At 39.9% G+C, this 71029-nt stretch overlaps 1 protein-coding gene across 10 annotated transcripts; it reads left to right on the top strand.

Annotated features, from left to right (window-relative positions):
* Positions 1–10567: 10567 nt before the first annotated feature.
* On the top strand, positions 10568–52786 carry Slco1c1 (solute carrier organic anion transporter family member 1C1). 10 transcript variants are annotated; one of them, XM_028872240.2, is made up of 18 exons: positions 10571–11085; positions 11183–11308; positions 11519–11573; positions 13049–13126; positions 14723–14875; positions 15905–16046; positions 21709–21841; positions 24051–24184; positions 25636–25782; positions 27652–27750; positions 29109–29354; positions 30505–30669; positions 37065–37260; positions 42896–43061; positions 46169–46353; positions 47443–47507; positions 50637–50754; positions 52560–52786. In XM_028872240.2, the coding sequence occupies exons 5-18, from the start codon at positions 14747–14749 to the stop codon at positions 52780–52782; spliced, it is 2148 nt and encodes a 715-aa protein (XP_028728073.1). In that variant the 5' UTR covers positions 10571–11085; positions 11183–11308; positions 11519–11573; positions 13049–13126; positions 14723–14746; the 3' UTR covers positions 52783–52786. The 10 variants fall into 10 exon arrangements, with proteins under 10 accessions (XP_028728077.1, XP_028728078.1, XP_028728079.1 ...); XM_028872237.2 differs by having other exon boundaries at positions 13005–13126; XM_028872241.2 differs by lacking the exon at positions 11519–11573.
* The last annotated feature ends 18243 nt before the right edge of the window (positions 52787–71029 follow it).

Genomic DNA, 71029 nt, shown 5'->3' with positions numbered 1-71029 from the left:
ATACCATTTAGTTCTACATATCAGCCACAGGTTCCCCTGTTCTCCCCCTCCTACCCCTCCCCTCCCCCCCAGCCCACCCCCCATTCCCACCTCCTCCAGATCAAGGCCTCCCCCGATGACTGTGATCGACCTGGTAGACTCAGTCCAGGCAGGTCCAGTCCCCTCCTTCCAGACTGAGCCAAGTGTCCCTGCATAAGCTCCAGGTTTCAAACAGCCAACTCATGCAACAAGCACAGGACTCGGTCCCACTACCTAGTTGCCTCCCAAACTGATCAAGCCAATCAACTGTCTCACCTATTCAGAGGGCCTGATCCAGCTGGAGGCCCCTCAGCCTTTGGTTCATAGTTCATGTGTTTCCATTCATTTGGCTATTTTTGTTTCAATAATTGAGCAAAACCAAAATATATTATAAGCCACAGTTGTCCTAGGGACCTCCATGCTATATATATAGCCTCCATGGTTCTATGGATGAAAAAAAAATGTGGTACATATACACAATGGAGTACTACTCAGCAGAGAAAAACAATGAAAGCATGAAATTTGCAGGCAAATGGATGGAACTAGAAAAAATCATCCTGAGTGAGGTAACCCAAACCCAGAAAGACAGTCATGGTATGTACTCACTCATAAGTGGATTCTAGATATAAAATAAAGAACAATCAGACCACAACGTATGAATTCCTATTGGGGTTAAAACTGAGAGATCAGCCAAATGTAAGACAAATTACTAAACCATCTTATTAATAAAAACCCTGAGCCAGATATTTGGGTGATAGCTGAAAGATCAGAGAAACAGAACAAGTCACAGCCAACCTCACCTCACCAACTCCTCAGCTGACCATGTTTCCTCAGACTGAAAGACTCTGAGTCCTCGCCTGAATGGATTTCAGCTGAACTGCTTAAAAGCCTAAAAGCTTAAAAGCCTCTAATTCCTGGTCCTCGTGCCTTCTATACTTTTCTGCTTCCTGCCATCACTTCCTAGGATTAAAGGCATGTATCACCATGCCTGGCTCTGTTCCCTAGTGTGCCTTGAACTCACAGAGATCTGGATGGATCTCTGCTTCCCAAATGTTATGATTAAAGGCATGTGCTACCATTGCCTGACTTCCATGTTTAGTATAGTGGCTGTTCTGTTCTCTGACCCCAGATAAGTTTTACTAGGGTACACAGTATATTGGGGTACACAATATATCACCACAAATCCTAAATGGTCTTAGAACAAAAAAACAGAGCCAGATATTGGGGTAAATGTTGAAAGAGCAGAGAGACTAAGGAACAAGCCACAGCCACTTCTCACCTCACCAACTCCACAAATCCTCTGACTGAGTTTCTCTGAGTCCTCAGCTGAGAGGCTCTCTGGTTCCTGTCTCCTCACGCCTTATATGCCTTTCTCCGCCCAGCTATTTCACTTCCTATCTCAACCTTCCTAGTACTCTCATTAATGGTGTGTGTGCTTCCTAAATACCGGGGTTAAAGGTGTGTGCCACCACTGCCTGGCTCTGTTTCTCTCCTAGACTTCATCAATCTCATGTAGCCCACTATGACCTTGAACTCACAGAGATCCAGATGGATCTCTGCCTCCCAAGTGCTAGGATTAAAGGTGTGTGCCACCACTGCCTGATCTCTGCGTTTAACTCTGTGCCTGGCTCTGTCGTCTGATCTTCAGGCAAGTTTTATTTCTTAGATTACAAACATCACCACAGAAGTGATATAAATTTCTCAAAACAGAAAAATTATCGTTTTTGCATTTATAAATATTTCAAGAAGACTATAGAATTTTCTGGATTGATAGAGCATTTCTTTTTTGACAGGAATACAAACATTTGTTGCCATTGGCTGATTCATTCCTTATGTTTTAATATGTAATGTATTACCCTTGTACTTTTGGATTGGAGACAGCCTACAGTGTTTATCCTAATAAGATTTTGCCTTTTGGCCTTTGATGGCTGTGTATGTGCTGTGTCCTTTGGACCCTGGATTTCCCATAGACTGATTTTCATAATTTGATTCTCAGTGAGACTCATATTCAATCCAAGCTTGAGAAGACTAGCTTTGCTCTGAAGAGGACTAAGATAACAGCCACACTTTTTTTTCATTTTTTTTTATTAAGAATTTTTCTACTCACCCTACATACCACCTACAGATCCCACCTCCTCCCTCCTCCCATCCCTCAGCCCTCCCTCCTAAGCCACCTCCCACCCCCACATTCTCCAAATCAAGGTCTCCCATGAGCGTCAGCAGAGCCAGGCACACCTAGCCCAGGCAGGTCCAAGCCCCTCTCCACCGCACCAAGGCTGCACAAGGTGCCACACCGCAGGCACCAGGTTCCAAAAAGCCTGTCCATGCACCAGGGCTGGATTCTGATCCCCCTGCCTGGGTGTCCCCCAAACAGTTTTAGTAAACAACTGGCTTCCATATCCTGAGGGCCTAGTCCAGTCCCATGGGGACTCCACAGCCACTAGTCCACAGTTCATGGGTCTCCACCAGTGTGGCTAGTCATCTCTTCCCATCTTCCCATCATGATCTCAATGTTCCCCACCGCAGAATCCCTCCTCTCTCCCATCGACTGGATTCCTGGCACCCGCTGCGGATCCCTGCATCTGCCTCCATGAGTCACTAGATAAAGGCTCTATGATGACAGTTAGGGTATTCACTAGACCTATCACCAGAGTAGATCAGTCCAGGCACCCCCCTCGATCACTGCCAGCAGTCCAAGGTGCGGTCATTCCTGTGGATTCCTGAGAGCTTCCCCAGCACTCTGCCTCTTCCCACTCCCATGATGTCTTCATTTATCGCAGTATCTCCTTCCCTGCTCTCCCACTCCATCCCTGCTCCAGCTCGACCCTCCCATTTCCCTATGTTCTCACCCCCCATTCCTTACCCTCCGCCACCCTCCCACCCCCATCCCGCTCATGCAGATCCTATCCACTTCTACTTCGTGGGCCATCCCTGTGTCCCTCCCAGAGTCCCTCCCTGTCAGCTAGCCTCTCCAGAGCCATGGGCTGCAGTCTGGCCATCCTTTGCCCTACATCTAGGATCCACTTATGAGTGAGTACATACCATGTTTGTCTTTCTGAGTCAGGATTACCTCACTCAGGATGATATTTTCTCGTTCCATCCATTTGCCTGCAAATCTCATATCATTTTTTTTTTTTTTTTTTTTTTTTTTTTACTGCTGAGTAGTACTCCATTGTGTATATGTGCCACATTTTCTTTATCCATTCTTCAGTTGAGGGGCATTTAGGTTGTTTCCAGGTTCTAGCTATTACGAATAATGCTGCTGTGAACATTTCTTAGAAAATTGGGAATCAATCTTCCTCAAGGCCCAGCTATACCACTCTTGGGCATATACCCAAGGAATGCTCAAACTTACCACAAGGACACATGCTCAACTATGTTCATAACAGCCACACTTTAAGCAGCAAAGTCTCACTAAGATGTTCACAGTGGTTGCCCCAATTTTTTGGGTGTGATATTACTGATCACTGGTGATTTTTTTCCACTTAAAAATCTTACATACTTCAGATTAAAATACGGTTTCATCACTTCCCCTCTTCCCTTTCCTCCCTCCAGTGCCTCCCGGGTCTCCCCCCTCCAACCACTTTCATGCCCCCCACCTCAAATTGATAGTCTATTTTTCCTTTACTGTTATTGTTATATTCATATATGTTTATGTATATGTATGCACAAATATATAAATACAACCTGCTGAGTCTGTTTTTCTTGTTTGTGTGCATATAGTTTCAGGGCTGACCACTTTGTATTCTATAACCAAAAGGGGGCTTAATTCCTGTGAGAGGTAAATTCTCCCTCTCTCAGCAGTCATTAGCTGCCTGCAGTTCTACGTCTAGGGGTGGGACCCTGAGAAATTTTTTCCCTTCCATGTTAGTATGTCTATTGATAGTGCCATTGTTCCCATACTGTTTGTGTAGCCCCTGACTCCTTCTGGCACCAGATAGTTTTCAAGGTCTCCTCCTTTATTCCAGAATAAGACATTCCAGGCCCATATTATTATTCTCCAGATCTGGAGTCAGTTACATGGTTCCTGTGGAGAGAAGGCTAGCATTAAGGGACCAGAAAAGAAACAGTTTCCTACCAGGGAATTTCTCCAAACTTGATTCAGAAATTCCTCAAACAGAAAATTTTGCTTCCAACAAAACTGGGAGATATGAAGTGCCCTAATTCATACCACAGAGTTGCTAGTCTGTAATCAGACACTCTGCCAGGTCTGCATGCTTATCAATCAACTTCCTTTATTTACATGACATTCATTTTCATGGTGGAGAGGACATACCTGGAAATTATATGTACAGTGGCTCATTCTAATTTCCCAATAATGAACATTGACACCACTGTCCTGCCTCATCTATATGGCAGGGGTTACATGCCAGGGAAACCACACATGAAGCAGCTCACCAGACTACTTCACCAAAACAAAGACCTACACAGTCACTGTCTCTTGCTATAGGCAGTACTCCTATTACTGTCAGGTCCACGCCTTCTGTTTTTTTTTTTTTTTTTCCTGTTGTGTAATTTGAATGAATAAATTATTTCATCACATGCTTGTCTTTTTCCTCACCACAGTACCTTTATTTGTGGTACTGATTGACCCCAATTCAAGGTTACTTCGAGACATTGCTACATAGTTGGTTATCATAGATATTCCAGTTTGAGAAACCTCTTAATTCAAATTTGAAACTGCTAAGCTTACCTTAACTTCACTCATGTTGTGTTATGGCCATTATATTGTAATGTAGTTACATTAAAGCTACGAAACTGGATGAACCTTTTTTTTTTTTTTTTTTTTTTTTTTTTTTTTTTTTTGGTTTTTTTCGAGACAGGGTTTCTCTGTGTAGCTTTGCGCCTTTCCTGGAGCTCACTTGGTAGCCCAGGCTGGCCTCGAACTCACAGAGATCCGCCTGGCTCTGCCTCCCGAGTGCTGGGATTAAAGGCGTGCGCCACCAACGCCCGGCTCTGGATGAACCTTTTAAGGGAGTACAGTCATTGAATGAGAACTGTTCCCTGTAGGTTTAAGGATTTGAACTCCTGGTCTTCAGTTGTTGGTGTTGTTTAGGGAGGTGGTGCAGCCTTGCTGGGGAAAGTTAAGACACCTCAGGCAGACTTTGAGAAATCAGCCTTGCCCCACTTCCAGCTGGCTCTCTCTGCTTTGTTTTCTGTTGAAGATTATGGTCTCTCATCTTTCTTCAGGTAATTATGGCTGCCTTGCCTTTCCCATCATTATGGACCCCACTCCCTCTAGAGTAGTAAGAAAATTAACTCTTCCTTCCATAAATTGCTTTTGGTCCTGGTGTTTATTATAACAGCAGAAAAATGATTAACATAGGAAATAGAGCTAGAGCAAACAAGATAATCCTAGGACAGAATTACAGGGTGTTGCAGTCTCCAGACTACAAGTACAAGGCCACAGAGGTAGAAGAAAACAGTCAAGGGAAGGGGCACTCTGAAACTAAAGTGAAGGAGAAGGGTCAAAGAAAAGCGTGTGACCAATGGTGACTACACAACTGTATTACTAAATCACTAAATTTGGATACAAAAATTGATCATCTCATTTATTAGTGCAAATGTCTTTGCTGTTATTGGCAGAAATAGTTGTGATGGAAATAAAACAGTGATTGGTTTTGGTAGAAAGGAAAAAAAATGGAAGAAAAGAAATTGAGGAATGTATACCTAAGCTAGAGATTAGAAGTGTGTCTAGTTCTTCCACAAGATCAAGAAAGGAGACACCATTAACAGCCTTAAAGGCAGAGGATAGATACAGCAGTGCCAGACTGTGCTATTTATCCTGCCTCTTTCTCCCTATTTCATCAGTGACTTCCCTCAGTTAGGCCACTCGCTAAAATTTGAGGCTATGGGGGATGGGGAGAGGGAGAGATTAGAGAAGTTATTTAAGAAAGAGGGAAAATGATTGGATCATTAAAATGTATTCTGCCCAACAATTAATCTGCTGTCCAGTTAAATTAGTGATGATGAATACAAAACCAACCCTGAGGGCATGTTAATGAATGGGTCTCCATTTTCAAGAGTGTAGGGATGAAAGTGGAATAAAAAAGAAAGTTGGATTCAAGTCAGTGAGGTTTGCCAGGAAAGAACAACACATAGAAAGAGGGGCAGGGGAATTGAGAGTGTACAGAAGTTAGTGAGCAGTGATCACATGAAGCTACTGAGGAAAGAATGGAAGTAAGAAAATGAGTGTTAGGGTGAACTGCAACTGCCTCTTGCAACCCTGTGCTATGATTCCAGTCCCCTGTATCTCTGAGTGCACCCTACCTTGGCAATGGGGATTTTGCAGGTGCAACCAAGTTGAAAATCCTAAAGGTTTCAGTAGTGTTTCAAGAACAGAAGACAGAAACACAGGAGGCAGGGTAGCCAAGTGAGAATGATGACAGGTGGTAGACCTTGGCTAGGTGCTTAAGAGTAAAAGGACCCCAAAGTGTGACCAGTTTTTTTCTTATCTAAAAGTTGGAAATGCCCTGAGGCATCTATGCAGCCTTGCTCATACCAGAGGCCGAAATGCTAGAAGCATCTAAGTAAAAAATTCATCTGGTTCTGCTGTGGCCAGAGACTGGAGATGCCAGAGGGGTGAGGTGTTTCTTTACCTCCTTTCTCCTAAAGTATGGCTCCTGGAATCTATACTGAGAACTGGACTGAAACTGGGAGTTACCTGAATACCTAAAGTGGAAACTGGACTGAGTGGGACCAGTTTATGTTCACTTCTTTTTCCTCCATCCACTAAAGCCTTATTAACTCCAATTCAAGGTACCCTGTTCCAGGGACCCCTCCAGCTATTTAAGAGCTCCTTATTCTTTCTCCTAAGCTCCCTATAATAAAATGCTTCTCTAAAACTCAGCTTCTTTGGTCTGTGAATTCCATTTTTTTTTTTTTAAGATTTGCAAGACAGATACTCAAAAACAGCTGCCTTCCAGGGGCTTTGGTAGCCATTGAGTTCCTAGGACCGTAACTTCCCAAGCCAAATACAAGAGCCAAGAAAGGTTTCTATGCTTTTAAAGACAGTCAGATATTCCCATATCAATATCAGAGACAGAGATCACCTCCATGATTCCATGCACCACAGAAAGCTAAAGATCCTGACTGGACCCAGGAAGTGGAAGAGGCAAGGAAGGAGCCTCCTCTATAGTTCTCAGATATGACTAGACCTACCCACTCCTTAACACACTGTGCTGGCTATTTTTTTTTTTTTTTTTTTTTTTTTTTTTTGGTTTTTTGAGACAGAGTTTCTCTGTATTGTTTTGGTGCCTGTCCTGGATCTCTCTCTGTAGACCACTTGACACAAGCTAGAATCATCTGAGAAGAGGAAATCTCAATTGAGTAAATGTCTCCATAAAATCCAGCTGTAGGGCATTTTCTTAACTAGTGATTGATGGGGAGGGCCCAGCCCCTGTGGGTGGTACCATTGTTGAGATGGTGGTCCTGGGTTCTATAAGAAAGCAGACTGAGCAAACCATGGACAGCAAGCCAGTATGCGGCTCCCCACCCCATGCCCTCTGTATTAGCTCCTGTCTCCAGGTTCCTGCTCTATCCTGACTTTGAAGATGAACCGTGACATGGAAATGTGAGCCAAATAAACCCTTTCCTCCACAAGTTGCTTTTGTCATGGTGTTTCATCACGGCAATAGTAACCTGAACTAAGACACACACACACACACACACACACACACACACACACACACACACACACCCCACACACACCCCACACGCCCACTTCAGGAGAGCAAGAGCCAAGTGAGTCAGTAAGTGAGTGAGTGAGCAAAAGAGAGAGCAAGAGAGTGAGAGTCAGCTTATGGTTCTGTTATTTTATTTTGGTCAAGCCCTCACTGCCAGCTCTAGGTATTAGATTCACAGTCACTCCACAGGAGATTTTTCTCAGCACAGGGGGAGAGCTGAATGGCTGTCTCAGAGATGCCATGACTCCTCATTGACCTCTGACCTACCTAGAGAAAAGTTCCTTACTGTTTGTTCTAATCACACTTGTTTTCCTGGGAAATTTTTACATGACCCAGATATGCACATGTATCAAATAAATCCAAGTATGTGTATCAAATAAATCCAACATTTAATGGTGGAAAATCATAAAGAAATTTATTTCAAAGCAATTCTTTGGTATACATACAAGTTTACCAAATGTAAAAGATTAAAGGAAATTTGCATTCTAATGAGATGCATGTTTGTTTTACATAAAAATTAAATCTTGGGTAATTTTTGATACTGCAGGATAGAAAGCATATTTAGTAGTTTTTAGAGTTGATTGAAACTTTGATTTTATAAACACCAATGCTGAGAATGGGTTTTTTTTTTTTATAGAAATATAAGGTGCAAAATGGCAAAAGTATGCTAGGGCCATTTCCGAAGTTATTGGAAATTCTGTCCTAATTGCAAACCAAAATTAATTTCAGGAATTTTTAAAATGAAATTGAAGTCAGCAATTCAAACATAAAGTTTCAAAACTCAAACATTTTAGCAGGATGCAGTATAAATATATGATACTTTGATGCAGACTGAAGAATGATACAGGAAAGCATGAAAAGTTTGTGTTTTTTCTAATTAAACCACTTTACTTCTATAAGAGCAGAAAACTCAGCCCTGTGGTCAAAACTCTGCCAACACATAACATAAAATTGCCTGGAGTCTGAGCCTGTGCTTCAAACTGCATTTGTGGGCACCGTGGGCCACACAGGCATGCTCAAGGCCAAATGGACATGCTGTGTGTGCAGAACCAAGGCTTGGGTGGAGTCTCACGATACAGCACAGCTGAACTCTGCTCAAGCACCTCAGATTTGGCACCCACTTGATTTTGAATTAACTCTGACCTTTAAACACTCAGAAACATTGTACTGTTAGCACATGTGTGTGTGTGTGTGTGTGTGTGTTTGTGTGTGTGTGTGTGATCCCTGCTGTTAAGGTAGGCAACCCCATTTGGTGTCTCAATGCACAGTTTAAGGAGTGGGGCTCCAGAATTTGAAGGTGAGAATGAGAATGTGCAATAGGATACGATCCAGACGAGGCTGTGTTCTAGAAGCCCTAAGAAATATGTGAAACTTAGCTACATTCTCTATAGTCATGTTGACTATGGATTGTAAAAATAAGAAAAAGAATCCTGTTAGAGAGTGATTTGAAAAACACTGAAATAGTCCAAATATACTAAAAGGGGAGAATTACTATTTCTTTCTTTTTGATAAAGATAAAAAGTCCTGAGTTCTTTTGATTGGCATATGCCATTCCCCCTTTGATAGTCAATAGCTACTTGTGGACATATTGGAAGATATTTGATATCTACTTACAAAGATATTTGACCCCTACGTCTGATGGCAAAGCCCAGTTTGATTGCTAAAATAAAGAACTTAGTCAAAAAACAGTCCAAACACCATTGCTTTCTTTTTATTGTTTCTCTTCTTTTTTTCTTTTGTTGAGAAAGGGTCTTACTATATGTCCCTGGCTGGCTTTGAACTCAGAGATAGATCTGCCTTTGTCTCCAGAGTGCTGGGATTAAGAGCATGCAGCACTACACACAGTCCATTGTTTCTTTGTAAAGTTTAAGGTAAATCCAAGTTTCTTTGCTTCTTGTTTTATTACTTTGAAGTAAAATGTACTCTTTAAATTGTCAGTTAATGGGGAGAGATAGCTCAGTGTTTAAGAGCACTTGCTGCGCCTGTTGAGGTTTGGGGTTTGGTTCCCAGTATTCACATAGCAGCTCAAAAAACCATGTCTAACTCCAGTTTCAGGACATCCAGTGCCCTTTTCTGGACTAGGCAGGTACTACATGCATATGGTACACATAAACTCACAGAAGCACACACATACACATAAAAACAAAAATTAAATTTTAAAAATGGTAGTTAATCATCCTGACCACCATGGAAACTGGAATTACAACTGTGATAAAGCTCTGTTAGCTCCTTTGGGGCTTTCATAGGTAACGGGCATGACATAATTAAGCATTGGACTGTCCCTAGAAATCTCATTTTGAAGACCAAATATTTAGTTCCATTGCAGAACAAGTTGAGATTAAGTGGCCTACTCAGAGTTACAGCCCTGGAAGAACCAGGTGAACCTTGGAGAATTCCGGTGGCAAATTCCCTTACAGGTGGAAACAAAATGTAAACTAATGTTGTTCAAAATCCTCTAAAAATCATTCTCTTGGGAAAAGAATTTATTTAAGTTGCACAATTTCTCAGAGCAAGGCATTCTCTTCATTCAGGATTAGGTAGCATACACAATCGAATGCCAAAAATGAAGCTGCTATTTTGTCAAATTTCAAGAATCAAGGGGTGGGTGAAAGCTACTTTTTTTTTTCTTTTTTTCTTTGAGAATGAGCTCCACCTGGAAGGAGCCTGCAGAGCTTTGATTCTGACCTAAAAGTGTTCCTGCAGATTCTAGAATCCCAATGGGAGAGGAAACCATGCCAGGAATTAGCCCAAGAATATATTTTTAAATAATAGCAAACAAACAAATGCAGCACACCAAGACTGGCCCATTGATATCCCTAAGGAATGGCTGGCTGAAGAACTGCTTGGAAGAAGGGGGGTGGTCTTTGTTACAAACTTCCTTCCCCTGTCCTGGCTCCTGTTTCCTTACCCCTCCTAACCCCCGTGGAGTTGTGTTTTCTGGGATCAGCAAGTAAAAATCACAGTGGTCTTTTCTTTTTTCCTCTTTCTCCTATAAACAAAGCTTTATCACGTGTGGCCTTAAACTTTCTGCAATTTGCAAAGAAATGGCTCAAAGTCTCCAGCGCTCTCCGCACCCTGGGAGCTGAGGCGCAGGGCAGTGCCCTTGCCAGGGTGCCCAATTCCCTCCAGACTGCCAGAAAAAAAGAGGCCAACTGGAAAGGCGAAAGAGAAAGATTGCCCGGGTGAGACCAGACCCTTGGTCTTTTCTTTTCTCTAATCTGTTCTGTCTGTGCCCACCAGCTCTCTTGACTTGCCAGAACTACTCAGAACTGCTGTGGAGTGTTGCCTCAGTTTCTTCTTTCAGGCTGTGCCCTGTGATTCAGGCTTTTACTGAACTGTCTGAGAACTGGCCAGCTTTGACAGCTTTGATCTCTACCTCCAGGTAAGAATGGGTTCTTATTTATTTATTTATTTATTTATTTATTCATTCATTTACTAGTGTTTTTTAATTGTGTGAGCATTATGCTTTGCTCTCCTAGGATAGAAGTTGATAATTTGACATTGATTTCTGCAAGACTTTGATTTCCATGACACTTCAGTAAAAGGCAGTGGGCTCTCCTGTTAGCTGGGTCAAATAGGAAAGTCTCTCTGGTTGGAGAAGCCAGGTAAATTCAGATCTGCTTTCGAATTTGGGCTTTGCTGCTTATTAGTTGGGTAGCCTCTGACAGAAACCTTAACTGCTCTTAGCCAAATCATTTTGTAAGTAGATATGATGATTTTGAAGTTGGGGGGGGGCGGTTATTTTAAAGATTACACTCTGAATAGAAGTAGTGCTTATGAAATGTGAATCTGATAGTAAAATCATTTGTTGTTAGGGGTGGGAGATCAGTATTCTACGAAAGGCACATTGCTCCTCACCAAAGTCCACAGGTTAGTTTTTAAGCCCTTGAAGAGTCAGAGTACCTGGCTGGGGCAGAGCTGTTGAGAGGGAGGGCTGGGTGTGGCTACTGTCTGACCTTCTCTGTGACAGCCCATGCAGGGTGGCTGCACAAAGCTGGTCCAGAGCATAGGGCCCATGTATATATGTGTGACTAACTTTACTGACCTTGGCCATCTATACTCATTTAAAGGCTAGATTCTCAAACCAACCCATGTGAACAGAGAATTCAACTTTTTAAAAAACTACCAGCTTGGCTTGTTTGCTTTAGAATCTGGAGTATGTATGCCCTAACCTAGAATATTGAATGAAACTTTGCCATCTGCCTTTTTATTTTTATTTTTTTTTTGAAAAATCTACTCAAGTGGACCAAGGATATATCAGATGCATGTCCCTCTAAACTGTGCTCTAGTCCTACTATACAAATGCAGTGGAAGAGAAGGGGTCTTGACTGCAGAAGTCTTTCCATTCATGTCATCACACTTTTCTCCTCATCCTTTCAAAGCACTGAGAAGCTCACACAAGTTGAAAACTGCTTAGAACATACTGCAGTCATGCTGATTTGCATATTAGCCATTAAGATGCAGTTTTGCTTCAGCAATACTAGGTAGTGTCAATTGTTTAAGAGTGTTACTTTGTCTGATCACAATATTGACCCAGATCAGGGTGTCTGCTCTTTGTCCTTACCACCCGATCACAGTAAGAATGATTGTGTCAACACACCCAGATACAAGAAGATAGCATACTCAAACATCTCAGATTTTAAAAATATTATTTCCAGTATGTTTTACTGTTTGGCATGAGCAGCTGATAATCAAACCATTTGCTCTTTGAAAGAAAGATTTAGTTCAAGTGATGAGTTGCATAATCTAGTTAACAGCTTCAAAATCGTGTCTGATGGGAGGAAGTATGTTGATAGCCCCTAAAAAAATTCAAATTTTAATTGTATAGTTTCTGGAAAGAATCACATTTTGAGTTGTAAATTTACTATTATTCCTTTTGTGTTTAAAAATCTTTCTGGATATATGTTTTTATGTAATGATATTTTTAGGTTTCTAATGTCATAATATTTTTATGTAGAATGCATGTTTATTATGGAAAAACTAGAAAATATGCATAGACTTAATTAACATTAAAAACTTCTCTGCAATGCCATTCACCAGAAATAATGCATTTTCACTGAAGTTGCTGAAACTTTATTTCACTGCGTGTAAATTCATTTCTTATCATTCTGTTTGTCGCACTGTTTTAAAAATACATTCTTCTCTGTTCAATTTCTGTATTTACTTCTTCACTTTAACCTCCCAGTGGCTTCTAAGACCTTGTTGTGAGACATCCCCATAATGCACTGGCCATTTAGATCATTTGGCTATTTGGATATTTTTCATCCTAAACATTGACTGTTTCTAGATGTTCTCCATCAGGTACTGGGTAGACTCGTTGACATGAAACCTACTCAACATTGCAGGAGCCTGTGTTTCTCAAGTAGAGTTTGATTGTTCTTGCACAGCATTGTTTTGGATATCCAATCTCAGTAATTTAGTAGGTAGGTAAAGTTGGCACCCCAATCTGCTAACGGTGTTTCTTAAGAGTTCTGATTTTGTTTCTGTTACTGTTGTTTTATTGTTGTTTTTTTTTTAATCAGGAATGGATGTTGAATGTTATCAACTACTATTATTACCCAATTTCTGATTTTTTAGAATAATCCCAATTAAAGTATTGAGCAATTGATTTGGTTTTGGTAACATTTGGGGGAGTTTATCATCTATAGGTTTGTTCTGAAGTTTGTCTTTTTATGGTGTCCTCATGAAACTTCATAAAACAGGTCCCTTCAGTTGTATCAAATAAATAGCATCAGTGAATTCATGTCATTCTCTGCTTACTTCCCTTAGAGGTTATCTCTTGATAAAGCATCCTGTCATTTACTTTATGTCTTACAGTATTAAAAAAAAAAGGCCCTGCCCCTCTCTTTTAAACCTCGTACGTTTCCCATAAAATAAAGAGTAAAGACATCTACTCCATTTTTAAATTGTTAGGGTTGTCTGCTGTTACTTTTGTGCTTCAAAATGAGTCATGCCAACATCATTCCTTGATTTTCTTTTCAAAAATGAAATGCTATCTGTGATGCCAAATGATGGAACTTTAATAAACCAAGAAGAAGAACTGGCTAACAAGGTCAAGATTGTATATACATAAGCAGAACAATCCTAAATTCTGCCGCATGCATGAAGTTTTACCCCAAATATTTCTGCAGTCAGTGTAATGAGGGTTAGAAAACCTCTATTTGTGTACAAGTGGGCATCTTGTAACCAGCAAGGATAGCCATGCTGTTTTAATTTTTGAATCCTGTGGCATGCATTAGATTATCAGACAAACTCTGGCTCATGTAGAAAGCTAACGAAGTGTAGCACAGGATGTGTAAATATTAATGTTAACAGGGAGAAATAGGGTCAGATTGTGCAAAACTGTTATGAGTTTGGTCAGGAGGAAGAGAGAGGGGAGGGTGGGAATTAAGCATGGGGAGGGTTTCCCTTCCTCTAAGGCAAACTAAAGCCTGTCCTTTCATCTAAATTCAGTCTAGGCACTAGAACTTTATCGTTCACATTCCTTCCTCATTAGCCAAGTGGTACACAAATTGGACCTCTTCCTTGTTGCCTCGTTTTAATCCTTACTTGGGTGCCACGGGAATGCTAAGGTGCTTCAGGGGTCTGGGATGGTGACAGCTTCTGCTATTCATTGAGTCTTGGAAGCCTTAATTCTAATGAATCAATATTCAAGAGGTTGGATTCCTCTTCCTCTTCCTGCTCGCGCCCAGTTTAATCTGGCGAGACCACAAAGTCAGAAAATTTCTGCCTCGTTATTTATTCCAAAGGCAACATGGAAATTTATTCTTTGCTATAATGAGGCTCAAAGTGAAGAGACTGAAAAGGAATGCTGGCTGTAGGCTTTCAATGGCAGGATTCGTTAATCAAATATCCTGTCTGATTTTAATTGAAAAATGTTGCCAACTTACTGTGGTAAGAGGGGATAGCGACCCTTTAAATTATACTTATAGAACTGTAGACTACTGTGAAATGGAAACGTTTCAAATTATGTAGATCAGAATTAAATTGTTGTTTCCTTTTAAAATCAACTTTGACAGGCTGGGATAAGGAACGTTTTCATAATGGACACCTCATCCAAGAAAAACGCCCATTTGTTCCACAAAAATCCAGCGCGTCCTGTCAGAAGTCAGTCCCTTAAAGTGGGGAATCCGTCCCCAGAGGAAGCACGGCCGTGCTGTGGCGAACTCAAGGTAGAAGGCTTGGTGCAGTTTATATGCTGACTCCCTTCCAGATAAAATTCAGCTAGGAGAGGAAATCGCTTTCTTTTTGAAAATAGGCTCTTAACTGCAAATTATTAAGCCCACTCGCCAAGCAGTGGAATCATTTTTGCAGGCTAGATGGATTTCGTGGACTCATTTGAAGGTCTTGTATGAACAGGGGAGATGAAGAAACAGACATTTGTTAAAGTACTGCCCTGCACCATGTATTGTACTAAACACACCCACACTGTTTTCCTTCTGAGAAAGAAAACTTTGGCCTTTCTTGTTACACAGAAAGGGACAGGTATCTGCATGATGCAAGTCTCCCTTCTTCACAGCAAATGCTATTAATAAAACAAAATAATATTGTATTCTAATAAATATGAAACTGAATTCACATGCATACTACTTTACACATATGATTAAAACACATCTATTAAAATATAACCAGATACTGAAGAAACACTGAAAATTTAAGAATAAAGTTAACAAGTACATATCTAAAGGACTTGGTCTCAAAAAAACCAAACAAACAAAAAAGTAGACTGAACATTTTAGTGTAGGATGTTTCCTGCTAATGCAGGACTTTGATTTCAAAATGTATAATAGGCAAGGTTGGATTTGTGAGAAGATGGCACATGTATGGGTTATGATTTTCACTTCTTTTATTTCCTTACTCATCTATGGCTTTTTCCATACCACTCATTGATAGTCTCAAATCTAGACTCTCTTTAATGTCTTTATTGGAGGGGTACGGGAGAGATGGAATCCTGCATGCAATTTACATGAAAATCAGCATGTATTTCAATTGCCAAGTAATTTAGAGGGGTTGTTTTGGGGGGAGGGGAGGAACGCTGCATGGTCTTGAGACTAATTAGAGCTGCAACAGTACTTGAATCAAACTGTCAATGGTAACACACTTGGTGTTCAACATTGCTCTTCCTCTGAATTTTGTTTCCTTAGTAACTTCTGAGCTATGCCAAGCTAGTCAGACCACGTGTGCCCTTTCCTGTTTTCCAGGTGTTCTTGGGTGCCCTGTCTTTTGTTTACTTTGCCAAAGCATTGGCAGAAGGCTATCTGAAGAGCACCATCACTCAGATAGAGAGAAGGTTTGATATCTCTTCCTCTCTGGTGGGAATAATTGATGGTAGTTTTGAAATCGGTAGGTATTACATAAGCCAGACTTTCTCTTTAAGTCCCAGGTCTTTCTCTGAAACCTGCTCAATGTCATCCTTCATTGTCTGCTGAGATCCAACCTGTAAAATTCTATTTGGACAAATCTGCCAGGACCTTATGCTACGTAAAGGAAACTCATTCTTTCACAGAGTAGGCAACTGATAACAATTTCCCTGCCGCCAGTATTTCTGACTGGACATCTTAGATGAATCAGTTACATATCTCAGAGGAGACTTTTCTTAGAGGAAGATGGGGTGCTGATTGGTGTTTGGGGTTGTGGTATGTGGGAAGCACCTCTTAGAGAAGTGAGAATGTGGGAACATGCAAAGGAATTCTTCCAAAATGTAGCCCAAATATTTAAGAAGTAGATACTTATGTATTTTTCTATACAGTAGCTGTGAAAGAGAGAAAGGGGACTTTATGCTATCAGCAGGAACACAAGAGCAGAGCAGACTGTAAAAACTTACAATTAGGTAGCCTCCGTTTGGCAATTGCTTAGACTCCCTCTTCAAAGAGTGACTTCAATGACTGATTTGAAAATTGGAAAGAGTGTGGTTCCAGTTAGTCTGCTCCCTGGATTAACAGAAATGTCAAGTATTTAGTGCCTTTTCAAAGTAAATAAAATAATCCCCTTAGTGGTCACTGATGCCATTTGGGACAAATAAAATTGCAGGGAAGTCTCTTAACTGCTTTAGTGTCAACTTTACCTCGAATGAGAGGACTATTTAAATCTTCATTTTTTAAAAAAAAATTTGCTATTTTGATTTCATTTGTGACTTGGGATGTCACAGAGAAAGTGGGACCAATGAACATATAAACTTTTCCTTTCTGGCTTTTGCAATAAACACAGCCCTCACTTCAAAAGGGATAAGAGATAGTTTATTTTGGAGATGATGCATGACCATAACCCAGGGACACAGACTTAGGCTACTCCAAATAGTATCCTAATGTCGTAACTGTTTCATGAAGGTTTTGTTTTAAGAACAAAGAAAGCCATAAATCAAGATGCTTCCAAACATGCTGGTAGAAACAACAGGTAGGTGGTTATAGCAGAGTAGGGGAAACTCCTGCTATTGGGCTAAGAGCCTGCTTGATGACGATATTAGCTTTTGGACAGGTTAGAGATCTGTTCATACAGTCAAGGGTATTTACCTACCTAGTAGTCAGGAAGATGTCAGGTCATACACAAAGCTAGGTTACAAGTTACTATGTAGGAGATTAAGAAGACCTAAGATAATTTGACTCTTAACCCATACAATTCCAACCACTAGTGTTCTAAGCAGGCTATCAGCCTTTATAGGAAGAGAATGCCCACTAATTTGTTCACAAAGATCCTGAATCAGTGCCAATCACACCTTAATGGACATAGTGGTATCTGAGGAGTGTTAAAGTACAGGTACTGATTCTGCAGGGAGGGAACCCAAGCTTCTATTTGTTTTTGTTTTAGATTATGTTTAGTCAGTTATTTAGTTATTAATTTAGTTTGTGTGTTTGCATGTGCATACATATATGTTCCATGGTGCACATGGGAGGTCAAAGGATACTTTGAGAGTCATTTTTCTCTTTCCACCATGTTGGCTCTCTGGATTGAACTCAAGTCATCAACTTGGTGACAAGTGCCTTTGCCTGCTGAAACATCTCACAGCAAGTCTGTGTTTCTTGTTGTCAGAAGCCATCATTGCTGTTAGTTAACGACCTCGCATATATCAAGATTCTAAAATGCCTAATCATACCAGTTCCTTATATCACAGTGTATTTGCTTTTGTCAGGTGATAGTCTGCATCATGGAAAAAAGGGAGTATTGATAGGAAGCCAGTACCTGCTGAGAGAGGCAGAATTACAGATGGAGGGAGATGTGCCAGTGAAAATGAAATATCAGCAAGTTTAATTTTCCTCGCTCTTGGTTCTATGTAGAAACACCTTAGTGCTAGAGATGCTTAGAAATGGTGTGAACTCTGTTGGATTACCTCAATATATAAGGTGGAAATGGGTCCAAAATGATACCCAGTGCCAGCAGCCAGTCTCTACACACATGCAACACATGTGCACTTTCCTCCCACACACATACGTTCCCACACATGTGTGAATACACACACCCCCACATACATACAACAAAAATTATATGTAATAATCTATACATGCAACAACTTGGTTGAAATTGTTTCAATTTCAATTGATTGTCCATAGAAACTCTAGCTTATTCTGAATAGATAATCACATGACTGAAATAGAAGACACTATCATATTTATTTATTTATTTTTGATTCCTAAGTATGCCAGTGATTCTTGCCTATTCTTACTCAACTAGCCTTGAGACTATGTTGAATTGAAGTGGTGATAATTAATACCATTTTCTTGTTTCTGACTTACTACAGTTCTTTTAAAACATCACTATTCAACAATGCACCTGTTGCATGGTTTTTATTTTAATTAATGTATTAATTTGTTTTGTATGGTTTTTAGTAAGCTTACTTTAAAATTTTATTACTCAGCACATTTCTCTTTCTTCTTTCTGTCTTTCACTGTTTTGATTTTCTGCAACATGGTATCTCATCCTGTGACCCTGGCTGGCTTGTAACTCACTGTGTAGGCCAGTCTGACCTCAAATAACATAAATCTGTTGGCTACAGCCTCCTGAGTGCTGGGATTGAAGTGTGCACCACCATGCTAGGCTCAGTTTTTCTTATACTTCATTTACTGGCTGCATTGAGGGATTCACTACATGTCTTCTATTCTGCAAGAAATGGTTCTTCTACCTGTTATATAGTGGCTTAATTAACGGATTTCTTCTTAGCTCCTATTCTTATTCCTGTAACGAGTCTAAGCAGGCTTCACTCACTGTTCTGTTTGCTAATAGGATATTGACCTTCCAATTCACAACTACACTTGGGCTCCAGTTGCCAATGCTCACACTTTCCTTGTTCAGTCTTTGTTTCTAGTACATAAGATAACTTTAGTTGCTTGCTTGCTTTTCTAAGATTTGAAAATTTGAATGTGTGTACATAAAAAGAAAAAAACCGAGGGGTAAATTTGGTAAAGCATTTATTAAACTTCCTGGAACCTCTTATCTATTTATCAATTAGCCACGTGAAGTATGGAAGAATTTTTATATCCAATTCAGTGTGTGTGTGTGTGTGTGTGTGTGTGTGTGTGTGTGTGTATGCACATAAATATGTGATATCTGTGCAAACATGTACATACATGTACACAGATACTCTGCCTGTGCAAGCATATGTCGAAGCCAGAGGTAGACATCCAACATATTCCTTTATTACTGTTCACTTTGTCTTTTGAGACAGAATCTCTCACTGAACCTGGTGCTCAGCATTGTAGTTGTTTCTGGCTGGCTAGAAAGCCTTTGGAATTTCCCAGTCATCACACCTTTTCCTCTGAGCCCAGTACCAGATTACTGGTGCCAGCTTCATGCCAACTTTTATGTTGGTGTTGGGGATCTGAACACAGCCAGCAGGTTATTCCCTGACCCTCTTCCCAGATGTTCCCATTCATTTTTATTTTAGATTTTAAATTATCATATATTTCTCATGTATCTTTCCTGGGAACTTTGAAAGGTTGCTATTATAGCACATACAGGAAACTTAAACTCCTGGAGATGGAACAGGTAGTGAAATGGCATTATTTATTAATGTGACAAAGAAACACCTTTGAAACCCAGTCCCTTATTTTGAGAGTTTGGTGGAGGGTACATAGAGCTATAAAAGGACTATTATAAAATGTAAGTCAGATTCACAAACAGAAAGGCATAACCAGTATAGTGTCTTACACTACTTAAGTGTCAAATGGGTATTCTCATTCTTTTTTTTTTTTTTTAAGCAAATTCTGAAGAGCTGAATTCTTCCAAGAGTCAAGCACATAGACCTCATTTCCAAGCTACTTTTCCCACGACCTTATTATTATCCTTCGGGCTATAAAATTCACCACTCATTTTCCAATTGACTAACTCTGGCAGTATGTCTGAACAGTAGTAAACCAGATGATTGCTTGCAGATGGGAAATATGCTCCTGCTGTAACATGGAAACACCAAGGACAGCAAAAAGTCAGGCCACCCATTGGCCGCCACAGCCAGCCGATGGGGGAGGGTTTGCTTCTTTATCTAGACAGGAGTTCCTGCAAACGAGACTTCCCAAATGATTATAGCTAAAATGTGAAAGGTCCTTAAAATATACACCCCTAGCACAGGTTTCTCATGGTGTATTGCTGGTGTGCTCCACACCACTGTAGTTGAGCTTACTTTGCAAGTACAGGTTCCTTGACTGGACCCTGGTCCATAGCAGCAGAAATTGGATATGACAAGATGTTTACATTATTAACAGCTTTGTATCTCCTTTTGTATCATCTCCTAGGAATTCTTTTATATAACAGAACCTGAGAAATATTCCCATAAAACATGTTGAATCATAAAGCTCAGGAGCTAGCTCATTCAGTAAAGTGTCATGTAAACATGAAGACCTGAGTTTGATGTCTGCATCCATATTAAACAAGAATAAAAATCCAAGCATGGTATTGAACCCGTTTTTGTTATTGCAGAATGAATGGGTAGAGACAGGTTACAACTTGCTGGATCACAGCCTAGCCTAAATCAGAAAGCCACAGGCCTATGAGAGGAGGCTTCATCTTATGAAACAAGGCAGACAGCCTCTGAGGGCCGACACTCAAGGTTGACCTCTAATCTCTATATGCACACCAACACACACACACACACACACACACACACACACACACACACACACACACAAGAATGTGTACACATAAATGCATACATATAAAAGTAACATGACATTTCATTAGAGCTGTTTTAGAATTATGTAATTCTTACTTTAAAATCAACATAATTTATTCAGTTTTTAAAATGCCTGCCTTGTGAAATAAAGTATCATTTTATAAATGTGAGTTTAATATTTTATTTCAGTTAAAGTGGAGTATAGTGTTTTTGTAATACCTTTCTTCAGGGAATATCAGCTTTAGAGATAATACAAAAAATATATTTCAAAAGCAATTGGAAAACTAATAGAAACTTTAATCCGAAGCATAAGTGAATGGAGAAAACTAATAAAATTTGCTGCAAAATCACTAAGAAAAATTAAAAATATCAACTAGAGGAAGCCTTGTATAATTTAGATTTATTTTTAATTTTTATTTGTGTGTGTGTGTGTGTGTGTGTAGTGTGTCTAGGTGTGTGCGTTTGAATGCAGGTGCCCTTGGAGTTCTGATAAGGGGTCTAATCCCCTGCAGCTGGACTTACAGGCAGCAATGAGCCACCCAGTGTGGGTGTTGAGAACCAACTTGGTCCTCTGTAAGAGCAGTGCACTCTCTTCCCTCCAGCCCTCTGTCTGTAATTTAATTTACTGATAAAATGCTTTTAAAAGAACAAATGACTCGGTTGGGTCAAACAAAGTGCTAGGGGGATGGTAAGTGGAATATTTTGACAAAAAAGATCGGGTGAGTGATGAGTCATGAATCTGAAGGTAATTTCCGCAGCCATTTTAGCTCACAGGACAAAGCAGCATGACAGGAAGGCTGGGCATGTTGTCTCCTTAGAGTGAAGCTTCGATAAATTTGTGTGCATCATTTGTTTGCTTCTGCTGTTGACTATTTCCTAGACCATGACTGCTTCTTCTTGCCCCCAAAGGGAATCTCCTGGTCATCACATTTGTTAGCTACTTTGGTGCTAAGCTTCACAGACCAAAAATAATAGGAGCAGGATGCCTAGTCATGGGAATGGGAACAATGCTCATCGCAGTGCCCCAGTTCTTCATGGAGAAGTAAGTCTAAAGCATCCATCTTTTTCTAATCTTTTCCTGCAGTTGCAGATCTCCTCCTCCTTTTTTTTTAAATGATAATTTTGTCTTGTTTTCATAAGGTAGATGTCTTCCTAGGTGGCTCTGGCTAGACAGATACTTAATTTACTAAACAGCCCAAGATGACATTGAATTCACAGCCTTCCTGCCTCAGCCTCCAGAGTTCTGGGATTGTGGGTGTTTGTTTAAATATGCATATGTGGATGTTCTGCCTGCCCGTATATTTGTACAAGATGTGCATGCAGTGCCATGGAGGCCCGAAGAGGACATTGGATGCCTTTGAACTGGACTTGCAGTTGGTTGTGAACTGCCACATGGGTGCTGGGAATTGAACCCGGGTCCTCTGCAAGAGCAGCTGGTACTCTTCACCGTGAGCCACGTCTTCAGCCCCATCACTGGATATTCTTTACAGCTTTTCACAACACTGTTCATTGCTTATGGGCTTTTTGTAAATGTGCATTGTTTTATATAAACAAACTTTTTATTCTGTATTCTCCAAATAAATAACATTGGTTTTACATAGATGCTAATTATGAAGGGCCACTCTGGCTGGCTGAGTTTAACATTCTTTCTCTAACCGCCACTAACTCATCTATCATGTATTGATATAGTATAGATACATGCTGATCATTATCTTAGACACTGTGGATAAGGGAATGGAAAGAAGTCCCTGAGCTCACGGGTCTTGGGAGGAAGAGAAAACAATACACAAATACAGAGTGCAGTGCTACATCAGATAGGGATGTTAGCCATAGAGAACGGGGCTGGAAAAGATGGCCAAGCCTCTAAGAGCACTTGCTGTACAAGCTGCATGTTGCACAAACGCCTGTAATTCCAGCTCAGAGGGACCCAGCACCTTCTTCTGGCCTCCCTGTGAGCATGGGTGCGCACACACACTAGCATACACACATTCACATACTCTCATTCACAGACACACAGACATAGACATACACACACACACACACACACACACACACACACACACACACAGATGACAGAGAACAACAGCCTAGTGAAGACACTTAAGGGAAGAACTGTGAAAAGACAATGGGACTGTCACAGATTGGCTAACCCGTGAGCTCTGGTGACGTGCTCTGCCTCCCCAGTATTGGGGTTGCATATGCCCGCTGATGCACCATCATTTAACAGGATGCTAGGGATCTGAACTCAGACCTCATGCCTGCAGGTCCTTTATTGATGGACCCAGCCATGGGGTGTTTAAAGGTTTATTGTGACTGTGACCACTGCTTTGAAAACTGGTACTGATGAACAAGCTTGGAATGACACAGGAAGTATGCACAGAATTCTACATGCTCTGTAAAGACTGCCTTAGGAAGAATTTGAAAGCTGTTCAGAACTAAAACCCAACTTAAGAGCATTTATGGCTGAGGCTTGGGCTTATCCATATAAAGCACTGTCCTGTACACAAAGGAAGTGGAATCAGCCCCCAGCATGGAAAAAAAGAAAAGCAAAATGTTTTCTGCCATTATTTGGGGCTGATAACACAGGCCTGTACTACCCACTAGTCCTGAGGCTGAAGCAGGAGGATTACATAAGTTCAGGGCCAGTCTGTGTAGGCTATAGTGATTTCATGGCCAGCTCATGGCAACTTAGCAAGGGCATGTATCAACTTAAAAAGTAATTCAGGAAGTGGTGAGGGGTAGAGGGGTGAGGCTGGATTAATTTGTAGTCAGTGTCATTACCTGGAGGGAAAAAGCAGAATTCCTGCTGGGCAAATGGCTCTAGAGCCCTGCTGCATTTTACACATTCTCTAGAACTGGCCTGTGAGTGTTCTGCAAACGTCTCGAGTTGATATGATACTGATTTTTCTCTGACTTGGGAACAGCCTTGGTCTTCAGCAAATGTACGTAGATACCTCTTGTTCTAAGGGAATAGATAATGGCCAGTTGCTATCTTCTGCTAAAATGAGCCCGAAAATGATTCTTGCTTTTCTTTTCTGTCACTGGTTCATGGAGGGCCTGAGAATGGCACAAAGGCAGGCAGCATCTTCTGGCCAGCCATGAGACAAGTTGCTGCTCAGTGCTGGTTTGGCTTGATGAGTCCAATTTGAAGGAAACTGCAAACCCAGCCTGACTCCCTCATGAGTGGCAAAGCAAGCCTCCGTTTTAGCATGATGTTAGCCTGTCAGTGTAAAAATTTTCTTTGTATGCAGGTACAGCTATGAGAAATATGAGAAGTATTCTCCCTCCTCCAACCTGACTCCCAACATCTCTCCATGCCACCTAGAATCCAGCAACCTGTCACCAAGCTCAGTCATGGGGAAGTCACAAAACAAAATACACAATGGTAAGATGGTTTTTAAAAATTGACTTGTGTAAATAAATGGTTTTTAGCTTTTATGTATGCTTTAGTTTATTAGATTTTTCTCTGAAAAGCATTATTACTTGAAATACTAAAGTGTAAAAAAATTTCTACAGTTGTGCTAAGGAGATGGCTCAGTGGGAAAGGGAGGTTGCTTTTTAAACATAAGGACCTAAGTTCAAATCCCCAGCACCTACTCACAAATCTAGGCATGTCTGCACATGCCTATAGACCCACCACTGGGGACACAGGTAGGTGGGTTCCTAAAATTCACTAGCCCCCCAGCTAGAAGAGTAAGCTTCTGGTTCCGTGAGAGATTTTGTCCTGAGGTAACAGGGCAAGAATAATGGGGTACCAATATGCTCTGTCCTTTACTGGCACACAGGGATGGGCAGGCACACCTACTGTTCACATGCCTGCCCTGCAAAGCACTCTCTCACACACAAACGGCTCCTAGAGTATAACGCTGTATGATATGACCCCAGCAAAACACTCCAGTGTTTCAATATTATGGAAAAGAGCACAAATTGTTTGTTGGTGACTAGGAACATCTATCTACCAGTGGTTCCGAGTGAGATGGGTCTTGAAATGAAAATAAAATGAATTTCACAAATAGAAACATCAATCCAAAAGGTCAGATAAGAAATGTAAATTTTTTCCCATGGTTACATTTAATTCCTTCTTCATCCCCTTCACACCTAGGTAAAAATAGCTTCCACCTCCCAGTGTTGATGTGAAGACTCCAGTTATAAATTCCTGAGAACCACTTAGCCCAGCATGTGCCTGGGAGGGGGCGTTTAGATGTGGTAATTACTGGAGGCAGTTAACATCCTTGGTTTTATTAGAGTGCCTGAACTCTGTGAAGCGGTCTTTCATTTATGTGACTGACATAACTGCTCTGCCTCATATGGTCAGATTATGGCGTGACATTTATTAATGTATCCTTAAATAGTCAGCTTTAGATTCAGCTCTAAAAATATTGTCAAAAAATCTTTTACTTTGGTTGGATGATGTGGACTGCTGAAGAATGTAAGATGTATAACTTTTATATGGCTTGTTTCTAGACTTCTAAAATAGTTGATGGCTACCAGATATAACTGTAGGCAATACAGCCCAGAGTTGCATTCATCAGCCACATAAACATTTGAGTTTCAGGTAGAACTTGGACAGCAATGAAAAAATACTTGTGATTGAAAATATACAATTTTCATTAAATGTAGATGTGGATAAGTTTTGTTCATGACCTGTTTTGCCTCAGATAACATGTTGACAGGTATCTCTGTGTAGTATCTCACCCAAAATCTTAATAGATTAGCACTGTGGCAGATTTTGATTCTGCTTTCTAATTAGTTTTAAACCAAGTATAGAAATGTAGAAATAATATTTAACATCAACAGTGAGCTAGCTCTAGTCCTCTTCTTTGCCTTTCTTTCTAGAATGTGAAGGGGATGCCAGCTCATCCATGTGGGTTTATGTCTTCCTGGGAAATCTCCTGCGAGGATTAGGGGAAACTCCCATCCAACCCCTCGGCATCGCCTATCTGGATGACTTTGCCAGTGAGGATAATGCTGCGTTCTACATTGGTAATGCCCCTTTCCATCTATTCCAAATTTAGCATGGAAGGTTTTAGTGCTCAGGCTCCATGCCTTCTTTTTCACTCAGCTATCACATGTCTGAAATACACAAAGGATTTGAACAGTGAAGGCACTTCATTAATCAGTGTCTGTTGCACAAGGAAAAGAACACCAAACTAGAAGAAGATATCTGTGACCTCAACTGCAATGGCATGGGACCTTCTGAAGGCATCTTGGGGACTTCAGAGTTCAGAGACTATTTTTGATGTTCTGTTATTGTTGTTATTGGTTTGGGGTGTGTGTGTGTGTGTGTGTGTGTGTGTGTGTGTGTGTGTGTGTGTGTTCATGTGTGTCTGTTGTTTCTGTAGTTCTAGAAACTGCCTTGCATTATAAAAGCTCTGGTTAACTGAAGGCTATTTTATTTTATTTTATTTTTTCCTATTTGAGATAGAAAGGAATTCTGGAACCTTGAGAGCAGGTATAAATGACTGAAAAGAAATATAAACAGAACATAAGCAAGGCTCAAGGCTACCCCATCTGTAGATCAGCAGCAGTCCCCAGTATATACTACAAAAGAAGGGCAAATGCATTGGAAAATCTTCCCCACAAAATTGTATAGCAGAAGTGAACTCTTAAGGTCAGATACATCCAAGCACTATTTAATGAGTGTCTTACACCTGGAATTCAGCTACAAATTAGAACTGCAGGGATGACTATTTTGTCTTCTGTGTTTCATACATCAGTTTTGATTTCTTGGAATTCTGATCTTTTGAATGTGTAGCCTTTGGAGACAAAGGACAAGACTGAAGGAGAGGCTACACCAAGAATCACTGTGTTTCTGGGCACATACCACAGAAATCCCTGATATCCTGCATATACCAGTACAGACTTAAATTAAGAACAGGCTCTCGCTCTGATGGAAAACTGGAGCATAACTCAGGAGTGAAAGAAAGACTACATGGGGGGGCACTAAGCAACGTTCCCGAAGCTGGCTAGGATTTACCTTCCTCTGGAGGTGCTCAGAGGCTACACAAAGTCTTACACTTGCTTCTATTCTAAAAGAGGCCAATGAATGGCTCTCTATGCCTCCAGTTCATGTAATCTCCCAGGAATATGCGTGTTTTTGTTGAGGGAATGGCGCTTGGGAGACACTTTCCTGAGCAGGACAACCTTTCTGTTTTCTAGAGACACTGTCCTCTGTAACCTGCTCCCATCATCCATCAGGCTACCCCTGACCTGTGGTGAGCTTTCTAGAAAAACTTAACTTGCTCCAAAATCTACCTCCTTTGCTAACTCCTTCCTGAGACAACACTCTCTCCACAGTGCTTCCTCACAAGCTCCGCATGAATGAGCAAGCGCTCTTTATTACTAAGTTGGGAAAAATCCATTTTAATGTCAAGACAGAACTTATGCTTAACTAACCATAAACAATTTTTTGAAAGATTACCAAATTAGTGCAGTTCTGTTTTCTGTTTGTTTTTTTTTTTTTTTTTTATCTCAAGTGGCTGCTAGCTCCTTCCTCCACTTCTCAAGGACTAGGATTCCTAAACTGTGGACAACAACAAATGTCAGAACTAAAGTTTGCTTCATGTTTGGAATTTAAATTTGTCATGGTCTTGTGTTATAAGTAATGGTTTTCTCCCCAAATAGAGAAGGACTTATTTCCCAGTGCATTGAAACAGTAGCCAATGACACTCCCATAGATAAGGTGCTGAGGTATTTAATTTGCAGCTGCCAATGGCATCTCAGTTATATTTCCTGTTTAGCACTTTATTAATTTATCAAGGCAAAGCCAAATGGTAGGTATTCTTATTTTTTTCTCTTATCCCCTTCCCTTCTTAATATGTTTTATTTGGGTTTGGTTGCTTTTTTCTACAGGGTGTGTGCAGACCGTGGCAATTATAGGGCCCATTTTTGGCTTCCTCTTGGGTTCATTATGCGCCAAACTGTATGTTGACATTGGCTTTGTGAATCTAGGTAAGTAGGTTTATTAATTAATTAATTAAATTACACTTCTCTGTGTGTGCATATTCCATCATGTACTTGTGAAGATCAGTGAACAACTTGTGCAAATCGGTTGTCACCTTTGACCAGGTGGGTGCTGGGAAGGAACTCAGATGCCCAGGCTTGGTACACACTAAGCCATCTTGCCAACCTGAATTTATTTTTATTTATTCATTAATTTTAACTACTATAACTTTAATGGGACTAAGAAAAAATACCAAATTTTGTTTTTGTTTTTTAAATTTTTTTAAAAAAATGTATGTGTATAAATATTTGTATGCACATATATGTGTACACTAAATGAGTGCTCACTACTGGAGGAGGACAGAAGAAGCTGTCAGATCCCCTGAAATCAGAGTTACAGACAGTTATGAGCTACCATATGGGTGCTGGTAATACAACCCAATCCTCTACAAAATCAGCAAGTGCTCCTAACCACTGAGCCATCTCTCCAGCCAGAAAATTTTGCTTCTAGTACAATGGCCAGGTGGCATTCTTTCCTAAAACAAAAATAGCCAATGGAATACACATTGATGCTGAAGATGTGGGTGTTAATGGGTACAGAAAGATAAACAGGTAGTGATTAGAACAGGGTGACCTGTGGTCTGTTATGAAGGCAGATTGTCTTCTGCAGCTGCCAGTTCAAATACACCTAGAACAGTTCAGGCTCAAAACTGTGGCTCCTGCTGGCTCTCGCTGGTCTCAGATGTGTCAACATTTGTTTTAGTGATATCAACCAATAAAGAAAACACATAGGAGTGAAAGTCTCTAGTGACCACACTTCCCTCTCTCCTAGTCTTAGCCTCTCTACCCTGCCTTTTCTCCAACTAGGCATTATCTGGGGCACTGGCAGCCATTATTCTTAGAGGACAGTCTTAGACATTCAATAAATTAATCAGATGCAAGTACTTCTGAAGGAGCAGCTGGCTATAGGGTGTTTCACCTGCTGTGCTCCAGGCACAGCCCCAGAGCACACTATAATGATAAAGCCTCTCACAGCCTTTAGTCTCTGACTCTTCAACCCACGATTCAAACAGAGAAACTAAAGTCCTCAAGGAACACCTTTCCTGGAGATCAGGTGTGTGTGTGTGTGTGTGTGTGTGTGTGTGTGTGTGTGTGTGTGTGTGTGTGTGTGTGTGTGTGTGTGTGTGTGTGTGTGTGTTCTGGGGATTCTGAACTTTGGTCCTCATTCTCTGAGCCATCTCCCCGACCCTGTTGGGTAGTTTTTTTATGATGTGGTAGAATTGTTGCTAGAACTTGTTTTCTGCAGTAGCTCATTTCAACACCCTAACCTTGAAAAAGTTGCTACTTAACAAACCTCTGTCTTGCAGACCACATAACCATCACCCCGAAGGATCCCCAGTGGGTTGGGGCCTGGTGGCTTGGTTACCTAATAGCAGGGTTCCTAAGTCTCCTTGCAGCTGTGCCTTTCTGGTGCTTACCCAAGACTCTACCCAGAGCCCAAAGTAGAGAGGACTCTGGATCCTCATCTGAGAAGTCCAAGTTCATCATAGATGACCCTATTAACTACCAAATGGCCCCTGGAGAAGAAATAAAATTCATGGAAATGGCAAGAAGTAAGTCAGATTCTCTTTGATCATGGACTACTACTGTCCATCTTCCTAGTGGGACTTGAGGAAGTGTATGAATAATAGTACTTGGCTCCCCTGTCTGAAAGAAATGTTAAAAAGCCATACAGGAAGCAGAAATGGGGAAAGGAAGTCATTTTTTTCTGATTTTTCCATTTATTCCAGAAGCTTAAATTTTTTTTATTCATTTTACATACCAACCACAGATCCCCCTCTCATCCCTCCTTCTTCCTCCTGCTCCCCACCTCTTTTCCCCTCCCCTACCCCTCATCCACTCCTCCAACGGGGTAAGTTCTCCCATTGGGACAGCTAAGCCTGGTACATTCAGTTGAGGCAGGACCAAGGCCCTCTCTGTTTTATCAGGCAGTGTGATCAGGATCTATGCCTGGTGCATGAGCAGGCTTTGTGGATCCCATTACCTATGGTCTTATTGAAAAAGTTATGCAGGTAGATGAGCAAAAGTCCTGCATATTTTCCTTTTGGGTGGCTCTACCCTCTCACACACCATTGTTCTTCTCCAGTAGCTGCTCAGCAGAAGTCTGAGTAGACAGAAAAGAAGAGGTTATAACTCCATGTCTGAGAGCCTTTTACACGTAAGATCCACTTGTTTGAACAATATATAGAAATGTGTGTCTCAGCAAGGGTGTAAATGCAAGGTAGGCAAAGGCCAGGCATGTTCTCAGGAGTTCTCCTCAGGGAAGATGACGACTGAGAAATTGTCCCCATCTCTTTCTTTTCAAGCAATCCTGTATTTATGTTTAAAGACATTCTTCAACTTGTTGAAATTAATTGCCTGAATCATGGGAGGAAGAGAGTAGGAGAAAGGTCCCTTTAACACCAAGGTACACCCACTAAAGGAGACAGCTATGAACTATGTTGGAAGAAAGAGACTCACATGGAAGTTCCTGATGTCCAGCCTAGGGTTTCTAGATGGAGGATGAGGAGAAATGCTCTGCCCTTGTCACTGACACATCAGCTGGTGTGGTCTGTCCCTGTCTTACTTATTGGTCCTACATAGTGTTCCTGTAGGAGTGTATGTGCCCAGATTCAAACCCAGGCAGACTGCAGTACTGACGATTGCAATGTCTACTACCTGAGACCCTGTCTTTAAGGACTCCATATTGGTTTTGTCTTACAGATTTTCTTCCATCACTGAAGACTCTTCTTAGAAATCCAGTATACATCTTATACCTGTGTGCAAGCACCGTTCAGTTCAATTCTCTATTTGGCATGGTGACATATAAACCAAAGTACATTGAGCAGCAGTATGGGCAGTCATCCTCCAAAGCCAACTTTGTCATTGGTATGCCTGCCTGTCTGTCATGTGTTCCCATAGAAACTATCTTTGATGAACCTTGCACATTCTTAGTAATATTAGATTGCTTTAGTTTTTAACCTAGAGTAATTGGGGTATTTTAGATGAAGTAAAGTAGCAAACTTTTACAACTCTAGCATACACATAGTGGGTGGGTATTATAATTTTGCAACAAGGATTATTTGTGACTGTGATTGGTTGGCTTTGAAAGAATTCCCCATAGTTCTTTAAGAAGTACAAAGAGGTGAGTCTAGCATAGATTTTTTTTTTTTTAGATTATTGCTAATATTGGGCACCTGTGTTTTGGGCATTGTTGATGCCTTACATCATTGGCAATATTGCATGCATGGTATCTGGGATTGCATGCAGCAGGCATTTAGACAGTATAACTGTGCCTTCTATAACAAAGCTGATGTTTGACTCAGAGTCAAGGGATATTTTTGACATCTAGAGAATATGTTGTTTAAAGGGATTGTATATATAGCATATTAATGTAGCCAAGAACAAGAACACCAATCAAGGACCAAAACAAGAACAAGGGATTAAAAGAGAGAAAATAATATTTAAACACAGGGCTATCATCCTGTATAAAATTAGAGACTTAAAACATGATTGGCTCCTTTTCTTCAAGAAAATTTCATTTAAAAAAATCACCATTTTGAGGCATTACATTTATTCTGCTTCTTGGGACATACTCCTTTAAGAAATGAGACTCTAAAATAATTTCTTTCTTCATAGAAATTGTTAAAGGATTTATTTTATTATTGATATTTTGTATGGTATGAATGTGTTATGGGGGTGTGTGAGTATGGGTGGGTAAATGTGTGTGTTGGGTGGTTGTGTTCATTTATGCACATGAGTGCATGTGTCTGTGTAGATCAGAAGAGGCTGTCAAATCTCCTGAAGCTGAAGCTACAGGTGGTTGTGAGCCAACCAATGTGCATTCTGGGAACCAGATTTGGGCTTCTGAGCCATCTCTCCAATCCCTCTTCACAGAAAATTTTAAAAATCACTCCATATATCTACCCCTGAAAAGAGAAGAAAAAAATTTGAGTATATCTTGGAAGGTGTAATTTTCCTATAACAAATTCTAAATATGGGCACTTAGATGTTAAAGTAACTGGCTTGTTTGGTCTATTCTCCAACATTCTAGCAGTTTCAAGATTAGATAACTGAAAATTTTCATTTCCAATATTAATTGATTCAAAAGCTCACTTGTATCATTTACTTGTTGAGCATAAGAAATATTTTAGAAATTTCCCTCAGAACTTCTTCCATATCTATCAGTGTTGTATACTGAGTTTAAGGAGAACAAATACATAAGCAATGGAAATTTGAGATACTCTTTTTCATCTTATATGTAGTTTTTTATGTCAAGATATAATTTAAACTCATTAAGTCTGAAGATGTTTCTTATATAGCTTAACTGAATGGATTATATCTATGTTACATCTGAAGATGTTTCTTATATAGCTTAACTGAATGGATTATGTATATGTTACATCTGAAGATGTTTCTTATATAGCTTAACTGAATGGATTATGTGTGTGTGTGTGTGTGTGTGTGTGTGTGTGTGTTCATGTGTGTGTGTAAAGTAGCCAACATCTAGAGCATCCTATTACCCAAGAAGGTTATTATCAACACATACTTTCCCTAATGGCTAGAATTGTTCTAGACTCAATCATCATAAGCCAGCCTTACCTGTTCTTGAGCCTCATAGAATTTGAACAATTGATGTTTAGATTCATTCATGGTTCTGAATACCCATGTTTGGCTCTTTTTCACTACCATGGACAAGTCTGTGATATCAGTGTAGCATGAATTACTTATATTTAGTCACGTTAGTGCTGATGGTCCTTTTGATAGTTTTATTCTTTTGGCTACTGTAGATCACACAGTCATGATCATTCTATGGGTATATTCATTTTCTTTGATTAGCACATGGTGTGCAAATACTAGATCATAGGCAATCTGTGATAGAGTAGATAATGCTAAGAAACATCATGGCTGAGCACACTTAAACATGCACTGAATATGTGAATGCATGCTAATCATCCCACATTTTTACCAGACCTTGATATTGTCAGCCTTTTTCATTGTGATATCATTTACCCTATGACCATTTATGTTGAGTATATCTGCATAGGCTCATTAGTCACTTCTACTAACTTGTTTGAGTCACTTGCCCATGTTATTTATTTATTTGATTGGCAATCTTTCACTTAGTAAGTTATGGCTACTGTATATTTTTCTTGATACAAATTCCTCATTAAATGTGTGTGTGTTGTAAGTATTTCTCATACACTTTACCTGGCTTTTAAAATTTTTCCCTTTTATTAAACATAGATTATTTTCTCAGACAATATAATCTGAATATATTTTCCCTTCCCTCTACTCCTCGTTCCTTTCTACCTGACTTGATAAGTAAGACCTTTTAATTTTGATAATGGTCATGATCATCATTTTAATTAAGCCCAACTTTTAGTCATTTTCTTTCTTGTGTTATTTTGATTCTGTTTTTAAAACTGTACATTAAGCCCCCAAATCACTGAAATGTTTTCCTAATACTTATAATATTAATATTTAATTGTTTCAGTTTTCACTTATTAGATAAATCCATTTCTAATAAAGTTTTTATATAATATGAAAGACAAGGTTCAATCAGAATAAAGAGATAAAAATGAACAAACAAACCCAAAACCTTTTCCCAGGAATCTGCATGAAGGCCCATGTCTTTGAAGATGTGCCTGTTCCTCATTATTCAGTATCATACAACACTGCATCTGGGCAGTTGATCTCTCCCATACTGGAGTCATGAATGAGATGTTCATAATAGAAAATTGGGCTGGAGAGATGGCTCAGTGGGTAGGCGCTGCAGAAGGTCTGAAACCTGTGGGAGATCCCTGGGATATTTTTAAACAAGTTTTTACTAGATTTTTATGGGAGGCACAGAGGTTCTTGTCCTCACAGATAAGTACTGGAGGAACCAGGAACCTTAAACATACAGGGTTGTCCCTTCAAAGGTAGATATATAACCTATTATCTGCCCCGAAGGCTAGGAGCAGAAGTGGCTAACAACCTGATGACCTTTGCACTATTTGTGTGGCCAAGACCACAACAGATCCTCCTTCAGACTTATCTGGAGCTTGTTTTTCTCAGTTAATCTATAGAACTCATCTTCATGGAAGATGTCACACATATGTTACAAAGAGTTTCAATGTAGTTATGTCTTAAGCTTTGTTGTATACATGAGATTGAGTTAATTATCGTCAGGAAACTTTTCAGCAAATTGTGCTGTGCTTAAATATGCCTAAAGTAAACTACCTGGAGTAGGACTCTTTTAGTTTGAACCAATACCAGCTACTTAGTTGTGTTGAACTGAAGAACTGAACTACCTTATTCCCCCTCCCCCACTGCAGATTGTTACTCTGCTGGCCATGATGTTCTCAGAAGCCCTTGAGACTTTCATGCATGCAGTTTATTTTGATAATAGACACCCTCACTCCTGCCTGAAGCTAGTCCCCATATTCAATATTCAATATATTTACTGGATAGTGAGTGTGTGTGTGTGTGTGTGTGTGTGTGATAGATAGATAGATGATAGATAGATAGATGATAGATAGATAGATAGATAGATAGATAGATAGATAGATAGATGGTGTGTGTGTGTGTGTGTGTGTGTGTGTGTGTGTGTGTTAATATATATCTCACTGAGTACAATTTATGCTGCCCATATAGTTATAGATATGGGACCATCCACTGAAGCATGGTCTACCACAAGTAGCCACATTTTTAAGAAAACTGACAGTCCTTCCCCTAGCACCCATCAATAGTCAATAGCTCCTCATCTTACATCTTCAAACATAAACATAAAAGAGAGAGCGAACTGAAAGTGGAAAGAGGCTTTAAACTCTCAAAGCCTTCTTCCAGTCAAGTACTTCCTTCAGCAAGGCTTCACTTCCTTGTAACTTCTCCAAACAGCTCCACAAACTGGAGACCAAATATTCAAACGTCTGAGTCTATGAGTAAAACTTCTCATTCACATTACCATGAGGACTAACAGAATAGACACAGAATCCCTAGTAAAGCTGCTGACTTCTAAGATGGAGAATAGAAGGTCACACACACACACACACACACACACACACACACACACACACACACACACACTAGAGAGAGAGAGAGACGGAGACAGAGAGACAGCGAAAGAGAGAGAGAGAATTCTGTTTTCACACTTAGACTTTATTTTTAATTAGGAGAAACTGTTAGCATGAATGAATTTGAAGCACAAGTATCCAGATCTGTTACATACTTCCTAGCATGTTCTTCATTTTTAAAGTGTCAATCACACGTCTTTTAGCTGATTGTTGCCCCTTCAAAGTCTCAGGATACTTCCATCTCCTTCACTTGCCACACTCCACAAATCTCACTTTAGCTGGAGAGCAAAGGTAGCATCTCCTCTATTCCATTTTAGTAAGTTCCAGTCATAACCTTGTGAAGATGAGCCCATTTCTAACCTAGACTCTATCCTGGAGCTATGTCCTTAGCCAGGCTGGGCTGGTTTCTAATGTGTCAATTATAATATTAAGACTTACAGCTTATAGTCAAATAAAAAGGATGGATTAAATAACGTTTCATCTATAGATATGTGGTAGATACATTTTTTTTAAAAAAAACAAACAAGGTAATATAAGAGTAAGCCAGAAAGGTTATTTCCTTTAATTCCATGAAGATTAGATAAAAGATTAAGTATATAAATTATAAAATAAAAGAAAGTATAGAGTAGTAATGATATCTTTATTTATTTGTATTTATTTTGTGATGTGTAGGGGTTGAATACAGGCACCTGAACATGCTAGCCAAGCATTCTACCAATGAGCAACATCCCCAATCCCTTTCTTTCATTTATTTATAGCATCTAACTAAAATGCCCAGGTTGGCCTTTGAACTGTCTTCTCTATTCGACTCAGGCCTCATAACCTCCCTGTATCCATCTCCTGCATAGTTGGGATCACATACCTATATCTTAGGCCTGGTCTTTCTTAAATACGAAGGGTATACTCCCCACTCCCATATATTATTTCATCTTTGCCAATCTGGTAGAAATGAATACTTCTGTGTTAGATATTGTGCTAAGAGACACTCATGAATAACATCATTTCATCACCTCAACACCATTTCAGGTTCAACATCCCAAACCAGAAATAAAAAATGCCAACATGATACCACAAGTGGGAAAGTTGACTCCTGACCTTGAGTGATTGAGCGCATTCAGAATAAAAGATATTGTATAAAATTACCTTCAGACTGTGTTATAGTGCTATGTATACGATACATAAAATTAAATTTTCTGGTGAGATATGGATCTCATCTCCAGGACATCTCATTATGTGTGTATACTCTAAAATTGTCAAAAATTCAAAAGTACATTAGTCCCAAGCATTTAGGTAAGGAATACTCAGACTTTAATGGATAGTTGACAGTGGGCAGGTTTAGAGGCATTTAGAAAATTGCCTGCAGTTGTATAGCTGCTAAGTGGCTGAAATGAAGATGCCTAAACCCAGGTACCAAGGTCTCTGAGTACATACTCTCCATCACCTGGTGGGACCACTCCCTCTGCTGGTTTTAAATCACGTTTGCTTGACGACTAGTGAGGTTGCATAACTCTGTGTCTAAGATTCCATTTCCTAATACCTTGAAGAAGATATGACTAATACAGCCAAGTGAGGGAGGAAAGAGGACTTGACTTTAGCCTTCCTACACTTCAATTGAGTCTTAATCATTGCTAATCATAATCACGAAGAAATTTCTCTCTAGAGGATAATAATATGCGTACTCTTAAGATTGCAGTAAAGACCAAATGTGAAGGATAGTGTGAGTACCTGGCACATGCACACATGATGACACATGCCACTTTAGCTGTAAGGAGAGCTTTAAAACAAGAGACTAAGAGGCTGAATCAACAAGATTTTGTTTGAGCTAGAAATTAGAAAGCAAAACATAAACAACAAACTTCCCTTCATTTTCTGTGCCTATTATACTATGGATAGTGTTAAGGAGCGTTAATGTCTACTCAACTGCCACCTGATTGAGAATGCTAGTTCTGGGCATCTACCAGAAAAGACATTGTTTCATCAATTCATTCAGCATTAATGGAGATGAATATTGTGTCATGTAGAATGTGAGGCTCTGATACTTCATTTTATGCTGTTGTTAACCCATGACCTTTATTCTCATCACAAACTCTTGGTATATGTTTACCAATAATAGTAACAATATTTTCATAAGCACAGTTTAATACATCAGAACAATTGGTGGGTTTTTGCAATCACTAAGGACACACGTGTGATGCTCAGAGATCTCTTGTTTTTCTTATTCCTCAGGGCTCATCAACATTCCTGCAGTGGCCCTTGGAATATTCTCTGGGGGAATAATTATGAAAAAATTCAGGCTGGGTGTATTTGAAGCTACAAAACTCTACTTGGGATCATCTGTCTTTGGTTACCTCCTCTTCCTCTCTCTGTTTGCCTTGGGATGTGAAAATCCTGGTGTGGCTGGACTGACTGTGTCCTACCAAGGGTATGTTCCCTCGCAACATCACTTGAGGAGATGGGATAGCTTAACTCAATTGTCAGTAGAGTTTTCTAATAAGATTAATTTAATATTTTAAGGCTCATAACTTATAGAAAGTAACTTTTTAATGGAATAGCTGATACTACTTAAAGCTTAGAATCTGTTATTGTCTCCCAATTTTGTAGTTTCTCCCAAATTTGAATTTGAATGTCTTATAGAAGTATAAAAATTGCTAAATCTTATGTTAGAAAATTAACCTAACAAATGAAACAATGCAATCACGGGAATACAGAGCTCGAATTTTTAGTAAAGTGATTATTTATGGGTTGAATCAATTTGGCTATAATGTTCTTGTTTTAAAAATAGAATAACAACTGTCTTTTAAGATTGTGGAAGTCTTAAGTAATGTCATATACGTGGTTGTGATTAGCACTTGCCTGCCATAAAACAGTTGCAAGCAGTTGCCTTTTCTCCCCTCTGGACTCCCAGTTAAGTGGGTTGATCTTTAGGCCATCCCTCCTAGTCTCTGCTGTGCTAAAAACACAGCAAAGTTCAGCAGAAAAAGTTATCTAATGGCAGCTATCTTTACCTGTCCATCTTGCACTGAGTCTAAAGAACATGAATAACTTATATTTCCTGTTTTTACCCTCATTCCTATGCCATCCCGTATGTAGGAGGTGATTTAATTGTGTTGTTTCTAGCTTTTTTTCTTAATGCAAAGCTGAATCTTCCAAGACCTATTTCACTATCCCATTTAAGAATCCTTCTTATCACTCCACCAGAGGGAGTGTCTGCGTCCTTTCAATTATTTTACACTGTTCATCTACAGATGTTATTGAGCCTCTACCATGTACCAGAGAGGATTTAGATTAAATCTACCAGACTGCTTGAAGCCCTGCAGAGGCAGAAAGGCAGGCTCAGGTCTTGTATTCACTAGTTTCTTGTTTTCAATGCCTGCGATCAAATACCTAACAAGAAGCAGTTTGAGAAAGGTAGTGTTTATTTGGGCTTACAGTTTGAAGGGAAATATACAGCCCATCATAGAGGTTAAGGAATAGCAGCAGATGGCCCCATGCCTTTGTGAGTGCATAGGAACTGCTTGCTCCCATCTCATCAGACCAGGAGACAGAGCTGAGACAGGAAGGAACGTTGTGTTACAAACCTCAAGGCCTTCTGACCCAGTGACCTACAGATGTCACCTCCCAAAGCTTCCACAGCCTCCCCAAACACCACCACCTAGTGGTAGAGTCAAGTATTCAAGCACATAGTCTTACAGAGGATATTTTTAATCCTCTACATTTTTATCTCTCCTCTTGCTCTTTCTGATCATCTGCCTTGTCTCTACATTCTAGCCTCCATTTTCTTCACCAACATGACATCTTCTGCTTGCAACTAAGCACACACTATAATTTCTCCTGTTTAAAATGGAAACAGTGAATGCAAAGATAAATAGAAATGCATTCCTAGCAGGATTATGAGGCTGAGGAGTCCGCTGGGGTCAGAAATGGACAATAAGAGTGTTAATGGTAACTATGAATTGCTAGAAGACTCTGCAGAGAATAGAAGCCTTGTGCTGTCTTTGGCTGTACCTTTTATATTCATTATAGACCAGAATGGTGGAATTGTTTGTAGTTTTCAATTTAGAAAGCATCATGAGTTTCATTTTCTAATGCATATCCTCTACACTTTTATGCAAGTTAGTTTTGCTAAACTTCTTTGAAGGAAAGTGAGTTTTAAAAAGTCAATTTGCTTCCCAAACTTAATGTCTATCAAAGGCAGATCTTGACCTTGCACACAGGCTTAACTCAAGGTATACTGTTCTTTCTGCATTATGCTGTTTCTAAGGCAAAGTGAATACATAGACAACAGCTGCAAACTTTTGAGGTTCATATTATGAATGTTTTATGATAAAAGATAAAATATTTTAAAGAAATAAAAGATAATATAACCATTGAGTACTAGCCTCTTCAGCAGAGTCACCTTGAGAGACTGTAGCTGAATTGCAGTCAATGCTGGCATTGTTTGGTGCATTCTGAAACTCCTCTTTCAGAATTGCTTTCCATACTCTTAAAACAGCCCCCACAAGTGACAAAGATTTAACCTTCGAGCATGGCTGTGCCAGTGGTAGCAATCGAAGAAGGGCAGCACCACTAGGAAAGTACCTCACTTCTCAGCACAGCTCTCTGAAAGAAGTCTCATTGGGGAATAAACACTCAAATGTGTTTGTTGGAACTCTTCTTATAATTAAAAATTTAAGCCACAACCTACTGCCAAACACATCCTTCATATAGGTGTGTTTGCAATTAAAGTCTGCCCTAGATGGCAAAGTAAACATATTCCCTGGTAATGTAAAATAATTAACTTTAATGCAAAATGCTTCCCCTGAGATTTTCTTGTGTTGCTTTGTTTGAAAGGTAATTTTGATTGTAGACACCCAGGAGGTCCTTTATTGACAAGCTTGAGCTGACAGCTGAGGGAATATCTGTTTTTTAGTAAGAAGAATAATGCTGATAGGAGAACAAGAATTTAGATGCAACAGGCCTGGAAGGGTCCACTCCTAGGTTTGTGACTAACAAACAATGTGAGTTTGAGCAAGTGCCCAGTCTAACCTGACCTTCCTGATATGCATGTGAGTGGGTGGCCTCCATCACATCAAGGTTCATTGGAGGTCCAATCATCTGTGACCTTGACCTCAAAGGGCCTATGGGGACAGATGCTGGTCTTTCAAAGACATTATTGTCATTACAACTTCAGATGAAACCATTCATCTCAGCTAGCAATTAACACTTCATGGAAGAGAAGATTAAATGGTCCCAGAGGACTTTGCAGAGACCCAGTTAAATGCCCTTTTGTTCTGTTTGGCATGACCTTTGAGATGGCCCAATCCACAGCAGCCTGAGTAGATGGACTGTTACCCCAACTAAGAAATTACTGCTGTAATCATATAGGTTAGATACACATTAGAAGCAAGGGCCCAAAGCACTGCCTCTTTCTCTAAATACCACTTTTTGATGAATGTGATTTCAATACTAACGTGTTTTAAATACTAATACTAGAGAGGCTGAATCAGGTGGTCTGAGAGTTCAAGCCACACCCAAGCTTGACCACACTGTATAGCAGGACCTAGACTCAAATGAAAGACATTTTTTTTCTTTGATGATTCAGGTCCCATAAACCATGTTTCTAACTCTGCTATGTGCTAAGAGTTATATTTACACAAGCATCATAGGAATAAATAAACAAACTGATCTGGCCTCTGAGTATACATTTCAAAATATTGTTTATTCATTTAAGTCTCTAAAATACCTCCATAAAAAATTCTTCACAGTGAGAGAGATCAACACAAAAGAAAATGAAATAAGGGAGGAAACTGAATTATGAAAGGTCTATGGGCATTACACATAACATGAAGCCAAAATAACATACCAATGGGTGAGTGCCTTACAGAGAGACTAGAGAAAGAGAAAAAAAATTCAAGAAAACCAACACTTGGAAGATAAGTATTATTCATTAATATTTAGAAACATTTTCCATCCTCCCAAAGTTAGTACTTCAGAGTGTTCCAATAAATTTTTGTGGCTAAATGAGTTGTAAATTTGTTGAATAACAGGGGACTCTGTAAGCAAAGATGATGAAGGATGCTGTTGACCTCTGTACATGGGGAAACTGCAAGTTTTCCTATGTTCTGCCCAGTCCACAGCCACTCAGACCCAAGTAAACACACAGAGGCTTATATTAATTAAAACTGCCTGGCCGTTAGCTCAGGCCTACCACTGACTAGCTCTTACACTTAAACTCAGCCCATTTTTGTTAATCTATATGTTGCCATGTTTCCCGTGGCTTTACCTGTGTGCCATTGCGTGCTGCTCCCTGGATGGTGGGCTGGTGTCTCCTGAGTCAGCCTTCCTCTTCCCAGAATTCTCCTTGTCTGCTTATCCTGCCTATTTTCATGCCTGGCTACTGGCCCATCAGCATTTTATTAAACCAATGTACAAAAGCATTATCCCACAGCATTTCCCCTTTTCTGTTTAATTAAAAGAGGAAAGTTTAAACTTTAATATAGTAAAATTATATATAACAAAATAGTTATCAAGCAAGAATTACAGTTACAATATCTAGTCTATTTGTATTTGGCAAATTCAAAGAAAATATTCTATTTATCTCTTATTTGTGAGTCTAAGGTTTTATATCTAACTTATCTTTTATGATAACTAAGAAAGATTATGACTATCTAGTCTTCAACTACATCAAAGACCTCAGAAGGATATAATATTATCTAAGTAAATAGGAAATGCATTTTAAGCAACTTCCAAAAATCTAGAATGACAGAGATAGCTGGCTGCTTGAACAGTTACCCAAAGTTCTTCTGCAATGTTGGGGCATTCATTTTTCAGCCTACCGGCCTAGATTCTTTCAGTTGCTTCTCTCTGTGTCCTGTAGAATGTTTGGTAGTTTCTTCTGTGAATTAGGAACCTGAAGGACCATCTTGCCTTGCAGTGTTCAGTGGTCACCTTCCTATGGGTCCTGAATGTCTAGTCCTTACAACATTTTGTCAAGCAGTCTAGGCAAGAACAGTTTCTTGCCCAAATGACTATTTTGCCAAGAAGAAGATAAACTCCATATGGAGTGTCTTCAACACCCATCTTTCTCTCTGAAGCAAATCAGTGCTGCCAGGAGCAAACATGTCTCATTGTCCAGAAAGTCTAAGGTTCTAAAACATTTTAAATGCCATATTTTGTGGGTCTTTGAAATGTTTGAAGATAACCTACCTAATTGAATTATATCTATGTATACCTAGAAAACTTAACATGACTCTAAGTTTTACTATCATAGAAACCTAGTTATTAATCTCTATTTCTTAATTTTCCATTATAATTGAAATGAGTTACATAAACATAATACCTCAAACAAGAGTAGAAATATATATATATATATATATATATATATATATATATATATATAGTATAACAAAATTAACTCTAAACTTTAAATTTGCATCAACACCTAAAATCAATAGCTATGTAAAACATTTTAAACAAGTTGCTCTTTAAAAGTAGGTTCAACAATCCATCCTTTTATCCTATCATATCTATATCCTATATTTCCATATCAGAGAATATAGAGACAAAGGATTCATGGGCATTATTTGAAAGACATATACAAGGAGGTATATGATCATAATGGATGCAAGAAGGGTGTTCACTGTTAGCTGCTTTCATTCATTACTATCAGCAATATCCATCATACTGATGTCCACACAGTTACAAAAGACAGCATGCATAATGTCATAAATATACCTTGAATTTCACTTTTCTGTCTTGTAACCATGGACCAAACCACCTTACCTCAGAAATTCATTGCAGGACCCAGGAATCAGGAGACTTTAATATAAGACCTTTAAGCTAAGAAGTGGATGTGGCTAGAATGGGCAAACCTTTTAAGACATAGCTTAAGGGAGAGTCAGTTAACAGTTGGCTCATATTTAACACTTAGATGCTAAGATCTTTAACACAATTGTATTTTCAAAAGACAAACAGTTGCCAATATCACAGCATTTATATGACTCAAGAGCATTGACAGTTTAAAAATAGGATTTTGCCTGCTAAGAGGTAATATTTTATACTCTTACGTTTCTTTTCAGAACCAAACCTGTCTCTTATCATGAACGAGCTCTCTTTTCAGATTGCAACTCAAGATGTAAATGTTCAGAGTCAAAATGGGAGCCCATGTGTGGGGACAATGGGATCACATATGTGTCAGCTTGTCTTGCTGGTTGTCAATCCTCCAGTCAGAGTGGAAAGAACATTGTAAGAAACTTCTCCTAATGTATCTGCCTGCTAACTGGCTACTGTTTAGACCCATGTTGGTCCAATGGGGTTTTGGGAGGTCACCCAGGCAGAATCCCTTGTTCTGACCCAACCTTTGTATTTGTATATAAATATAGGGAATTTAAAACACTCTTATGGATCTAAAACTGCAAGAATTAAGGAAAAAATTAAGGAAACAGGTATAACAACATTCATAATTGTTTAGTCTACATCTCTCATTATATTGTGAAAATTATTAGCCCAGAATAAGAAAGTCCCAAACACATTGCATCACTTTTAAGATCTACTTTAGGATCTGAGTCCCCTGATCTCAAAGTTCGTAGATACAGGAGGTTTTAGGGACAGCACAAATATGGGGGTTAAGAGATCTGTATGTGAAGATATGGATCCAGGAACCCAGAACTGATTCCAGGGAACTTGATGGTTTTGAAGCAGCTCTGCTCGATCAAAAGTAGATGGTCTGAGCTGCTGAGTAGCTCTAGAGTGGGGATGGAGTCAGAACTCCAGGTAGGAAGCTCACTCAGCCTGTCCAGGTGGTTGAGACAAATGGCTTGAGCTGCAAGCATTTACTTCATAGTTGTAGAAATGAAGTCCAATTGAAAGAGCCAGTGGGTCCAGTGCGAGATGAGGGCTGACTACCTGGTTTGCAGATGTCCTCAGAGCAGAAGGCAGAAAGGAAGGACAAGGTGTCTGTTGTAGTTGGCTTTTTGTCACTCTCACAGTTCCCTGAGAGGAAGCATTTAAAGAAAGGAAAGCGTTTTTCAAGAGTAACTTTTCAGTGTCTTCGGCCATGGACCTTAGGCTTGCTATTTCTGGGCCCGTGGTGCTTCAGTTTACCTTGCAGGGGACTGTGTGATGGACCACCATCAACCTCACAGTGAACTGGAAGGGAAAGGGAATCGGAAGGCAGGCTACATCTTTCCAAGGCCCTCCCCAGTGACAGCTTCCTCCAGCTAGCCCCTTCTCCCACTTTGACCACTTCCAATAATACCACCATATTATGAATTTATCAAAGAATTAATCAGTTGATTAACTCAGAACCCTCATGATCTAGTCTTTTCCACAAATCCTGTCAACTGGAAACCCAGTCCCCAGTACTGCTTAAACTTTAAAGTGTTTTTTTTTTTTCTTATATGGGCACTAATTCCTGAACATGTTATCTCCCTGACCTTCCAAAGGCCTTACCTCCTTATCTCGCTGCACAGGAGCAGTGAAGTAAGTAAACTGGGGCTGAGCACTCAGTGCACAACTGAAACTAGCTGTGAAGGACTTGATGTCCTCCAGTCATTAACAGACCCCCCTCTAATCACATCTTGGCATTTCAGGCCAAATGCTGTCTTCCATAAAAACTGAACAGAACAAATATATTTAAATATAATTATTGGCTAGTTATGAATGCTTAGCCCAACACATTTGAGGACACCCCAGATGATAGTGAGACACAGGAACATATAACAGCAAACAAGATCAGGATTAGAATATATATATATATATATATATATATATATATATATATATATATATGAATTGTGTCAACTTTATTTCATTCTTTATTTGCAAATTCACTCTTCAGTGATGGAAATGACAACTTGCTGTCTTAGTTAGTATTCCCATTGCTATGGTAAAATACCATGACCTAGAGAAGAAAGGGTTTATTTCACTTATGCTTCCACATCACAGTCCATCATCCAAGGAAGTCAGGGCAGGAACTCAAGGCAAGAACCTAGAAGCAGGAACTGAAGTAGAGGCCCTAAAGGATGGCTGCTTATTAGCTTGCTCCCTGTGGCTTGCTCATTCTCCTTTCTCATACAATGCAGAAAACCCTGCATAAGGGTGAAAATCCACAATGGACTGGGCCCTCCCATATCAATCACTAAATAAGAAAATGCTTTACAGACTTGCCTACAGCCCAATATTATGAAGGCAATTTCTCAGTTATAGTTTTCTCAGATAACTTTGACTTCTGTCAAGTTGAAAAGAAAAACTAGGACTCTTTTAATGTATGATACAAATATATAATAAATATCATGAGATTCTCATAAATAAACTGCACAGAAATAACCCATGGGTGATAAAAAATTACACCTTCATATTCAATATTTAGTTCTCTTTTATGTATAAGGATTATTTTTCCTAAAAGAAAAGGTAAATTCTTCCATATCTTCTAATTCTGCTCATTTATTTAATGGTTTTTTTTCTTAAAAACTGAAAATGAGGTCAATTTTAGGCTCTGGATATGTAGTAGTGACAAGATAGGGTGATCTTGCTTTCATAGAGGTTATATTCTTGTAGAGAGATGAAACTTAAAGATAAATAGCCATGTACATAGTGACAGGGACTGAATTAGGATACCAGAGCAGACAGATGGGCTGTGGTTTAGAAGGGGAGCTCATGGAAGTTATCTCTAAAGAAACCTCTAAGTAGACAAAGGGAAGCTGAGCAGGCAAGAGGAAACTTTCCTGAATGGGAAGTAACAGGACCATGAGATGTAGGTGAATTTGCTGTGTTCAAGCTGGGGAGGGGGTGGTTCTAGAACAAAACAGATCTGTAAATTTGCCATTGTAGGAGCAATTTGTGTAAGCAAAACAGAGGGTAATAGGGGAGATTGTTGACCAATGAGATCAGGGTGAGATCTGGGAGCTACATGATAAGAATGGATAATTCACTACAGTGATTTGGGATTCTTACAAATGTATAATAAATCCTAATTTCAGGGTTAAGGGCAGTGAGAGAATTTGAGCGATCACTTGGTTACTATGTGGAAAGCAGATTGTGGTTGGTGAGAGTCGAAGTAGGTTGAGCACAAAGATAATCATGACAATAATCAAAGCATGAAATAGTGACAGTCATGTGTAGACTGTAGGTCGCTATTTAAACAGTGAAATATTCTATTAGACCTAATATATACTTACCTTAATATATGTTGATATATTAATATGTTAATATATGTTAGTATAAGCAAAAAGTATTCCCCATTGCTCATGTAATACCTGTATACTATACAAAAAAGTATTTAAAAGAAATATGTAACTTCTGATTTAATTAAATATATCTCAATAATTGGACTTTTCTCTACTGTGTTACAGATATTTTCTAACTGCACTTGTGTCGGACTTGCAGCCCCTAAGTCAGGAAACTGGTCAGGCATGATGGGCAGGTGTCAGAAAGATAACGGATGTCCCCAAATGTTTCTGTATTTCCTTGTGATTTCAGTCATCACGTCATATACGTTATCTCTAGGTGGCATACCTGGGTATATATTACTCCTGAGGTGAGTGCTGAGACTTCTTCACTCCAACTTTTTCATCAAATACAACATATACTCTTCTCTGTGGTCATGATTCTTGATAGCTTTTTGAAACAATTGGCCCCAGCCCCTGATTTCACTGTCAGATGAGCCCACTTAGGTTTTTATAGCTGAAAAGAGTTTTCTTAGTTCAATATATTTGTAAATCCTTGATCTAGAGCAATGTTAAAACCTACATCATTGAAGTTTTACACTAAACACCATTTGGGGCTTCTGATGTTGGAGTCATTATTAATAACACAAATAAAATGTACCTTCCATCAAATGTATGTAATAGACAATTGTGAAATACTTTAAAGGTATGTTTAATAACATGGTGTTTTGAACTGGCCATTTTGATCTGTAGGCTATTATATTTTACACATTACTGCTAAGACTGGAATTTTCTATGATGGGTGTTATGTTTTTTAATCAATTCTAATCTATGAATATTATGTGAATGACTGAAAACAATTTTATATACAAGACCCTAAAATATGCATTCCTTTGTGTATATTATTTAGAATATACATTTTAAAGAATTATTTAAATAAAAGTTAAGCATTGATTTCTAGTAGATCATATATTTTAAAATGTGAGGATTGTATCACTCTTTTAAATCAAATTAATGAAATTAAAGAATGATTAGATAATCATGACCAGATTAAAGGTTGTATGAAAAGGTGTTTATGTGTGTGTATGTGTGTGTGATGTGTATACATGTACATGTTTGCATGTGTATAGTGCATACTCGTGTGGGTGTGCCCTCTTGAGCAGGGCCTAGATTGATGTTGGCAATCTCCTCAAATGTTCTTTCAGTGCCCTTCTACCTTATTCCTTGAAGCAGCATCTCCTAGTCAGAACTCATGTTAAACATCTACTAGCCATCTTGCTCTGATGATTGCCTGCCTTTGCTTTCTCAGGCTGTACTAACAGCCAGATTACCAAGTCCACTCAATATTTATGTGTGTTCTGAGTTTCCAAACTTCACCCTCCATAGTTGTGTGGCAAGTGCTTTAGCCATTGAGAAATCTCTCAGGCCATATTTTCTAAATGGTGCTTTTCCTATTTTAGGTGCATTCAACCACAACTTAAGTCTTTTGCTCTGGGTATCTACACTTTAGCAATAAGAGTTCTTGGTAAGTATAATCAAAATGACATTTTTTTCTTCTCTTTCTAAAACATTGTCTGTATGTGTGTGTGTTTATATTGGTTTATTGTCAAGGGCCCCAGAAGTGTCATGGACAGTGGGGAAATAATCCATGGAAGGTGAAGAGTGAAACTTGGGTCAGCACTACTTTAGCAGCTTCTGGGTCAAAACTTCCAGCGTCTGACCTCATAGTTTATTTTTCTTACACATTTAAGCACAGTAAAACTTGGAGGGAAAGTCTCCACAATCATCACAACAAAACTTCAGGGACAGCTACATTGAAATCCCCTGGCAAGCTATCAAAGCACCTGTAACCTTATTGAGAATGAGTTCTATTGGCTGATGAACAGCACTCAGGGTAAGGGCCTAAGAAGGAAGGATCTGTGATAAGCATAAGGATAGACTCTGTTGATGGAGGATTCAAAGTACATGGGCCTCTTTCATAAAGAAGGATTGCAATCACTGAGAGACAAAGCTCAAGGTAAGGGCCTAAACCATGCTCCCAGTTTTGGGGGATTCAGGAAGGCTGGCTCCATAGAGTAGCAAAAAGATCACTAGGTTGTTAGACTACATCCACTCAGGTTCTTCCAATGCTTTCTCTAAACTGAGCCTCCTACAGTTTATACTGATGCACGATTTCAAATGAGTATGGACTTCCTGGTTTGTCACTGTTTAAGGACCATGGCTTGCACTCTTCTACAGGTACAAATGTCGTCATTTTGTATGACCACAATGCATCGTCACAGTCAAGAAATTTGGTACCAATGTGTTATTATATCTTCTATATATTACACAATCGAATTTAATTCACTATAATGATGTCCTTCTACACCCTTCTACACTCTTGTTCCAAAGTGAGTGGAGGGCCATGTACTGCATTTAGCTACCCTTGTCAGCCTCTAATAATCCTTCCTTTTTGTATTTAGGCAAGTCTGTCATTTTTATGGCTACTCTTCATTTGCATTTACCTGGTTGTTTTTGTAAACAGTCAATAAAATATTTCAGGTGAGAACTATATAGGTGACACTGTGTATCATTTTGCCCATTCTGTCCTGAAAGCTGACTTTAGGGTAGACCATCACTGGATAATGGCCTCTTGGTGAAAGTGAGGGCTGTAACTGTCTCCACAACAAAGATCATTTGTCAATAATAAGTGATCTGTGAGATGACATCATTATTTCATTTCTGCCATATGTTTTGCCTGAAGCTGAAATGACTATAATTGATTCTAAATTAAATCAATTATATCATGACTATTTATAAAACTTCAATGGAATTTTAAGCAGGCAATATTTTAAAAGTAATTCCTGTTTGTTATCAAAGGCCTGTGTGTCATGATGGTATCATGAATACATTAGGATGGCTTTAGTAAGAGTACACTATTTTGTGTAACTATACACTGTGGTTTGAATATGAAATGTGCTCTCGTGGGTTTCATTTGTTTAAGTGTCAGAAACCAAGCTGGTGTCACCATTTGGAAGGTTGAGGTACCTTTAGGAGGTGAGACCTAGCTGGAGGAGGATATCTCTAATGAAGGGGGGCTTGAGGTTGATAACCTGTCAATTTCTAGCCAGAGTTTTCTATGCTTCCTGCCATAGCTGTTTACCAAGCATGCCCCTGCTGCATGGACCACGCCCTTGACATGCTCTCCCCACAATGATTCATTCAAATACCTTGAACTGTTCCTTTGTTAGGTGTAAAAATGTTGGTGACTCATAAACAACAGCAACAATGGTGCAAAACAGATGTTAATAGACCATCTGTTTGCAATGCATAAAACAGAAATGAAACTATGAACTCATTTTAATCCTTCCAGAATTCTTGTGTTGGAATTTGTTGGTAAGAATTATCTTTTCTCCCTAGGAAGGATTTTGCCCTCAATAATCAGTTACTGAGCAACGATGAGCACTATAGCACAAGTAAGAAAAGAACTCCCTGTGCCTGCATAGTTTGTGTTCTGGCAGAGAGCACAATTAAACAAGCTGTTCCAAGAGCATTAAGGGTTTGTGAAAGGGAACAAGTACTGTAGGCTGGTGAGCAGAATTAATACACTTTAGGTCATAGGAACGGCCCTTTCTGAAGGGAATCACTTAAACTGAGACTCAAAGGGTATGTGTGCATTAAGAAGACAGAGGCAGGGAGGAAGGGTGATGGTGCAAGTTTTTAATTCCAGTACTTGGGAGGCAGAGGTAGGAGGATCTATGTGAGTTGGAGACCAGCCCGATCTACAGAGCGAGTTCTAGGAAAGGCTCCAAAGCTGCACAGAGAAACCCTGTCCCCCTCGCAAAAGAAGAAGAAGAAGAAGAAGAAGAAGAAGAAGAAGAAGAAGAAGAAGAAGAAGAAGAAGAAGAAGAAGAAGAAGAAGAAGAAGAAAAGGGAGATAAGAAAAGTCAATTTGTTTCAGAGAAAGAAAGCTACTCAAGGCATTAGGCAAGAGGACAGATTATTTTAAGCATCAAAAGACATTCAATAAAACTGAGATCCAAAATATAAGGCAATGAATATGACCTCAATGAGGCCAGAAATGTACTGTTTGGTCTTGGAACAAACACCTTAGGCAATTATCTATGTGGTTATTTGCAGTAAATAGGTAAGAGAGTGCTAAGGAAATTGGCAAAAGGAATCTTTAGCTATCGCTTTTATTGGGAGTGGGGTTGCTAGGAATCGAACCCAGGGCCCTGAAGTATGCTAGGCAAATTATCTACTAGTGAGCTGTACACATACCATTGCTAAGCTTTATATTACAGCAGTAGAGAGGAGAACAGACACCTAAGTAGAGATTTTACATGACTTGGGATATACTAAAAAGGAGCGAGTGAGGGGCTCAAAGATGGCATCCAAGCTCCTCGCCCTGGCCACTCGATGAGTCAGTTGAGGGAGAAGTTGTGTTCACATTAAGTATAATGCATCGGAGATGTGTACGTGGAGGTATACTAATGAGTGTTACTGTATTAGTCCAGAGCTTGGGACCAAACCCTGAGCCATAGAAAGAGGTCTCTGTGAGAAACTGTGGCTTTTTGTCTCCCAAGCAGTGATTACTGGGCTCAAGGTAAGTAAGTGGTTCTGCGTCACCATTCATAACCAAAAACTTAGATGCAATCATTTGTGTTTCTTGCAGCAGGAATCCCAGCTCCTGTGTATTTTGGTGTTTTGATTGATACTTCATGCCTCAAATGGGGATTTAAAAAATGTGGAAGCAGAGGCTCCTGCAGACTGTATGACTCACATGCTTTCAGGTACCATGTCAAACACATTCCCAGATCTCTGTGCTGCTACATCACATTTTATATAACATCACTGAAACCTAGAATTTCATATGGAGTTTCCATGTTTGTAAGATAAATCAACCAAAAACTGGGAGCTCTTTCATATACCATTCTATTATTTGATATTTGACTTAAGATATATAGTTCCCAGTGTTAACACTGAATTTCATTTTAAATGTCATTATTTTATTCTTATTTTTAAGTTATTATACAAAGTAATAGATTTAATGAATTTTGCACACATGTATCATTATACTTTGTTCTAATTTATGCCCCCTCAAATAATCATTTTTTAATATGATGAAAATTCGTCAGATAAAATGCCTCACACCTAGAATCCCAGAATTTTAGGGGGCTAACAGAAGAGAACTAATGCTCCCTTGAGGTCAGCCTGAGCTATATAATATGTTCTTGGCTAACCTGAATCTACAGAGTGAATAACCCTGCCTTATAACATACACACACACACACACACACACACACACACACACACACACACCCACACACACACACGCATATACTCATGAGCATGCACATATGACAAATGATGAAAATTTCTAGAATATAATGACATTTTTGAAAGTTTTTGTACACAAATGGCAAGACATTCCCTGAAACTGAGATGCATTTAAATTTAGGTCACAGTCTGGGTTTAATTCTATTCTTTTTTAAATTGAGCCAAACTGTACCATTTACGTCAGCACTAATCCCCTGGGCAAGATCTGGATTTGGCTCTCAATCCGTCCGGCTCTTATTGCCAAGCTGATGTTCAATTATTCCAGTACTTGAAATGCATAAAAGTAAAAAGCTTCCTCTGTGTGGGTGAGCGTGTCTAGGGTGGAGAGCGTGGTTTTCTCACTACGGTATCATTCAGTCCTGTTCATCAAACCTTTATTCTCCTTATTGCTCAAAGCCATACTCCAGTGGCTTAAGACCAGGGACTTCCTTTTTTTTTCAAAGACTTACAAGCTGAACACTTTGTTTTAGAGAAGTAAAGCTGGATCTCCAGCATCTGAGCTGAATGTGAATTAGTCAGACCATCTCAAATAAGATAGGTTTAATAGGCTTTGATGTTTATGTGTAAAGGGTTTTTGGTCCATAAACCAGGCCAGTTTGGGGAGTATGATTTGGCGTCTGCTCTCATTTGCTGAGACTAAGTATTCACTGTAATGTGCCAGTTGTGTGAGGTGGAGACTGTGAGAGCATTTACCATGTGACCAGGACAAAGCGTAAAGCCTGTCCTTCTATGTTCTTCTGGTACTAAAGACTTCTGAGGCAAGAGAACAAACTGAGCATCAGGCTCATTTTCAGGCAGTTCTGTGCCACGAAGAATTCTGACCCCTCCTTCAAATTGCTTGCTGCAGCCTTTCCTTGGAATGTGTGAGAGGAATATTTGAGACAGGATCACCACATGACTTAGTCAAACCTAGACACTTTGGAAAGTGAAAGAGATCCTTTTAAAATTATACTTAGGACAGCAGTAGCCTAACTGGGACTGCCCTGAGCAAGCAGGAAGATGACTGCCCGACTTCAGGAACTCCTTACAGAGGAAATGGAGTTTATTATATCATTTGCAGTAACTCGGAATGACAATACTACTAAGAAATACAGTAGCAAATGGCTGGCAGTAGGTCACCAGTATTCATAGCCACAGGCCTACTCTACATCTGTGTCCTCTAAGAGAGTCATCATCACAATACTAGAACCTTCAGTTTATGTTTTATTTCAAGTTGAGTAGTTGTGATAATTATAACCGAGATTCTCTCTCCTTTTAGACACATATACCTGGGACTGACCACACTCCTTGGTACAGTGTCCATTTTCCTAAGCATGGCTGTACTTTTTGTTTTAAAGAAAAAGTATATTTCAAAACGCAGCAGCTTTATAACCACCAGAGACAAAACAATGGTGTCTTCAAGCTTCAAGAAGGAAACATGTGCTGCAAGGGATCGTGTGCAGCAGCCCAAGTACTGGCCAGGCAAGGAGACACGACTATAGAAAAGTCATGAAAAACAAGCAAACATGGAGGTCATTTTATCCAATACATGAAAATTCTGTAAACAAATAAAATCATAATCAAAAGGGCTTCAACATGTAATTTCCTTCTCCTTTCAAAAGTATGTCTGCTTTTATATTTTACTGTAAGCATCAGATGATAGAACTCTAATAAATATCACTAAACATAGAAGATATAGATGAAAAATTATTTTAAAACCTTTTAACTTATTTATACATTTGTTTTAATTATTTCCTTATTTCTGCTTTGTTCTGCATTGTGTCCATTGATAAGTAAGATGTATTCCTGGAAAAAAATGTCTCTCATGTCTGATTATGACATGTCATCTCTAAATTGAATCATTTTGGGTAGTCCCTAAGGAGGGCATTCAGTTTTAGATCCTCTTGGAATGCAGCAATTGATACAGAAAAGATTCATCATGACAGAGTCTTGGAAGACTATTTTAATTTATTAGTTCCCCCACTAATCATTTATATATATATATATATATATATATGTTCATTGTGACATTAGAAGCATCCATGGCTGCATTGTCATTAATGTCATTTTGCTTTATTTTCTATACAATAAATTAAAATATTTTTAAAACAAATGCTATCCATATTTCTATGTATGCAGGCAACTCTCTACTTAGATGCAAGGTGTATTCACAAAATATACTTAAAAGTTAAGTTTGGGGTGTGTGTGTACCTGGACTGGGAATTAAGCATGACCAGAGTGCATTATGGGAAATTCCCAAATAATCAATAAAAATATCATGGTGGAAAAATGTAGAATTACAGATACTACAAATTGCATATATATATATATATATATATATATATATATATATATATATATCTGTGGTAGTATGCATTACTGTGTAGTGTATCTGTGTTATATAATGTTTATGTTTGCCATATATGCACTATATAGTTTATCTGTATTTTATATATAAAGCAGTCAGAGATTTTGACCCTCCAAGGGCTCATTTTCACCCTGTTGAGATTGTAGGCTCTAGATTCCATTTGTTTGTCCTAGTTAGTTTTTTTTTTTTTTTTTTTTTTTGTCAACTTGATACAAGCTAATGTCCTTTGGGAAGAGGGGCTCTCAACTGAGGAAATTCCTCCATAATAGTAGCCTATAGGCAAGTTTGTGAAACATTTTCTTGATTAATGATTGATGTAAAAAAGTCCATCCCACCTGAGCTGGTGTTCCTGAGCTCTGTAGGAAAACAGACTGAGCAAGCCACGAGGAGCAAACCAGTAAGCAGCACTCCTCCATGGCTTCTACATCAGCTCCTGCCTCCAGGTTCCTACTTGGAGTTTCCACCCTAAATTCCCTCAGTGATGGAGTGTGACCTGAGAGTTATAAGGTAAAATAAACCCTTTCCTCCACAAAGAGTTAAGTTTCTGAAAATCGAAAATACCTGTGGTTGTTATCCTTATAAAGTGAATGGATAAGTAGTATTAAGGCTGGGTGTGTTGTCTGCGGTGTCTAGCTGGCACATACCTGGCAGGTTAGGAAGATTCCACCAGGTAAGCCTCTGTGACTCTCCATTGGAAACCTTCAGTTCAGACACTTCCTCTCCCCTGGCATTTTGGCGCTCCTCTGACTGCAGTTAGTGAGTTTGGCAGTCAATACTCTAATCTTAAAACCATTACCTCTGTTTTTATTCCTCCACCATCATCTAAGGAACACAAAGATAAACCAGAGGACCTTGTAAAGAGGCAGCATACCCAGAAGCTTACAGTCTGAGCCAGTCAGCCTTCTGTAAGTCCTGGACAGTCCAAAGACCTGGTAGTCTGTAGATGTAACCATCTTGTTAAATAAGAAACACAGAGCCAATGCAGAGAGGAAAGCCCAAGAGCTAAGAGCTAAGAGCTAAAAACCTTACCCTTCACTGCTGCTGCTGTCCTCCTCAGCAAGAGACCTACTTCCTGTCTGTTTGTCCTTTTTATTGACTTTCTATTCCGCCTTCTCACTGGTTATAAACCCAACCACATGACCTCCACGTCACTGTCTATCTGTATAGACCTCCAGGTCTTCTATGGTTGGTATTGAGATCAAAGGTGTGTGTCTCCATGTTGGCTGTATCCTTGAACACACAGAGATCCACCTAGCTCTGCCTCCCAAGAGCTGGGATTAAAGGCGTGCACCACCACTGTCCAGCTTCTGCTATGGCTTGCTATTAGCTGTGACCCCAGGCAACTTTATTTATTAACATGCAAATAAAATCACATTTCAGTACAAATAAAATAACACCATATTAATAAAATATCACCATAGTAGTCAGGCTAAGAAAATAAGACTGGGGGTATTTCAGTGTGAGTGAGACAGTGGAGTGCCTTGGATGCAAAAGGGCACACATACATACCAAGGGGATTTTCAAAGCTGCATGAGGAATCCATCATCATGGCATGTCAGTCACACTAAAACCTGTTTCACCTTCACAACACTAATGATACCAAAATCTCCATTTAGTGAAGGGTATGGCAAAGCTGAAAAAGGTTCCATAAATTGCTCAGCAATGGAGAAGCATAGTCAAAATGAAATTCAGTTCTACCTAAAATCAGCTTTCCACCATATTAGCCTGACCCAATAATGTGTTCTAGGACAGGTGCTCCTATCATTTGTAATGTCTCAGAATTATTTTATTCCATTTGTTTCCATTTCCTCAGCCATCATCTTCGTCTGTATATTTCAACATCATACAGATAACTAGCAGCCGTTATAAGCCACAGAATGAATTTAGTTAGCATGATGAATTTTTTTTCCCCAAGTGGTGTGTCTTGTGTTTGGAATAGTCAATTTTCAATAGGCAGATCCAAACATGCTACTTAAACTTAGTAGGACAGGGCTTTGGAGACTTGTACTTTAAATACAATTCGTTATAAAAAATTTTTTACTTTTGTTTTATTTATTTGTAGGATCAAAGGCATGCTATGGGATACATGTGGAGGTGAGAAGACAGTTTGGGGGAGGTGGCTCTCTCTTTACAACATGTGGGTCCCAGAATGGAATTTGGGTCATCAAGCTTGGCAGCAAGCACCTTTAGGCACTGAGTCATCCCACCGGCCCTTGACATGCAACTTAAAGTAATTTTTAGAACAAACAGAAAACATAAATAGGACACTCCCAAGAAGCCTGTGTGTTTGAAATTCTGCACAGAGCAGAAGTCCAACAGGAAGGCACCAATTAAAACCATAGTTGCTTTACTCATACAGTGAAAGAATCTAATGATCCAAGTATGGCTTTTGGCTGCCTTTCCTTGTCTCTTTACATATCAGTTTCACAAATAAGAATGGGAAATGATGGAAAGATTGAGAATGAGTGGGCTGGAGAGATTGCTCAGTGGTTAAGAGCACTCACTGACTGCTGTTCCAGAAGACTCAGGTTCAATTCCCAGTACCCACATGGCAGCTTACAACTGTCTATTACTTCAAGATCTGATACCTCACACTCACATACATGTAGGCAAAATACCACTGCATATAAAGTAAAAATTAAAAAAAGATTGAGAATGAGGAAGAGAAATGTCCTTTAAAACACAGCCATGTTGGGTCGTGAGAGGTGGTTGAGGTGGTTCAGTGGTTACAACACTTGATGCTTTTCCCAGGAACCAGGTTTGGTTCCCAGTTCCCATATCTGGAGGTTCACAGCTGTAGGGTAATCTGATGTCCTCTTCTGACCTCAGCAGGTACCCATATCTATGTGTGGATACACACACACACACACACACACACACACACAAAACCTTTGTCATTTTATTGAAATTATAACAACAGAATGCTTTATATTTTTGTTGATTTTGAAAATGTAAATGGACCTTTGTTCTGGTAAAGAGGTCTATGTCCACTAGACTGCTGTCCTGCCAGCTCCTGAGCAGGAAACCTTTTCACTGTTGACTGTATCCATCTGACTCATGACAAAGGGTAAATGGTGGAAGTCTGTACCCTTCTCCAACTTGTCTTAATATGTTGATTCAAATCTCTCACCCTAGCTCCCACATTCTCTTCATTTTTCATTTTTTTTGTAGCAACACCCTAACATATAACTTCGTTGCAGGTAAGTCTTTCAAAAGAATCTTAATTAACTTACTCTTGAATGATTTGGAAAATAGAACCATGTTTTTGATAAAAAGAAGAAGTACAGATAACTAAGGAATGCTAAGAGCAAGAGAAATAGCCTATATAGGGAAGAGCCCAATTGATTACATAATAAAAAGAAGCAAGATTTTATGTGCAACCATCAATTCAACAGACTGTAGAATTTTATCTATGGAAATCGGCTCTATGGCATAGGAAGTATCATTAAGTGGAGGGATGAATTTATTAGAAAATATTCAGATATTTTATATAAGTAAACTCACACCTAACAGAGGTAAGCAGACATTCTGTACTATCCAAAATATACTTTTAAAAACCAAACCCCATTTCAGATGTCACAAAATCCCCCTGTCCCCAACCCAAAACTTCAATGTGTGGTGATATATTGTTTGTAATCTAGGAAATAAAGCTTGCCTGAAGATCAGAGGACAGAGCTAGCCAGAGCTAGCCATAGAGGTCAGGCAGTGGTGGCATACACCTTTAATCCTAGCACTTGGGAGGCAGAGGCAGAGATATGGCTGGATTTCTGTGAGTTCAAGGCCATACTGGGCTACATGAGATTAATCCAGTCTAAAAGAGAAACAGAGCCAGGCAACGGTGGCACACATCTTTAATTCCATCACTTGGGATCACACACCTTTAATCCCAGCACTAGGAAGGTTGAGACAGGAAGTGGTATACCTGGGCAGAGAAAGAAATGTAAGGTGGAAGGAGACAGGAACTCGCTCTCTTTCAGGCTGAGGAGTTGGTGAGGTAAGAGGTGGTGGCTGTGGCTTGCTCTGTTTTCTGATCTTTTAGCTTTCACCCTGATATCTGGCTCCATGTTTTTATTATAAGACCATTTAGGATTTGTGCGACATCTTGATTGATATGTGGGGTTCCACAATTGGTTAATGTTCAGTGGGCCACATTATTCTTTTATCCCACAGTCATGGGCCTTCTAGGTGCCCGAGCCTCCAGTGAATGCCTGATTTTCTCTGATTGAACATGTTGAGCATCAAGACTGCTGTTTTAGAGACACAGTGACTTACATCAGATGAAATCATTTCTCCAAAGTAGAGGCAGGCAAACTAAAGCCAGCCTGCTTATGACATCAAGAGGCTTCAGAAGCAGGTAAAAGAAATGATTAAGGCCACGAGGAGAACTTCTGTGGCCATTATTAACATTTAAGATTTTCTGCTTGAACTCATATATAAAAGAGACTAGGAAATGAGTTAATGCTGACTTGATAATAATTGAGAATTACTGTCATGTTTACAATGTGGAGAACAACTGTGGGTGGGTGTAATCGTTACTTTAAGCACTCTGTGTGCTCAGTGCTTTAGATATTCTTACCTTGAAGGGTCAAAGTAATAGTTTCTGTTCTGCATTGTTGCTGATATTTTCGTAAGGAGAACCTGAGGGGCTGGAGATGTAGCTCAGTTGGTAGAGTGCCTGCCTAGCATGCATGAAGCCCTGGGTTAGGTCGCCAGCCCTGCATAAATTAGACATGGTGACTTACATGTGTAATCCCAACACTCAAAGTCATCCTCTGAGACATGTTGAGTTCTGGACCAGCCTGAGCTATGTGAGACTCTGACTCAAAATAAAAGAAAATAATAAATAAATAGAAATGGAGACTAGGAGAGAGTTTTGTTAATTTGGTCCAAATCATCAGGTTTTAGCAATTGATAAAGCCAAGATTTAAACTAAGGTTTACAAGAATTTGTGATGTTGCTTCTGCATTAACCCCCAGCCTAAGCCCCTAGTATTCTATAACTCCATAAAACATCAATTTTGTGTAAACAAACTAGAAAAGTTTAAGGAAACTGAAACCTGTACAAGGTTAATAAGAGTCAGATGAGGTTATTTGAAATAATAAATAAGTCTTTTGCCATTTCTACTTCTTGGGGGCAAAAGCTTCTAACCAGGTTATTTTCTCTTTTTTGATGGCCATAGTCCCATCCTTTGAATTTCTTTTATGTGTCTGGGTGTCATGAATGCATGTATGTCTATGCACTGTGTATGCAGTGCCCAGGCAAGACCAGAAGAGAGTAGGTGTCAGGTTCCTTACCACTGGAGTAACAGATTATAGTGAGCCAACATGGGGATGTTGGGAATTGAACTCCGGTCCTCTGGAAGAGCAAACAGTGCTCTTAACCACTATGACATCTCTCCAGCCTCTACTTTCCATTCTTAAATAGCATGCCCATGTTACTTACTTAGATATTAACATTGCACATTTTCAAATATCACATTATAGCTGTGCTATTTGTTCAATAGCATTAACAGTATTATATATGCTAAAATTTGGAGGTGACTTGGCATATCCACCAAAGTAGGCATGCTGAAAGCATGATCCTTGGTTTGATAATGTTAAGAAGAGGTAGAGGCAATGAAAGGTGATTGAGAAAGTGAAGACAGGTATAGTGCACTGTCATTACTGACCAGGTCCCCTGGTGTCCTGCTCAGTCTGTCCACCAAGAACTGCCAAAATGAATTCACTAGAGTTGAAGATCAAGGCATTTGAAGTTTAAGCTTCATTGAGTTGAGATGAATACTGGTTCTGAGGGACCTAGGTGACTTTGTAACTAAGGCATATACACAGGTGCAACATGGAAGATTTGCTGTTACTATGTTTCATGTGACCTTAAATTTCATGTCACATTGGGCCAAGCTACCTCCTCAAACTTAGGTTATCTGCACCCACTGTCCTCCAGTAAAGCCCTCTCTCTTGTCCTGTGGCATGTCTTTGGTGACCTCTATGTCCCTTGTAATTTGATCACTGCTTTTTTGGATGTTTTCCTTAACAACATTGGCCTAGATCAGGATGTCCCTCTCTGTCCTGTTAGCCTGACCTCTCCTTAGTAGCAATGTTCACTCTTTAATGTCTTCCTTTTTGCAAATTTATTCTCTGAAAGCTCCACAATGTGCCAAGGGATGGCTATTCCCACTGTAAAAAGCCAGGAAGACAGTGGGAACAAGTTACTGACTGAATGAAACACCCAGGCTGGGAGAAGCTGACCAGGAAGGAAAGCTCTGGGATCTGGAAGGCTTCTTCATTACAGAATGATCTGCCTTCCCTGAATAAAATTTACAGATGAACGATAGCCAGCTAATCTCAAAATTTTACAGTGCCTGCTCTTCACAAAAAGTCTTTCTTTGGGTTTCATTTACAATCAGTTGCTGAGGTACCCTGGGGTGCCTACACACTCAATCCTTTAATAAGTGGTATTTTCCAGCATTCTGTCGCTGATCAGTACATCTCCAGTTTCAGTTATTTAGTGTTCCAGGCCAGATCTGGCTTGGAGTAAATATGTCTTTGAAAATGCACACATTGATTTATTTCCTGCCTAAGGCTAACGCCACTGAAACACCCAGTCTCTCAGGCACAAAGAGTAAGAGCCCTCTTACTTTAGGACAGACAGGGACTCAGGAGCTTGACAAGTGCATGATTGCCTTTATTCAGAAACAGAATTAAAAGTGTGTTGAAACCCCAGCCATTTGAAAGCAGGCTTTTGCCGTGAGTCTGCCTGTGTGGAGTGTTTATTACTGCATGCTTTTTAGTTTGCAGTTTCAGATGCATGTGTTGGTGTTATAAATCTGGAACTGGGTTTCCTGGGATCTGGCAAAAGGTTGCATTTCCCTCACTATGTATAAAAACTCCATTCAGAACACAGCTCCATGATTTGTTGCTTTAATTAGAACATTCCGGAGTTCTTAGGAGTCGCCAAATTACCCAAGGACACTGGGAGCTGTGAATCCACACTCATTCTGAGGACCTTCTTGCCATGTACTATTTTCATGTCTCTTCCCAACTTCCAGGTTCAAAGTACTTCCAGCCACTCATGCTTTCTGCAGAGGAAGTGTTGGCTTTTTGCTGTTTTTTTAAAAATGTCCTGAATCTGCAATAAAATTCTCTAGTTTTCAGCTCTCCTGATATGTCTCACATCCAGTAGATAGTGAATTCCCATCTTGTGCTAATCTATGTGAAAGCAGACAGAAATTAAAAAAAAAAAAAAAAAACCCTAATGAAAGAAAAATGACTCTTTTGGTCTTAGAGTGCCACCTAGTGTATTTGATCTTTCTGATTTTATCATAACAAGTGATATTTCTATGCAATATTGACAATGTCTATGTGTGAAACATTGTATGCTGCCTCTGTACTGTCATATTTGATGATCCTTACAGTTAGGTATGTAACCAAACAATGTACATGATATTCACCAGGTTGCTGAGGTTCACAGAGGTTATATAATTCCATGAAACCACAGACATGGAATTCAGATTCCCATTTGTCTTATGACTTTACCTGGTCAGACACGAACCCCAGATGGGTCGCCAAGAACAGACTAAAGAAATGATTGCACCCAACTCTAGCTTGGTAAAACTGTGTTTGTCAAGGTTACACACAGAAGTATGGATCACTCAAAGGCAGCCCTGAAAATCCCATCCACCCTGGGTGAGGACTCAAGAAATCTGTACTCTTGAAGCTCCCTGCATGACAGGTAGGTGGCTCCACCAGAGTCTTCCAGCAATTGTTTACTGTTTCCCTGATGCTGTGGAGCGGCATTGTATGTCTCCCAACTTTCTAAGTCTGCACAACCTCATTTCTTGAGCTCTCAAAGCTTAGTTGGGTCAGTCTTAGAAGCCTCCTCTTCCCTCCAAGAGAGAATGTTTCAATTTATAGAAATCAGTTACATGTGTCTTTCTTGGGGTCCTGTTTTCCAGGTAGCCTCACTGGTGATGTGAGTAGCAGTCTAGTCATCCTTGTTCCACATCTAGTATCCTCCTATGAGTGAGTACATACCTTATTTGTCTTTCTGAGTCTGGGTTACCTCACTCAGGATGATTTTTTCTAGATCCATCCATTTGCCTGCAAACCTCATGATGTCATTGTTTTTCTCTACTGAGTAGTGTTCCATTGTGTTTATGTGCCACAATTTATTTATCCATTCTTCAGTTGAAGGGCATCTAGGTTGTTTCCAGGTTTTGGCTATTACAAACAATGCTGATATGAACATAGCTGAGCAAGTGCTCTTGTGGTATGATTGAGCATTTCTTGGGTATATGCCCAAGAGAGGTATAGCTGGATCTTGGGGGAGATTGATTCCCAATTTTCTAAGAAAGTGCCATATTGATTTCCAAAGTGGTTGTACAAGCTTGCATTCCCACCAGCAGTGGAGGAGAGTTCCCCTAGTTCCACATCCTCTCTAGCATAAAGTGTCTTCAGTGTTTTTGATCTTAGCCATTCTGACAGGCATAAGGTGGTATCTCAGAGTCGTTTTGATTTGCATTTCCCTGATGATTAGGGATGTTGAGCAATTCCTTAAATGTCTTTCAGCCATTTGAGTTTCCTCTGTTGAGAATTCTCTGTTTAGTTCTATAGCCCATTTCTTTCTTTCTTTCTTTTCTTTTTTCTTTCTTTCTTTTTTTTTTTTGGTTTTTCAAGACAGGGTTTCTCTTGTGTAGCTTTGCGCCTTTCCTGGAACTCACTTGGTAGCCCAGGCTGGCCTCAAACTCACAGAGATCCGCCTGTCTCTGCCTCCCGAGTGCTGGGATTAAAGGCGTGCGCCACCACCGCCTGGCGAGCCCATTTCTTAATTGGACTGTTGGTCGTTTTGATGTCTAATTTCTTGAGTGGACCCCAAGAAAGACACGAGGATCTCCCAATGATGGAGAAATGGCTGGGATCTACATAAACAACCTGGACATGAGTGGGAGCAATGAAGGGCGAGGGTCGAGGGAAAGAGAACAGGAGATCCCAGCTGGATCAAGAACAGAGAGGGAGAACAAGAAATAGGAGACCATGATAAATGAAGACCACACGAGAAAAGGAAGAAACAAAGTGCTAAAGAGGCCCACAGAAATCCACAAAGATACCCCTACAAAAGACCGCTGGCAATGGCCGAGAGACAGCTGGGACTGACCTACTCTGGTGATGGGATGGCCAAACACCCTAATAGTTGTGCCAGAAACCCCATCCAAGGACTGAGGAATCTGGATGCAGAGATCCATGGCTAGGCCCCGGTGGAGCGCTGGGTGTCCAATTATCAAGAAAGAGGAGGATTTATATGAGAGAGAATTGTTGAAACCAAGGTTGGATAAAGCACAGGGACAAATAGCCAAATGAATGGAAACACATGAACTATGAACCAAAGGCTGAGGGCCCCCCAACTGGATCAGGCCCTCTGAATAGGTGAGACAGTTGATTGGCTTGATCTGTTTGGGAGGCATCTAGGCAGTGGTGCCAGGTCCTGGGCTCATTGCATGAGTTAACTGTTTGAAACCTGGACTTATGCAGGGACGCTTGTCTCAATCTGGGAGGAGGGGACTGGACCTGCCTTGAATGAGTCTATCAGGTTGATCTCAGTCCTCGGGGGAGGCCATGATCTGGAGGAGGTGGGAATGGGGGTGGGCTGGGGGGAAAGGAAGGGGGGCAGGAAGGGGGAGAACAAGGGAATCTGTGGCTATTATGTAGAACTGAATAGTATTGTAAAATAAAATAAAATAATAATTAAAAAAGAAATCAGTTACACAACTATACTACTTCTTGTTTTGGGACCATTGACCTATGCTGTTCTAGGCACAACCTATACCCTGCATCGTCTTCTATTGATCCTGAAGTAATCTGCCTTCCAGATAATAAATTATCAAATTTGGTACATGAAACTTAGTCTTTATTTCTAACACTCAGTATTTTTTCACTCAAAGAAAGTAAGAAAGGAATGAAGAAAGGAAGAAAGAGAGAGAGAAAGAGAGAGAGAGAGAGAGACAGAGAGAGACAGAAAGTGAGCCTATATTCACTGCTCTCTTGACATCCATTCTCTTTTGCATTCTTTCCCACCACTCTGTGTCCTTCCAGGCTTTTCCTCTTCATCAACTCTTCTGACTTGCCTGAGAACTCTTGTAAGGGATTTCTTTCTTCTCTTATGGAATAGTTATTACACCATTGGTCCTTTGATGGATTCTATGTGACATATTTTCAGAGCTTTCATCTCAGCCTTGGGCCCTGAGTTGCCAATAGCATGTGTTTCTATCTAATCTCAGGTGAGTCCAAACGGATTTCATTGTAAGGAAATTGTTCCCTACAGTACTGATCCATACCTGGCCTTCACAAATATTGGAAAACACTTCAGCCCTGAAACAGAACAGAGGGTAAGTCACAATGACCTTAGCCCAAGATAAAGGAAGTTTTGTAGAGGATGGTAGGGAGGAAACATATGTGTCTACTTACAATGTGTATGGAGGCCAGAGGTTAGGCATGGGCTAAGGCAATGGAAAGCCCATAAGCTCTTTGTGTGTCTATCTGGCCTAACCAGGGAGATGGCTGTGGTCTGAAAGACCCACTCACCATATTTATTTGTTATGGTTTGTTTTCTGTGTGTTGAATGTGACTGTATGCTAGCTGTTACTACCAGCTAGGGCTTCTACCTTACAGTTGTCTCTCTGGCTGTTAACTGGACTGTGTTATCTTTGTTCTCATATGTACACGGCCAGTTTGTAGCTTTTCTCCTAGAGAGTGTTAGCTCCATCACAGTCATGGATGTGGAAGCCATAATGCACAATCTCATACATACTGGTTACTTTGTATTCACCTCCTTGTCTGTGAGGTGGTCTGGGAGGTATTATGGGAGAAGATGGTTAGAAACCATATTTACTTACAAGTAAGTCTGCTACAGTGATCTGTGTTAGAGACCAGATATATGAGTGGACAATAGTAATTTACATATTCTCCTTAAGGGATTCATGGAGTATGTTTGGGGTGGGGGTGGGACCAGCTCTCAGTGGCCCAAATCCCTGTCCATCATCTTATCTGTCTAATTTATCATATACTCAACTTTCTCCAACTTTCTCAGTAGACTAGACCTTACTATGCTAACCATTAATCCTCCTTTTTTTTTTTTTTTGTAAAACAGTGGGTGAGAGACCTTGGTGGGTTACCCACCCACACGGTGGGTAAGAAACAGAGATACCATGCTCATGTGGAGAATTTTATTAGTGTTGGGGAGGGGAGGAAAAGGGGAGAGGGAAAGACAGAGAGAGGAAGAGAGAGAGAGGGAGAGAGTGGAAGTTCAGATGTGACTTCAACCTCATGGGAAGAGGAGGAGAGAAGGGCGAGGAGTTTCTTAAAGGGGACTTTATGGAGGATGACAGTGTCAGGATGCTGGGCAGGCCAAAGTATTGCCTGCTTATTGGCTGGGTCCCCAGTGTGAGTGGATGCTTCTTTGGATTACTATTTAAAAAGTGAGTTATAGATAGCAAGTGGAGGTGGGGGATGGGGGCACTGAATTCTCAAGACTGCTTCCAGGATGAAGTAGGGAGGAGGAATTTGGGAGTCAGGATCACATACAGGAGGAGGTGTGAGTGAAGAACCATTTAGTTGGCTGTCATCCAGGAGACCCCTTTAGGGAGCTGAGAAGGCAGGTTTCTAGGGAGAAAATAGATTGTTATCATTGGCCCCATGAGCAGGGCTAGCCATGAGAAAAGTGATAACTGCCCATAAGAATGGAACAGAGAAGTGCCCTGGTATTACAGAAGAGGCAAATGTTAATGAGTGAGACATGAGGGCCGATATGCCCTTCATTGGGAGATCTTGGAAAACAAAGTTCCAGTTGCTGAGATGGTGCCTGCTTGAGTCTGGAGAGGTGTGTGATGATATATTGTGTACCCCAATATATTGTGTACCCTAATAAACTTATCTGGGGATCAGAGGACAGAGCCAGCCACTAGATTAGACATAGAGGCCAGACAATGGTGGTACACACACTTAATCCTATCACTTGGGAGGCAGAGATCCATCTAGATCATTATGAGTTTAAGGCCACACTGGGAACACAGTCAGGCAGTGATGATACATGCCTTTAATCCCAGCACTTGAAATCTCATGTCTTTGCTTGGAAAGCACACATGCCTTTAATCTTAGGAAGTAACATGGCTGGGTGGAGAATGGTATATAAGGCATGAGGAGACAAGACCTAAGCAGCAGTTCAACTGAGACCCTCAGAGAAGAAGATTCAGAGGCTTTCAGTCTGAGGATTCGTGGAAACAAGATCCATTGAGGAATTGGTGAGGTGAGGTTGGCTGTGGCTTGTTCTGTTTCTCTGATGTTTCAGTGTTCACCCCAATATCTGGCGTGGGTTTTTTATTAATAATACCTTTGAAGATTCATGTTACAGAGGTGGTACCAGCAGTGAAGTCCCAGGAGCTTGGTGAGATGGCATACCAAATTGAGGGATGATATGTTCTTCAGGAGTAACTGAACCATCACATCTGCTCTTTCTCTGGAGGTGGAAATGCCTCTATCCATTCTGTAAAAGTATCAACAAGCTAGAAGATAACAGAATTTTTAATCCATGGGCACGTAGGTGAAGTTAACCTGCTAGTATTTGACCACTTGGTATCCTTGTTTGGTGCAGCAGCTGGTTGTGTATCTGGTGGGGCCCTGAGAGTTTGGCCTTGGCATGAGTCTAGCAGGAGGAGTGGACCTGTGCAGGAATCTGCAAGTGTCTGTAAAACAACTGGAACAGATTTATATCTTGCTGTCATAGCAAAAGCCTATGACTTTGGGTTAAAGAGTACGAACATTTTTCCTAGGGCCCAGTTTCAGCCTGATGAAACACAACTTTGAGTCTATAACCAGAGGAAACAACAATCTGACTATAGCCTTGCAGAAGGATCTGGTTGTCTGATGCTGCTAAGCTGACAAAGTTACAGCTAGCCTAGCTGTCAATACTATCAGAGACCCAAGAAGGATAAATTATACCTGAGTGCAGATCAAGCAGCTTCCAAATCTATCGGTTTATACCCAGCTAGCCGTACCCAGTTCACTACAGCATTGGGGGCAGAAGTATCAGAATAGCATCAATCTTTGGCTGCCAGGGCCATAAGTAAGTTTTTCCAGTGGAAGAGGAACATGGGAAAGACTGATCTTATTTTGTCTAGGCAAAAGAGGTGCAATCAATTCTCCAATGTCCTGCTGCTTGTCCACTGCCTGGGCCAGGTATTGGTGGCAGATTTGACATTGGGGCATCTTGCCCATTGGTCACCATTGCCATAATCCAGGTGGAGACACTATGGTGCCCCATAATCTTCTTTGGAGACCTTGGGTCACTGCTAGAATGAAGGGTCACAGTGATCCTCCAGTTGTAAAAGTGATGCTGTTGGAAGATTCCAGGGTCCCAGTGTTTGTCAGACTGCCAGCAGGCAGCAAAAAGCACTAGGAGGGCCTCTTTCCAGCACAGCACCAATTTTGTAAAATGGCAGGCAAGAGATCATATGGGTTGGGGCCAAGGGGCCCTACTGTGGGTAAGAGACAGAGACATCAAGTAGACAGTGCTCATGTGGAGAGTTTTATTAGTTTGAGGGGTAGGAAGAGGGGAGGGGGGAGAGATGGAGGGAGAGAGAGAGACAGACAGAGAGAGACAGAGACAGAGAGAAGAGGAAGAGGAAAGAGAGAGAGAGCCTGGAGGTGCAGATGCGATGACCTTGAACCTTTAGGAAGAGAAGAGAAAGAGAGAAGGGAGAGGGTTTTTTCTTAAAGGGGACTTTACATAGGATGACATTGTCAGGATGCTAGGTGGGCCAAGGTATTGCCTGTTTGGCTGGGTACCCAAGGGGCAGGTCTGAATACTAACACTTTTAAGGCCACGCTCTGTTCTCACTGCAACACTTGTGGGAAATTTACAATTTTTACCATAGGTCCTTTCCCTTGATACCTATGGAAAGCTAGCTTCTGAATCAACAGGAAGCCAGGGGGTGGGGCAAGCAGAAGGTAGTTCACTGAAGTATGAACCAGGGATTGGGGGTGGTGAGATAACTGCCTTCAATGTTCTGAGAATATGTGTCTTAAATTAAAACATATCAGTCTGGAAGTCATTTAAAAAGATTTTCAAATACAGGATCAGGGGTTTAAAAAAGAAATTCCCCAATACTTAAATCCTAGACAAAGAAACAGAAGGAGGCATCAATAGATATATGTCTTGAAATTTATCAAAGAGCTATTCATGACCTCAAGATACTATATTACTGACTTTCTGCTCATGACATTCCATCAAGGAGCTGAACATAAGAAAGGCAGGCATGCAGACAGTAAGAACTAAGAGTTCACTTGGATGTACACAAACATGGGTTAATATTGCTTATGTTCTCATATAGTTATGTGTACATTTATAATCATTTCCTGGGATTCGCAGGAATTCTACACTTAGAGAAGATAATCTGCACTCTAACATTGTTTTCTTGTTCATCCAAGGAGATTCATCAAACTTGATCTCTATGGTGATCAAATATGAGTAAACAGAAACTAGTTCCATTGGACTGCCAAAATGCATGGCAAGCACCTGTGCTATTTTGGAGGCCTCTGGGGTATCTCACACTAGACATGAAGGCTATAAGTTAATAACTTTTGGCTTTCAGAAGCAGCATTATCCAGGCATTAAGGACATCTTCTCTTTCTTCCTCTCTCTCTTATATTTTAAATTGAATTATGACATAATAAATTTCCATGTGGTTTTTCATGCATCCTTAGTGTTGGTTAACCCTTTTGTGGTAGTTTCAATGAGAAATGTCCTTCATAGGCTCAGGTATTTGAACACTTTGGTCTGAGTTGGTGGTTTCATTAGGAACATTATAGAACATATAGGTTATATAGCCTTGCTAAAGGAAGTAAATCATTGAGGGTTGGCTTTGTGAGTTTATGGTCTCACCCACTTCCTCTCTGTTCATGTGTGTGCATGGACATGTGATCATATAGCCGTACCTTCCCTGCCATGTTGTATTCTATCCCTTTGGAACCATACATCAAAATAAGCTCTTTGTTCTTGAAGTTGCTTTGATCAGAGTGTTTTGTCACAGCCACAGGTCAGTGGCTAATATACCTTTGTGTCCCCCATCTACCCATCTCCATCACTGCTTGAACTTTCCTTCCCCCTTTCCCTCCTCTCTGTTCTCATATCACCTATGTCCCACTCTCCCACTTCCTCCGCAGCATTCCCACCAGATGACTCTTTTCCAATACTTCCACAACCACTCCAGGTTAAGAACACAAAACAAATATGAATATTTAAGTAAGTTTCATTGATGAGAGATAGCGTAGCATTTATCTTTTTGAGTCTGAGTTATCTTGCTCAGTATAATTTTTTTCCAGTTTCCATTTACCTGCAAAATTTGTTATAATTTCTTATAGCTAAATAAAAATTCCATGTATGCCGGGCGGTGGTGGCTCACGCCTTTAATCCCAGCACTTGGGAGGCAGAGCCAGGTGGATCTCTGTGAGTTTGAGGCCAGCTTGGGCTACCAAGCGAGTTCCAGGAAAGGCGCAAAGCTACACAGAGAAACCCTGTCTCAAAAAACCAAAAAAAAAAAAAAAAAAAAAGAAAAAGAAAAAGAAAAAAAATTCCATGTATAAGTGTACCACAGTTTCATTTTCTATTCATCAGTTTATGGGCATCTAGGCTGTTTCCATTTCCTAGTTATTTCGAATAGAGCAATAATAAACATGGGCTGAGAAAGGATCTCTGTAGAAAGATGTAGCATGCTTTGGGTATATGCCCAGGAGTGGTATATCCAGGTTAAATGATAATGCTATTTCTAGCTTTTTCAGGAATGTCCACACTGATTTCTATAGTGGTTATATCAGTTTACATTCTCACCAACAATGAATAAGTGCTCCTCTTTCCCCACATCCTCACAGCATCTATTATAATTTAATTTCTTGATGACAGCCATTCTGACTGGGGTGAGATGGAATCTCAAAGTAATATTAACTTGCACTTACCTAATTGCTAATGATATTGAATACCTTTAAAAATGTTTATTAGCTATTCACATTTCTTGTTTTGAGAATTCTCTGTTCAGATTTATGGACCATTATTTCACTGAGTTGTTTGTTTTCTTAATGTTTGCTTTTGTGAGTTCTTTGTGTATTCTAGATATGAATCTTCTGTCAGATGTGCAGCTGGCAAAGACTTTCCCCCATTCTGTGGGTTGATTCTTCACTCACTTTGTAAGTGTTCTTTACCACATAGAGTTTTTTAGGTTCATGAGACTCCACTTGTCAATCACTGGCTTTATTTCCAGCGCCACAAGAGTCCTATTCTGAAAGTGCTCAATGTAAATACACAGAAAAATAGATTTCCTATGACTATATCAAGAATATTTGCAGTACTCAGTTTTATGTTGAGGTTCTTGATCCATTTAGAGTTGCAGTTTTTGCAGATAAGAGTCTAGGTTAATTCTTCTACATGTTGGCATTCAAATTTCCTAGTTCCATTTGTTGAAGATGTTGTCTTCTGGGCATATTTTTAGTATCCTTGTAAAAAAATCTTTCTCAAAAACCAGGCAGCTCTAGTTCTATGAACTTCGATGTGGCCCTCTGAGCTATTCCATTGATCTTTGCATCTCTTTTCAATGCTGGAGCCATGCTGGTTTTATTACTATGAGTCTGTAGTACCAGCAAACACTGGAATTGTCAATACTTCCTGTCGTATTATTGTGTTCTGGATTGTTTTAAATATCCTTGGTCTTCTGTGCTTCTCTATAAGTTTTTTTTTTCTAAAACTGTAAAGAATGACCCTGAAACTTTGATAAGGACTGTATTGAATTTGTACATTGATTTTGGTAGGATGTCCATTTCTACAATGTCATTTTTCTCATCTGTGACCATAAGGTGTCTTTCTATGTTCTAGTGTCTTTCTTGAGTTACTAAGTTTTCATTGTAGCAGTCTTCCATTTCTTTGCTTGGGTTCATTCCCAAATATTTTATTTGTGTGTGTGTGTGTGTGTGTGTGTGTGTGTGTGTGTCGCTATTGTGAATGAGATTGTTTCCCTGATTTGTTTTTTAGTATGTCTTTAGTATTTGAAATGCTGTGTGTGTGTGTGTGTGTGTGTGTATGTGTGTGTGTGTGTGTGTTGCCTGCATATACATCTGTATATCATGTATATACTGTGCCCTTGGAGGATACAAGAGGACATTAGGTGAACTGAAACTGGAGTTACAGATAGTTGTGAGCCAGCATGTGGGTGCTTAGCATCAAACCTGGGTGCTCTAGAAGAGTAGTCAGTTCTCTTATCTAATAAGCTTCCCCCCCTTAAGAATTTTTACACCTAGGTTCACAGGGAGATGGGTCTATAATTTTCTTTTCTTGTTATGTATTTATCT

The sequence above is a fragment of the Peromyscus leucopus genome, chromosome 3, assembly GCF_004664715.2.
Source record: "Peromyscus leucopus breed LL Stock chromosome 3, UCI_PerLeu_2.1, whole genome shotgun sequence".
NCBI classification, from domain to species: Eukaryota; Metazoa; Chordata; class Mammalia; order Rodentia; family Cricetidae; genus Peromyscus; species Peromyscus leucopus.
The sequence above is the reverse complement of the archived record's forward strand: the minus strand, read 5'-3'. Positions and strand labels throughout refer to the sequence as shown.

Excerpts from the sequence above, each read along its gene's own strand:
- Slco1c1 (XM_028872245.2), top strand. The coding sequence starts at position 14,747 with ATGGACACCTCATCCAAGAAAAACGCCCATTTGTTCCACAAAAATCCA. Across the intron at positions 27,751-29,108 it reads CATTGGCTTTGTGAATCTAG|ACCACATAACCATCACCCCG; the intron begins GTAAGTAGGTTT and ends TCTGTCTTGCAG. Across the intron at positions 30,670-37,064 it reads CAAAGCCAACTTTGTCATTG|GGCTCATCAACATTCCTGCA; the intron begins GTATGCCTGCCT and ends CTTATTCCTCAG.